Consider the following 68,397-nt stretch of genomic DNA (forward strand, 5'->3'; position numbering starts at 1 on the left):
CAGTCATTAACCTTGCCACGTGGCACCCGAAAAATGATCCAATGCCACGTGTTTATAGCGGATGAAATTCTGAGAATTTAAAAAAATATATATTTTAAAAAAAATTCTTAAAAATTAATTGTCATTTTGAATTTTGATTTTAAATTTGATTTCATAGCCGCTCATTTTAAAACACATTAAATCAAAATAAAAAAAATGTGAATTTCACTTTTGGATCCAAACTTTTCCATTAAATCTAGAAGATTACGACATTGGATTGCCTACATGAAGGGCCACGTGGTTTAATGACCCTTAGTAAAATTTTGAAATCTTATTGTGTTAGTCAAACTAGTTTAGTCTTCGCCTAAAATGATCTTTGTTTGTATCATAAAAAAAAATTTGTTTTTGTTCATTTAAAAAAAAAAAAACAAGAGTTCATTACTCCCCATTTCCACAATTCTCATTCTATCCTCAATTCAATATTTGATGAAATCTCAATTTGTTTTAGGTCGTCCAGAAGTGATCTTTGATTGGACCACATAAATTTTTTTTATTATTTTGGTTTATTTTTGTTTAAAAAAAAAAAAAAAACTTTCTGTGCCTATCTCAATGGTTGATTATTTGTGTGCTATCTTGATTGATCATTTTCATTATATTTTGCACTACCCTGATTGATTGTCTATCTAATATGTCATGATCATGATTGATATATATATATATATATATATATATATATATATATATTGATGTGCATGCCTTGATCCTAATGCTATGGATTTTATGTATTTTGATCAATATTTATATGATTTTCCTGTTGTGATGATCTGATCAGGCCCACGAGCCCACTCATTCTGAAAAATGCCTCGTGCACACCCCACCCTATTTGGCACACACCACTAACACGTTTCTTTTGTTGCATTGCATGCTTGCATGTCCCTTATAGCCAACGTGACACTAGTGCATGGTCCGGTCTCCTCGGAGATGCGACATCCTTCATGAAAACCACAACTCTAGTCACGTTTCTTAGGGCATATAAGACTGGGGCATCAGTACCGTTTGATCATGTGACTCTAAAAAGTATATCGATACACCCATGTTAGAGCGACCTGAGCCTTTGTCTTATTGTAAGCCACAAAGTCATATATCCCAATTGCCAACCTTAAACTCGTATTTATACGGTATATCAAAGATAATCTAAGTTTATCAATTGCATTTCTTGGTCAAAATCAATGCCTAAGTGAGATCCTGCCCCGATGTACTACTGTACAAGGGGGATAGACTACGTTTATTCTAAACGAAAGGTGACTTAAGAGTGCCCTTACTCAGCATCGTGTGCCACCTCTCAACTGAGGATTAAACTGATTGCTTTTGACTTTAGAGATTTGGGTTGGAGTCTTAGATTATCACCTATATGGTATATCAAACCAATGATTATTTTTCACCGTTGAATTTCATTTGTAAATTTGAGACTTGTGTGGAAGTTTGGTAGGCGTCCATTTTTAAATCCTTAGATCTAGTTCAAGAAATTATTTTTATTTATTTTTTATCTGAGTTTTTTTATGAAACTTAGAGGGTTGTCGTGTTAGATTTTTGATGTGATAATCCATTTGAACAAAACGGCCCTTAGTAAGGCTCAAAATCTTACTATGTTAGTAAGGATAGGTTTTCACAATTATTTATCACACCCCAAGTAATGATTAAGACACTTTTCAAACATTACAAAGGCTTATCCAATAAGCAGTGAGAAGTCTATAGGGAGTTCGATACCCAGCATTAGCAGTATTTCCTCAGGGTCACCTGTGAGGGCGCATCCTCACTTACCCGGTGCGTGTGATGTACGACCTTGCACGCGCCCAGGGGAGGGACCCATATGCCTTGGCTCTTTCAGTCCCCTTAGTCGGACGTAAGTTCGAACACCTCGTTATCCAAAAAAAAAAAAAAACATTACAAAGGCTTGGCTCAAATTATAATTTCAAAATTACAAAACATTTAACTATTGATTCAAACAATTTCAGTGGTTGTTTACAATGTCTCATATAAAATCCTAAGCCCCAAAAGTATAAATCTAGCACAAAAAAAAAAGGGAGAGCTTCTATTGCTATCCCAACTTTACTTATTCTACACCATTCACTTATTTTTTGAAAACATGGGCAACTTTTACAAAAATTTTGATTCCAATAAATTGTTCATTTTAATTCTCAAAACATGTTTTTGAGTGAGTTCACTAATGCCTATTCTAATTTAAAGTAATGATCATGTTAATAAAAAATAACAAACTCTCTAATAAATTTAGAGAACAAATATCCTTGATCTTAAAGTAGTGATCTTGTTGATTAAAAAGTAAGGATCTCGCTACTAAATTTAAAGATAAATATCCTTATTTTTTAATGACGAGATCATTGTTAATGAAAATTTTGGGTTTTATATCGTGTCTAATCTTAAAGGGGAGGGGAGAATAGGATAATTAAAAAAAAATCAATTTATCGAATTTTAACTTAGATTGATAAATTTGACTATGTGTTCTAAGTCATTCACCTAGCCTCGATTTTGCACTCATATTTCTAGTTTGCATTTAATGAAAGTATATTTGGAATTTAAACATTCATTTTGTCATATCATTTAATGACATATGGATATATGATTCACCTATTTGGCATTTATGGCATCTCATGACATTCAGGCATTCAAGTGTAAATTGCAGAATCATAAAATATGCACAAGACATAAGATTTATGATGGTTCAACAATGTGCCTACATCCATACTCACGACTAATCTCTAGTTGACAATGCAATTAAAGTTCACTTAGAATCTAAACATTCATGACATGAAATACTTAGTATAGTATTCATTATAATATATATTTATCTAAACGTAAACTAATAGAGATATTTCCACAAACACGAGACAAGCATTTTATAGTAGTTCAGCAATGTGCCTACATCCACTCCCAAGGTTTCTACTTAGGAACTTGGTATTCATTATCAAAAAGTTTTGTGGTTCACCTCGAACCTTTTACATAGAATTTTTATACCTAAGTTAAATTCTAAAACCTTAAGATCAAGATAATGCATCCACTTGAATTTTGTGAGTTTTATACCTTGGAAACTCTCGAATTTTGTGAGTTTTAACATTTACTCTTGTTAAGAATCCTCAATTCGAACAAGAGTTCTGTTTTTTAGGGCTGAACCACGTAATCACATACAATGTTTCTAAAAATAAAAATCAAATAATAAGGACTCACTCAACATAAGAGATTTGCTAATCAAGTTTTGAAGTCTTCGATTCCTTAAATCCATGAAAGCTTTTTGACGATCTGCTGCTCCAATCACATCTTCAAGTACTTCGGCTCCCATGTTTTACTCCTTCCTTCAACATCAGTTCCTTACTCTAATAGATGTACCAATGTGTGGAAGGGTTGAGGAAATGTGAAGAAAGGGGATAACACAAGTTCTCTAAGGATCAATTCAACCTATAAATGAACTTAAAAATGAGTTTTATAGCATTTGGGATGATTTTTGGAGTTCAACGGTCGAAAATATGATCATTTGGCACTTGTTGCTTGCAGCGCTGTGAGCCACCATGAGTTCCACAAGTGGCATTGTGAAAATTATTAAAATGCCACTAAGGGATATTTCAACCATAACTTTTAAACGGTAGCTCCGATTGACACAACATTTTAAAGATCTGATAGATCTTATTATGTATAACATCTCCAAACTGCCACCAAAGGGTGGATTATGGCATAAGTGGGTCAAATGATCAAAATATATTTTTTCCATTTCAAGTCAAAACGAGGTTTCGGAAAGTCCAGTTATGAAACGATTCGAAGATGTAATAGATCTTACCTATATAAGGTCCTCAAATAATCACCAAGAAAAGAGCATAGTCTTACGGTGGTCAAATTTCTAATGTCCTCTACATGACTAAATTTCTAAGGTCTGATGAAGAAACTAGTCGAGGAAATAGTTTTCCTAATCATTATGGTTCGACCTATCAATCATCTTAGTGTTGGAAAATAGTCTAGATGGTATAATTATCTTTTAGGCTTTGTATACACACATTGGAACTTTTTGTTGAGGTGCGTGCAGTTGAACAACTTTATGGAGTTTTCATGCGTCTTCAATAGTAAACCGATCCGACACTCAACATTAGTTTCGAGATTGACAAAATATGGAACAACAGATAATTATCAACGAGTTCGTCACTTTTTATCAGTTAGGTCAACACTTTAAATTAGAATACCTACTAGCAAATCCACACAAAAACATGTTTTGAGAACTAAATTGAATGGTGCAAGGCACTAGAAATTTCACCATATTCAGCGCACTAAATGGTAATTTGCCCTATTTTCCTTAATTTTAATTGGGATGTACTTAGTAAAAGTTGGGGGTGACATTAGCAACTCTCTTGATTTTTAATTCAACGTTGACCATTGACTCCTTAGATTCCTTCTATTCAGATGTTAACTAAGTAGAACTTTTCGATCTCATCTCTTCATTTTGGTCCAATTTTTTAAAGATCAAAGCAAGTTGGGACTGCCATTTTGGTTGAATAAATAACCCATCTTTGCTCCTCCCTCCTAAACTGTGTTCTCAAGAACTAGGAGCTGCCATGGCCACCTTTATTGTTGTTTGGTTCATTTTCTTATGTTTTGTTATTGCTGGCTGTCGTGTTGAATCTTCTCACCAAATTTACAGAAATCTTCAATCACGTAACACCAATTCTTCAAATCAACCTTATAGAACTGGTTATCACTTCCAACCTTCCAAAAATTGGATTAACGGTAAGTATCCCTCCCTTCATCTTCTTCATTTCTCTTAACAAATTTATATATTCTTTTTTGTTTTTTTAATTTATTTTTCTGTTGTTGAACATGTCGTCATCATGGGATTTTGGATTGGATAAATGGGTTTTGTTGGATTCACAGATCCAAATGGTAAGTTTCTTTCTTTCTTTCTCTATTTACATTCTATATAGTATTGATGCTAGAGCTCTGGCTCAAAATATATGATTTATATAAATATTTATCTGAAAAGGACCCGAAAAATATCATTAAAAAAAATTTAGTGGTTGAGTTTATTTAAAAATACGTAACAAACGCACACACACAACACAAAAAAAAAAGTATAAATAAAAATAGGGAGTGGTTCGGCAGCCCTAAAGTTTGCCAAGTTTGGTGCCAAACATTTTTTGTAAATCACTTTTGATGGGGTTAGAAGTTTTGGAATAGGCTGATTTTTTGTGAGGATGATCTCTACGGTGAAGAGATCATCCTATCAAAAAATCAGCTTATTTTGAAACTTCTAACCCTAGTTTACAAGTTGAAGAATCGTGGACCGTCCAATTTTTGTAAATCACTTTTGATGGGGTTAGAAGTTTTGGAATATGCTGATTTTTGGTGAGGATGATCTCCTCATCATAGAGATCATCCTCACAAAAAATCAGCTCATTCCAAAGCTTCTTACCCATATTTTGAAAAATGTTTGGCACCAAACTTGGCAAACATTTTTCAAAGGGGCTGCTGAACCGTCCCCTTAAAAATATAGGGACAATGACACCAAAGGCTTGTTTTTTGAAGATATGTACCAAAAACCCTTACATAAAAAAATATGGACTCTTTGGACATACTTTTTATATTATTGATCTAAACAAAATCTTTGATGGTTTTTGTTTAAAAAATACCACAATTACCCTTTTAACAATAACTTTAAAAAGCTAAGGAAACGTGTTTGTTAGAAGGGTGACCCAACGCAGTCTTCTCTTATAGATTAATAAAAAATAATTTAAATGACCAAAAAACCTTTGTTTTATCTTTTCATAATTGTCATCGTACTCTCTTCGATGACGTTAATGATGATGATGACCATCAAATTAATTTGGGTAATTATAGAAGCACTCCATGAACTAATAAGGGCAACACACACTATAGCTGATTTTTTTTTTTGTCTTATACAGGTTAAAAGTTCCTGAATGAGTTGATTTTTGGTGAGAATGATGTTTATGATGTGGAGATCATCCTCGCCAAAAATCAGCCCATTCCGAAACTTCTAACCTCATCAAAATAAGTTCAAGAACCATAAATCGTCTATTTTTTTTTTGTAAACCAGTTTTAATGGGGTTAGAAGTTTCGGAATGGGCTAGTTTTTGGTGAGGATGATCTCCTCATCATAGAGATCATCCTCACCAAAAATCAGATCATTCCAAAACTTTTGACAGATATAAGACAAAACAATTTAGCTATGGTGTGGGTTGCCCTTATTGATTTGTGGGGTGCTTTTATAATTACCCAATGATTGATAGAAGAAAAATCTAGGTTTTTAGCAAGAGATTGAAGATGAGGGTATTTAAGTCTTTTCCCCTAAGTCTATTTAGAAGATTTAGGTCAAGGGATGCATGTCACCAGTTTCAAAACATAAGAGGGAATCTCTAATAGTTAACTAAACATGGGGGGGGTAAGTCTAAATCACCCAACAAAAAATGATGGCTTTTTTTTTTTGAAGTGTGCTGATTTTCCATCTCCGCCTGAGTTACTGTAAAAAATAAAAAATAAAAAAGTGGCCCTTTTTGTGATTGCATTAAAGCTGTGGAATTTTTATGGTAGATAAGATGATTTGATTGTATTTTTAAAAGAATAATGATGAATGCACACGTTCTTGGTACATGGCTGATGTGGCAAGGGCACAGAATCGTACATCTTTTTCATATGTATCCCGATGAAAATGATCTATGGTTTTGTGCCCTTGCCACGTCAGCCATGTGCAACGTCTGCCATGTGCATTCAGCACGGTTCTTTTAAATTCATGCTTCTATAAATTGGGATTGTTGCCAATATTATTGCAGGACCAATGATTTACAAGGGAATTTACCATCTATTCTACCAATACAATCCTTTGGGTCCATTGTGGGGTAACATTGTATGGGCACACGCTACATCAACTGATCTCGTTAATTGGATTCACCATGATAACGCCATTTACCCGACGATCCAATCTGATATCAATGGGTGTTGGTCTGGTTCTACCACGATCCTTCCCGGGGAAAAACCTGTAATTCTTTACACCGGCATTGACTCTTCAAACAAGCAAGTACAAAATTTAGCCATACCCAAGAACATCTCCGATCCGTTCCTTCGAGAGTGGATCAAATCACCTCAAAATCCGATAATCGTTCCCCCTAGTGGCATCGATGGGAGCTCATTTAGGGATCCAACCACTGCTTGGAAAGGACCCGACGGACGATGGAGAGTGATCATTGGGAGCAAGAGAGGAACTCGAGGAATGGCAATTCTCTATAGAAGTAAAGATTTTGTTAATTGGATTAAGTCTCAGCATCCACTCTATTCGGTGAATGGGAGCGGAATGTGGGAATGCCCCGATTTCTTCCCAGTTTCAATTAATAGTACTAATGGTGTTGATACTTCGACGATTAATCCAAGTATTAAACATGTACTAAAGGTTAGCTTGGGTGATGCCGGCACGCTTGACATATACACCATTGGGAGTTATGTCCATGACAAGGATAAGTATATCCCCGATTTGGGATCCATTAATAATGGTTCAGGACTGAGATTTGATTATGGAAAGTTTTACGCTTCAAAGACATTCTTCGATGGGGTGAAGAACCGGAGGATATTATGGGGTTGGATTAAAGAATCTGACACTGATTCCGATGCTGCTGTGAAGGGATGGTCTGGAATACAGGTAAATCAAAGTTAAACAAATTCATGTTCATGCCACAATGCTTCTAATTTTATCCATTTTAAAATTTCAGAAAATTATTGCTCTAATCTGTTTCTCATGATCCTATGTGATCTAACATAGTTCACAAACTTGGTGAGATATAACCTTAAAAACACTTTGGGACATTTCGTCCCATCCAGATTCCGACAAAATCTAGAAGTCAAAAACAAGTTCTTTTTTGACTTCTAAACTTTTATGGAGTGCTCACCAAAAATTCTTTCAACCCCGAAAAGTGATTTTTATGGACAAGAAGCTAAAAACTGTAAGCATAACCCAAATGAATTCATTAAGGTTTCACAAATTTTGTTTCGCAGTCAATCCCTCGTAATATTTGGCTAGACAAAACCGGGCAGCAATTGGTACAGTGGCCAGTTGAAGAAATAAAAAAACTGCGTTCCAATGTGATCCTTCTGCAAAATAAAGAGCTTAATGGGGGATCAATACTTAATGTTTCGGGTGTAACAGCTTCTCAAGTGAGTTTCTTCTCTCTTTTACATAGCACAATTATATATAAGGACACTATTTTATAAATTCCATTTGTGTGCTAAGCCAAATATATATTTATCCCATTAGAAAAGAAAGTCTTATAATACTCAATTTTAAAACTCAAAAAATAGATTCAATGGAATTTTGAGATGACTTGGTATACAAACTAGAAAATGGTTGATTTGTGGAGTTTCTTATCTCTTGTACTTGAATATTTTTCGAGCAAACTCAGAAATCATCTTAGATTAAATCTAATTTTTGGTATTCCTTTTGATCAATGTATATATTATTAACTTGCAAGAAACTTGACATGACCGAATTAATGGACATTATAGCTAAGTCTAGTTTTATGTATATGTGTGGTACCATGGTTTAAAATTTTGTACCACCTCAAGATGTCTCAACCAAGTCATTTTGTCTAGAAATGTTTCGGTCGAGGCAGTCTTGATTTTTCTCCTAATTGTGACAATGTCTCGAGACAAGATTTTTATGCTTATCGTGTGCCACGTGTTTGATTGTAGATAATCATTTCCATCTTTAGTACTTAAGCCCGTATTTTTATTTTCTTTCCCAATCTTAATAGGCAGATGTAGAAATCTCATTTGAGCTTTCAGAGTTGGAGAAGGCAGAGGTCATGGACCCAACTTGGGTAAATCCACAATTGCTTTGTAGCCAAAAAGGAGCATCAGTGAAAGGAAGTATCGGACCATTTGGTTTGTTGGTTTTTGCTTCTAAGAACTTGGAAGAATACACAGCTATATTCTTCAGAGTTTTCAAAGGTCCTAACAAATATGTGGTGCTCATGTGCAGTGATCAAAGCAGGTCAATTTCATCTTCTTTTGGGTTTTTTTTCTTTTTTTTTAAATAAAAAATCTCAAATCATAATTTTAATCCAAATCTAACCTAACTTAATGTAAATTACTAAATCAGGTCTTCATTGAGAGAAGAACTTGATAAAACCAGCTATGGAGCTTTTCTGAATGTGGATCCTTTCCATGAGAAGCTGTCACTGAGAAGTTTGGTATGTTGTTTCATGTTTTCTAGGGGTGTCAACGAGTTGGTATGCATTAAGGTCCATGAGCCTAACTCAATCTCAAAACTATGGTTATAAAGTGAGGGTTGCCTCATCCTTATTTACCACATGGATTAGGCTCCCACAGGTTACGTGGGACTATCGTTCTAACACTCTCCCTCACGTGACACCACGTATGCCATTTTTTATACAAAGACTTTTCTTTTACCATAAATCGATCGAGTATTTTGTCAAAATTACTGGCCCACCCACATTTTTTAAATATTTATCAACATGATTGTATACCCATTTTTGGTATTTATTTATTTATTTATTATTTTCAAAATCGAAATCCATTAATATTAAACTGAATCTACCATACACCTTTTTTTTATTATTATTATTAAAATCCATAGAAATGAACTGATTTTTTCCAAAGGATAATTATTTAACTGAATTTACCTTTACACCCTTATTTTCAACATGAAATAACCCTAAATATAGCTCTTATTTTTTTTTCATAAATTTTTTGGAAAAAACATGGTCTTTAATTTGAGGCTTACAAGAGGGCTTAAAAATGTAAAATTCCAAATGTGACCTTACAATGAGTACTCGTTTTGGATTAAAAACCAAAATGGGTATACAATCATCTTTGTAAATATTAAAAATAAAATGGCTGGTTCAGTAATTGTGGCAAAATACATAGCTGTTTTAGTAATTTCCTTTTTTTATAAACAAGTTATTCACTTTTCACACTGATGTTAATACTGGTTTTGATATATTTGTTTTTTTTTTATTTATTTAATCTTCTGCAGATAGATCACTCTGTTGTGGAAAGTTTTGGAGGGGAGGGTAAGGCTTGCATCACTGCTAGGGTTTATCCAAAGTTGGCTATTGATGATGGGGCCCATCTCTATGCATTTAATAATGGAAGTTTGAGTGTTACAATTTCAACATTGAGTGCTTGGAGCATGAAAAGGGCTCAAATCAACTGAAAGCAAGAACCCACTAGGGATTAGTTAAGAGGGTAAGGGCGACTGAATTTGCTCCCCAAATCATATCTTCGAGTTTCGATATGTCTTTTCACATAAAATAGCTATATTTAACTGTTATACACTTGCAGAGTGATTGGTATTAAAAAGAAAAATTGAAAACAAGAAAAGTTGAGAAACGTGGATGGAATAAATAAAACATAACAATAAAAAGACATGATAGATGTTTACATCTATATATGGATTTATTCTAATAAAAAATATATAATTATTATATCATATGTTATTGCCTTTTCTTTTTCTAATGCTTTATGTATTTTGTTTTTTTCTTCTTCTTTTCTATATTTAGTGTTAGATACAATAATATTTGGACAAACATACTTTTGAATCCAAGCATTGACTTTTACTCCATCATCTAGAATCCATTCCCACATAAAGTCCAACTAGCCTTACGAAATTAGTGAGGAAAATAAAGCCTTACTAAGCCTCTTACACCGTCAAAAGGACCTCGAGATTCATAATAAATATTAAAGTATTGTTTTACACATCTCGAAGTCTTTTTAACAGTGGATGAGGCTATAAGGCCTTCTTCCTCACTGTCTTAGTAAGAAAAGGGTTTCTCTTCCCACGTGTTGTACACGTGATTCACGAAATTTTCAATAAGGGTTTGTATGATTGTAGGGAATTTGTTTTCAAAGGTAATATGAATTCTTTGAGAATATGGCCATCAGAAAATGTTAAATGTAAAGAGGATGACTGTGTCTTGGGCACGGGCAAACTCTAGTATATATATACATGAGTTAGACGTAAAATAGCAAAAGAAAAAAAGAATTCAATGTATGCTTTTATAACAAAAATTAAAGTGATCATTAAGTAACAAATTAATTTACTTCTTGTGTCTAATTGATTTTCAATTAGGATGGAGATTAGATCGCTATTTTGATGGAAAATAGCATCAAACGATTTCAAAAGGTGCATGAATTTAATATTTTCAAGGCTCAAAAATCAACATAGAACTTGACTCCAGATTGTTAGGACTGGGTTTGGACTTGCCCAACTTATGCCCAATAAGGTTAAAGACTGCTCTCAGGACTGGCTTGATACAATTTGAGGCTTAAGACGAAACCTCAACGTGACGCCTTTTTATATTTATTATCTTACTATAAATATTAATAATAGTCCATTTAAAAATTAAAAACACATTTAAACTTTATTTTTCTTGCTTTTTGTAGTTGTTCATTTTCTTTTTTTTGTTCATCTAATAAATCTTTATTAAAAATAATTATTTTATTTATTTTATTTGGAGTAATAAATTTATCTATGGCTCCTTTTTGAGATTGAATTAATTTTTATACATTTTTCATAACTAGATTCATATCTTATAGTGATCATGTTTCTAATTTAAAAAAAAAAGGATTTTGCAAAAAAACACAATCACTTTAATGGACTACTAAAAAAAGTAAAAATAAACTAAAATATAAAATTTAAAGAGCAATAGAACCTGGGACTATGAAAATAAATGAATGGGTGAATCTCTATAAACTTTGAATGACAATAGATCCATCAATAATGAATGTTAACCACCGTTCATCATTAAAATAAAATCACAAATCCACGATTTGCCCAGGATTTGAGAAAGAGAAAGATAGATTATAAGAGTAAAAATTGAGAGAGTTAGAGAGATGGAATCTTGTAGAGAGATGTGAGGTGAAAATGTAAAAGGAAGTTTGTAAATGTTATTTTTTATTCTTTAAAATAAATTTTATAAAGATTTTTTTAAAGTTTTTATTTATTTATTTATTTATTTTAAAATTTCTAATGTACAAAAGTTTAAAATAATTGGAGATAGGATTGTTTAATTCTTTTTAAAAATTAAATATTTTTTTGGGGAAGTGTCCAACATCGGTGGATTTCATTTATTTTTATTTTTTATTTAAATTTTAATTAAAAAAGAAAAACTAGAAATGTGCAAGAGCGAAGATATTTAGGTTGTTAATTATTTTTTTAAAATTAATTAAGAAATCCTAGGAAACTAGGAGAGTTGGGGGGTTGTTTTTATTTTTTATTTTTTATTTGGAAACACCTATTTCCAACGTACAAGGCGTTGACAAATTCAACAATTTTTTTTTTTTTTTTGAAAACATCCCTCTAATATTGCAACGTGTACCATATTTTAAAGGGTTAAATTTTTTGTTACTATTATTTTTATTTTTTTTTTTTTTAAAAATTTGGGGTGGGGGGTGTGGTTATTTTTAACTCGGAAACATCTATTTCCAACCTATAAGATTTAATGAATGTAACAATTTTGTTTATTTTTTGGAAATCTATCCCAAATATTCTAACATATACAAGATAGTTACGTTCAAACAAAATAAAATTCTTCTATTATTAAAAAATTACGGGTCTTCTATCTTTGCAAGGCCTTAGGCGGCCGTCTAAATGGCCTAATGCCTGAGCCAACGCTGACTGCTCTAGGGTACAACCTACCTCTTTATGACAAGATTAGACCATCCATTGGTAACCCTAACTAACTAGGAGATGGGGAAATCATTTTGTTGGTGGTGGGGAGTGAAAAATCATGTCATATTCCCTCCCATGCTAAACAAAGAACTTGTGTGGAAAAAAGAATTCCATGGAAAATGTAAAGGAACCACATTTCTCATGAAAAATCATTTCCCCAATATTCTTCATGCACCAACATACAAATTAACCTATAAGGAATATTTGGTTTGTGGATTATTTTTTTTTTTCCTTTAATGAAAGAATGTTGAAATAGTGTACTCCATTCGATCTAGGATAGAAATTAATCATTCAATGTTGCTCCCCTCTTCAATTTCAGAGTAATAATGGGAATTAAAAAATATAATTTGTTTAAATCTTACCGATGGCAAGAAGAGCAGGATTAGGTCCTCTTACAATAGAAATTTCTAGTTGGAAACTTTCTTTGTTATGTCCATCTTCTATACCAAGGTTCGCATGTATTAGAGTTATTAGGTTCACTGGAATGCATTAGGATTTAGGGTTCGCAAAGGATCCAAGAAAGGTTTGAGAGACACAATAGTGGAAATGTTAAAATTTTAAATTCAGTTACTATGGGAAAAAAAAACTTCAAAGAGGCATTTGAAGAAACCCTCTCCTCTAGAGATATGTGACATTTTCACATTTCAAAATTCATTTATAATATTTGAGATACCCTACCTTCTCAAATTTGTCACATGCCTCAAGACCTCGGTCTTTTCTTGTAGACTGATAAAAAATGACTTAGAAACCACATGTTTTTTTATGAAAAATCATTTCCCAATTGTCATGGAGCATGCTATGAATTTTAAAAAGATATGGTATCTTAAATATTAATATTTGAATTTTGAAAACTAGATATGTCACGCATGACCAGAGGAGAAGGTTTTTTCAAATGCCATTTAGAATTTTTTTCATTGTAACTAACTGAATTTAAAACTTAAAAATTTTCACTCTCAAACCTCTCTCACTTACTTTGTGAATCCTAATCCCTACATTTTCCTCTGAACCCTAGCAGGAAAAATGGACACAACTAATAAAATTTCCAAGATGACATTATATGATGATGGAATGAGGGGTAGAGTGCGTCAACCCTCACTCTTTTGATCAAATCGCCTTGCACATTTCTTACAGAAGGTTGAAGTTTAACCTATCGGTGGTGAAAAGGGGTATGTCATCACGTCTTAATGTTGTATAAAAAAAAAAAGGAGTGTGAGGAAGGCACAAGAGGGAAGAGGGGGATGCATTGGTTAAAATAAACATAATCTAACGCATCATGGAAGTTTGATTTCCTTGTTCTTATTTTCTTTCTTAAAGCTTCAATAGAAATTGAGGAGTAAGAAATGGATGGGTAGAGAGAACACTAGACAGTTGGAGTGAAAGGCAGTTTGGGTGTGGAGAGGTTTTGGCATAAATTTGAGACTGAAAAATTATTTACCAAACTCAAGGGGAGACTCCCATTATATAGAGTTTTGGAACAATTTTTTAGAGCAAAATGGTCAAATCCTAGAGACATTGGAGATTGACATGGGATTTACTTGAAATATCTTTCGATTTTCAACTTTGTTGAGGATAAAGAAAGAAAGAAAAAATAAATAAATAGACTTTTAAAACCAATCCATTTAGTCAAATCCCATATAGGAATGCCATGTAACATGATCTTGGTGGGGTTTAGAAAAAAGATGTAGCAGGTCAAAATAGTTTTGAGAGAACAAATGGGGGAAAAATATGTGAAAATGTGAAGTAGTAGGTGAAAAGTTATTTTTGGGAGAAGTTATTTTTTGGGAGGATAAGTGGTGGAGAGACATGGAAAGGTGAAAAGTGATTTTAAGAGAATGAATAAGAGAGAGACATGTGGAAAAATGGACTTTAGTTATTTTATAAATATCTTAAAAAATTTAGGCAAAAGTATATTTTCAAAATGGATCCTCTTAAAAAATGACATATGGAAAAAAAAAAGATCTAGTACATGTACTTTGATTCTTTGATTTATTTATTTTTTTCCTTCTGAGGGTAAAATAATCCATTCTCATGCATTTTTTATAAACTTACAAGATCCAAGCACTTGCCTCGTTAGCTCTATTTTTAAGAAAGGTATCGTAGGAATTTATACTCTAAGAATGCACCTTCTAATTGGCTTTATGCATTGGCTCACCTATGAGGAGTTTTCTAGAAGATTGAGACTTATGAAAAGTTGCCAATTGGCATGGCTTTGGGAAGGACTAATGGTAGGATGTCAAGTGTCCTTTTTCTAAAAAACCTAATGACTCATGGGCCAAATTGATAATTTGTCGGCTTTGTGAGAGAGTTAAGTGCTTCAAGGGATAAATTGTTTTAATTCAGACTTTTGTGCCCGATTTTTTTAATGTAAACCCTGGCCAAGCAATTCCATCTTTTGCACATGTTTACCTTGATTTTTTAGAACCCTCTATTTGGACTAGGCTCACGTAATTTAGGGTGTCTACACCTACGAGCTCTAAAAGATGGACACAAAGAAGAAAATTTCTGACCCGACGTCCTCAATGCAAGATGACCTAATCATGCTCTTTCTACTCTCAGTAAGATCTAAACAAATTCTCTATTTTAATTCTCATAATTACTATGAAATTAAAGAGTGGAGAATGATCTGACATTGAATAATTAATTTATATCCCAAATTGCATGGAACAATTTATTTCATCATTCTTTCAATAAAGGAAAAATAATCCACAAACCAAATTTTCCGTAAAGGCTTATATATTCATGCATTGAGAATGGTGAGAAAATGATTTTTCATGAAAAATGTGATTTTTTTTTAAAGTTTTTCGCACGTTCTGTGTAATTGTTTTTCCACCCAAAAGATTTTCCAGCTTAAGAGGAATATGATTTTTCACCCTCACCATCTATAAGAGGAGATTAAATAAAACACCATCATATCACAATCAATTTTGAGAAAAAATCAAAAGATTTTTAAGTCATATTTTATGAATCTACAAGAGAAGATTAAGGTCATGGGGCATGTGATGAATTTGAAAATATAGCGTATCTCTAATATTAGGTCACTTATCACTCAAGGAGTGGGTTTCTTCGAATACCACTTCAAACCTTTTTCCCAATTACTAACTAAATTTGAAAATTAGAAATTTGCACTCTCATGTCTCTCAAAATTGTCTCGCCTCCGTTGCGAACCCTAAAATATTCTCCTTTGAATTTGTTAACCCTAATACCTATGAAACCTACTATGGAAGATGGACATAACAAAGAAAATTCCCAAATTGATGTCCACCGCAAGAGGACTTAATCCTTTTTTTCATGCTCTCCATAAGATCTAAACAAATTTTTATGTTTTAATTCTTATAATTTTCGTGAAATTGAATATGGTAGAACAAGCAGACATAGAAAAATTAATTTATATCCTACATCGGAAAAAGGTTTCCACAAACCAAATGTTCTTGGTAGGTTTGTATGTTCATGCATGAAGAATGGTGGGAAAATGATTTTTCATGAAAGATGTGTTTTTTTCTTATTTTCTGTGAAATTTTTTTCTACCCAAGAAAATTTTCACCCCCACCATCTATAAGAGGAGATCATATGAAACATCATCATCACGGCTAACTTTGGAAAAAAAAAAATGGAAGTTTTTAAATCTTTTTTCATTATTCTTCAAGTGAAGACCGAGGTCTCGAGGGCATGAGACGAATTTTAAAAGATATAGTATTTCAATTAGGGTGGTATCTAATTTGGACCGATCCAATTGTTATCGGATCAGGTTTGGATCTTGATATTGAGATCTGGTAATAACTCGATCAGATAAGTCTGGTCCAATGATAATTAGGTCGGTTTCGATTATGATCCAATTCTTATTGGATTCCTTCCAAATTAACCCGATCTGATCCAGAACCGACCCATTGGCAGCCCAAAAAATATTAAAAAAACACGTGGCGTTTCATAGTTGGATCATTGAAATAGGGGTTTTGACATTTGATGCGTAGTTGACCGCCAAGTTGTTTAGATCAATATTTTGGCGGGTAAATCTTTCTCTTTCTCTCTCCTCTCTCTCTCTTTCTCTCTCGCTCTGTTGCAAATGAGCAGAGTAACAGAAATAACTGCTCTTTTCGCAAAACTTGCTTCTCGTCTCCAAACTGGACTTCCTCCTACAAGCGATGAAGAAAAAGATCTTGTTCCTTCCATCTCCTCGTTGAATCTATCTCTCAACTTAAATGAAATGTCTAGGGTTAGGGTTTTGGACTCAGCCCTCTCCTTGATGTGCTTCAAAGCACCTCAGGTCAGTTACATTGTCTTCAATTCGTTAACAATTTCGTTTATTCTCTCAGAATTATTGGAATTTTTTTGTTGTTGTTGTTATTTCTTCTGTTCCAGGTCTTCGATTCGATGATTGGGTATCTAGTGGAGACGATTGTTTCGATTCTGTCTTCGTCGATTTCTTGCAAGGTCTTAAGATTTCAGAAGATGGAGTTTTTTCAGATTGGGAGCTCGATTTCTAGCTACGATTGTGTAGAATTGATTAGAGCGTGTTTGGATGTTTTTGAGAGATTGGAAGGACATGGTAAGGATCAATGGGTACTTTCTTCTGGTCAATCATTTCTGATTTAGTTATCTTAACCCTTATCGATTTACTTATATCTTATTTGGATTCTTTGGAAATTTTAACGGTCCCAATTGTTTAAGTTGTCTAGTTTCTAATTAAATGTCACATTTGTTTTGTTGCTTAATTGTTTAGCTACTAAGGTTAGAGAGTCAAAAGTCTATAAATAAATAAAAAAAAGCCCTTAAGTTTGAGGATTAATAATTTCTCTATTTATTTTGGCATTGATCGCCTTTAGAGATCTTGAGGTTCCGAACTCCCTCTAAGGAGATTCTTCGTAACGATTAAGCTCGTTACAGAAAATGTGTTTAATTTATGTGAGTTAGATCATTAGTTTGTCAATGGTGCCATTTAAATTCGTGAAACATAAGTTTCTACTTGAATAATCATTTCATCATCATACTCAAAGTCTTATCCCTAGGATTTTGGGTTGGCTCTATTCCTCCATTCCACTTTGTCAAGAGTTGTGTCTTCTGTTATTGAAAGAGTGTTAATATATGCTATCACTATCTCCATCCACATTCTTTTAGTGATCCCTTTGCTCTTTTAGACTATCTGAAATCATCTGAGTCTACTTTTACTTAATATACTGCCTATTGGAGCTACTCCTACATTTTCCCAAATATTTTCATTTCTAATTTTATCTTTTCTAGTCTTTCCACTCATCAATCTCAACATCCTTAGATTTGTTACGCCCAATTTATTTGCACAATGCTTCATGACCATCCAACATTCAACTCCATAAAGTATAATTGGTTTTATTGGTGTCCTATAAAATTCTCATTTTAATTTGATTGGTATGTGTAATTGCCTTTCACATAGCATTTCAAAAGCCACTTTAATCATCTAGCTCTTATTCCATGGGCAACGTCGTCCTCAAAATCTCTATTCTTATATGTAATAAAGTTGAAGTGATGGAAGTGATTGCTTCAGGTTATTTCTAGACCATCAATTTTGGGTTTCAATACTACACTCCACACATTTAGTCTTGCTTCTTATCCTAAAGCCCTTGGACTAAAACACCTCTCTCCATAGTTCTAGTTTTATGGTGATTCCCTCTCTAATCTCATAAACTAATACTACATCATCCACAAATAACATACACCAAGTTACATGCTCTTGAATTTGAGTTGTTACTTCATCTATAACTATAGCAAACAAATACAAACTCAAAATCGATCCCTCATGGGATCATGTAGAGAAACTATAATTGGCAAATCATTGGTTTCCTTTCCATTTGACCCCACACTAATCACAGCCCTTGCATGACCTTAATTATATCAGTCCTTTGGCACGAAATCAAAGCAATCTTGGAGTGTGTTCGATTAGCTAAGCCTTTGGACCCGCAACCGCTCATAGTGGAAGCTGATTCATTACTAGCTATTCAAATCCTTAATAAGGAATTTCATTGCCCATGGAGAGTCAAGCCCTTAGCTAACCAAATTTGGGCCCTATGCTCTACGTATGGTAACATTTACTTCAAATTTACTTTTAGAGAAGCAAATAGGCTTGCGGACAAACTTGCTTTATTGTTAACTACTCAAGACACTAGAATCATTTTCGCTTCTGATCTTCCGTCTGAGATGAATTTCATTGTAAGGGAGGATGCCTCTGGGACCCCCTATGTGAGAGTGTAACTTTTTTCCCTTATCTATATATTCTAGTCAGGGGGTCTGCCTAGACCCCCGATTACTCTATAAAAAAAAAATGTATATATTCAGGATTCCTTTCTTTCCCAATATCCAAGAAATGAGCTATCTTAGTACTTTGTCATATGTTTTCTTTAAGTTAATAAAAATCATATGAAGAATCTGTTGACAATCATTTACCTCAACAGACCGATCTAATGGGGAAGGCGCAACTATAAATATAAGAGGGACACGGGTCAAACTGGGGCACAATACGTGAGTATGTGACACCCGAGAGCGAAGGCAGATAACACAACACTCAACACTCCCCTTCACCCATAAGAGTGGAAAATTCCTTCGAGGAGACTCGAACCCGTGACCTATAGAATCTTTATCCTTTCTCTATATTTCTTTAGTATTAGTCAAAGTAGAAAGATTACCTTGATGGCTAACCTACCCAATGTAAAACCACATTGGTTATTAGATATATTTGGATTGTGTGTGTGTGTGTGTGCGCGCGCGTTCACCTTTTTTTAATCATTCCTTTGTATAATTTCATATTGTAACCCATAAGTTTAATATCTTTATCGTTGGTCCAGATCAGAATGTCTTTGGTATTCTTGTGTATAGGTGTACTACAATGTTTTTCCTCTACTAATCCAACATTTTTTAGTCTTTAAAATATTATTAAAATTCAGTTAGCCCGGAAAATCCAAAACGTCCCATGCATTTTCAAAGTTATATCAAAATACCATCCAGTCCTAAGACCGTACCTATTTTCATTTTTTTATTTATTTAACCTTTATTCTATAGAAATATATGTGCTCTCGAATTTCCCCAGTATCTCTTGCTAGTCCCAAGTCTCTTTGGTGGTCCTCATCTAATAATTTCTAATAATAAATCCCTCCATTTCCCCTAATCTCTTCATCTTTTTGGTAGCAATGTGAGTTGTTTTTCTGCTCCTCTAAAAAGACTCTTGGAACACAAGTTAAATGGTATTAAAAAGGGCTTGGAAATCATTAAAAGCCTGGGTTATCTCAAAGTCAGAGTTTGCTCGGACTCTAAAGGTGGAATTCAATGCATTAGGGGAGAAGGATCAATTCCTTGGAGGGTGACCCTAACTGTTAAGCAAATAAAAGACTTGGCTACTCAATTCACATCCCAATACAGAGAAACTAATAGAGCAGCCGACTTCCTAGCTTTCTTCTTGGAGGTTCAAGGAGAAAGGAATTTCATGCCTTTTAACTTCCCTAATAGTTTTTAGAAAATTCTAAGTGAGGATGCCAAAGGGCGATTCTAATGTAAGGCCTAAGGCACTTTTCTTCTTTTTGATTCTTTTTTTTTTTCTCTCTGGTTTGGGGATCTGCCTTATTCCCCAATTACCTTACAAAAGAAAAACAAAATTTGAGCTGTTTTCCCCAATTCTCTTTGGTGGTCCCCATTTGTGAAATATCTTTAGTTTCATATATTAGTCAGCTTTATTGTCATCCAATTTGATGTTTGTCAATTATTAGATTTTTATCGTCCTTGTTGTAATTAATAAGCTCAATGTGACGTGTCTTTTTATTATTAATTTTTTCCCTGAATTTTGTGGTACATTGTAATTTTCATTCACGATTGTTCTTTAGTCACTTAACTATATCTGATGATGTTAACTGGAGTGCTACAGTTAATATCTTATCAAACTAATTATATAGATATGTGCTGTATGTGCTAAAAGTTTGATGATACAATTAATCCTTGCTAGGTTTTGATACTGTTGAACCCCCACATGACTACAAAGCAGATTTGAAGAAACACTGACCTCTTCCTTTCTTTTGATATTGTCAACCTTTTATGTTGTTGTACTTTTCATTGCACTTGTATCTATTTTCCGTTGTTCTAATTTTTTTTCCACACTCTAAATGTATTTTCTTTAGAAACGTTGCGGGTTATTTTGAAAGAGTTTAGAGGGTTCTTCTACAGTACCATAAATATTTACACTAGCTTGTATTTTCTATAGTAGGAGTATCTAAGATTTAACATAGAGAATTCTTAGGAAAATCCTAGAGTTGTAGACTATCTTGTTAGTGTTGGCCACCTCTTGATATAAAAGCATCCAGTTTGTTGAATAATTAAAGAATTGCTTCAAATATTTTCTTGAATTAGATTTGATACCAACCGCATTGTTACTGTTTTACCAAGTTTTAAGGGTCTTTGAACACAATCTCCTACTGTTGCAGGGATGCTTTCACATTTTCTGTTGCGTGCGGTTCTAAGAGTAGCAGTATCAGCATCTTGTTATCAGAGCTTATTCCCATCAACACCTATGCTTAGTTTCCAATCAAGTTACCAAAAAAACACTATTGTCTCAAAGCTGCACTATCTTTTGGTAGATGAGATCTCAGTCAACAACAGTGAAATACCATTAAGGTATGCTGCATAAACTTAATAGAACTTTATTCTGAATTTGTATCATGCAGTGGTAGAGCATTCCAATTCACAACACAAGTGTGATATTATAGCTTCTGTAATGCCTTTGGTTTCATGGATTTATCTTCTTTTCTTTTTAATTTCTATTGCTTGTATGTTTAGGTCAAAACGAACTTATTTTATTATGATTGTGGCTAATGTTCGGCATATTCACCAAGTCAGAGTTCAGGAATAAGTCTACAAGAAGAAAAATCTGGAAATTCGGTAACATCAGGAAAAAATCGGGAAAAAAAACAACCTAGGGTTAGGACTGTAATTGTTCCTACTAGTTGGTGCTCTCATATTATATCATTAAATCCTATATTAAACTATAATAGTCCATCACCAAACCCCATATTAATTTCATCCATCATGCACAACAAGTAACCACAGGTCCACAATATAGTTAAGGTTTATATTGTTCAAAATATAAAAAAGACCACAATCATAAGTCCGAGTTAGGATTCATCAACTAGTCATTAACATCAAAATCAATGTCATACTCATTGCTTCGTTATTATTTAACTTTTTATTCGTAATTTAATTGTGAAGTTCTTAAAAGTCATGACAATTAAATCGTGATTAAATCAGTGAAGAAAAAAAGTCACTATTTAACAATGACTGTGATGTTCGGTATTCATTCATTTGCCTTATTTATTGATCTCTGTATGCAAACAGGGATGTGTTAATGAGTGAAAAGTAGGAAATGGCTGTGACAAGTCCTGCTTAAGAATCGTTTAGAAAGTATTGTAGTGCATCCTACAAAACATTTTGTTTGTTTTTGCATGCCTTTTGGTATTTTTGGTGTGTCAATAGATTAGATGGCTAATAATAACAATATAAATCGTTCTAACATTTTGTGCAAATTCATAAGATTATATTTGACAAGAATGGATTCTGTAAATCGATGATCTTATATTTTTCTCAATTTGATTACATTTCAAACCTCCAACTAAAACTGTACATATAAAGTGAGCAGCTGACATCAACTGCTGAGACAGTTTCTTTGGTGCACTTATCATGCATTCATAGCTTTCCAAACCAGATCTTTGTGCTTGATGTCTCTTTCAAGCATCCAATTACTTTACTTGTCATTATAGTATTAATTGAGTCTCTTGATATCCAATGGCTTTTTTTTAGATTAGTATATGTTCTCTCTTCCTTTTCCATTGTCTTGGCAAGATTAATTGTGTGTTTTCCGTCTTCAGATACTTTATTTTTCAATGTCTGTTACTATCACATTAGCCACATATCTAGTTCCGGGACTGTATTGGCAAGGGGAACTTTAGAGAGATTTTTTTCGTCCTTCTTTCCTTTCTCATTCTATTGTGAAAAGCCTGGGAAACTGAAAAGAGAAGAATGGAAAAGAAAGCATCAAATCTAGAAACTTAAAACATTTTGTTCAACAAATTATAACTTTTGAAATCCCATAAAATCTCTGATATGTACATGAGAAAATAAAGGAATTGAACTTCTTACAAGATATTGAATTCTAGTGAGAAATTAATGATTTTATCATTTCTCAAAGGTCCAAAAAAATATTTGTAATATTGGCCGTGGAGGTGATGAGATCTAGTTAATGGAGGAATATCAAGTTACATTGCATGCAGCATGTGAGCTAGCATGGACCATAACAAATATCTTCTCTATATTGGAATATCTTGGAACTTTTCCATGATTTTCCTATAAAGATCTCTTTGGAGTGTTTGTGGTTTAATTTATTTTTCCTTTTTTTTATATTTTTATTTCACCCCCTAAAGTCCAAACTATGATGAAGTTCTTCAGGAAATTTGATGTAAGTTTAGCGTTTAAAATGTTTGACATTTCTACTTCTTAACACCACCCCCCCCCCCCCCCCCCCCAAACACATGCACACATCATATTTGCATTTTCTCTTTTCAATTTCCTAATATTTTCCTGATAAGAAGGCATTGAAAAAAAAGACAAAAAAGATAGCACAATGCCTTCTAAGAATTTCCTTGATGAAAAAATACTCCAAGTGTGAACTTCAGGCTGTGCAATCGATCAAGAAGAAGAAGAAGAAGAGCGGTCACCCATGAATGTCTTCAAATCTTCCACACTACCTCAATCGATGTTTTTTTGTTGTTATTGTTGTAGTATATTTCTTAGAACCATCAACTTGCAAATTCCCTCTTGTAAGTGGTGCGAATAGATTGCCACGTGCACAACAAAGAAAGTTTCTCTCCAAGCATCATATGCAGTCATGTGGTAGCCAAAAAGTTACCACATACCCCTTCAACAGTATGTTGATTGTGTGGTAACCTGTTGATTCGGTTAACCAATACCAAAAGGGGTTCAAATAAGGACTTAGGTTTGGAAGCCACAAGGAGAAACTCAACCAAACATCCTCAATTTAAAGCATGCCCAAGGGTTATCTGGCAAGTAGGTGGTGGCAGTATGACTAATCCTCTAAAAAGCATTGGACCTCAAGCCACTCAGTGAATTTACTGGGCAAGTGGTTATTTTGTCATCTTACAAAAAATTTCTTTTTAATTTGATTGGGAAGCATATTTCACATAGCACTTCAAATTGATGTATTCAAACTCTCAGCATGGAGGTGTTTGGCCCACCTCATTGTTGCATCACATCCATCACAGCCAATCTTTCATCATCTCTTCCCCTTCTCTGATTTCCTCATTCTTTGAGAATCCTGTAAAACATATGTATTTATATATGTATAGAATACGGTTATTTAGAAAGTTATGTCCTAACTGAGAGGGGAGCTTATTTTCTCAAATTATTTACTTTTGAAGATTCAATATAGAGTGTATATCTTTCGAAAACTCTCTCCAAACCTTCTCAATAATCACAAGTTGTGAAATTTCTTTCTCATACTTAGGTGAAATGGGTTTCAAGCTTACCACTACATGATATTTTGACTCTGGTAGTGCCTATAAACAATTAGATGCGGTATGAGGCTCGGGGAAGAAAACATCAGTACTTTTGGGTTCAGACCCACCAGTGAACTGTTCTAGTTTTATAGAAGAATTAGTTTCACTCTCTCAAAATTTTAACAGTTGTATATGGTTTATACCTGTTAGACGTGTCATCTGTCCAATTTTTACATAACAAATTTGAGGAATTGGATCTTTGGCATGTTCTCGTTGCAGGCTATTTCTATGGTATCTTGATCCACTGATTCTAAAGCATGATATTTCAACCATTTTACGGGAGTCTTTGCAGAGGCCCTTCCTTTGTCTAAAGAGAGAATTTCATGAGAGACAGTCTTGGCGTTCTATAATCATATGCTTGATACATTCTCCCACCATGTTTGTTGAGACAAGGACTTTATTGCAAAAATGGTTTCTAGTGACGTAAGTTTCTATCCAATAATTTTAACGATCTTCAACTATTTTTACTTCCATACCGGTACTTGCGTGTTGGCATGATCAAAAGAGTATATGGGTTTTAATTTAATTACTGCTTACGTGCATGATTGACTGTAGTCTGTATTTCATCTGTATGGAATTAATCATAGTTTTTCATTTAATGTGCAAATTGATTGCTTTTCATCTGGGCTTATGTTTTCAATATTGGCATCTGTGATCTATCTATGCCACTGAATGTTACCGAACTCTAATTTTTTGGCCCTTAAAATTTTACTAGACCTATGTGATGCAATCAAACTCTATGCATGTTTCCACACACATGTAAATTACCAAATTACTCCTCCAAGCAACTAAGGAAGGCTTACACTAGCTGGGTACCCAAAAATAAAAATTAGGGACGACACTTGGGAAAAGAAGGCAACAGTAATTTCACTAATTACTATGTATAGGGATCTACATCGCCTCAATACTTGAAATGGTTGACATTACTGATGTCGGTAACTTACATTTTTCATGTAAATGATATATCCATGTAATGTTGGGGCAGTAACCATGCTATATCCAGGTAACAGAGATACAAGTTCTAGCATTAAATTTGAAAGTTATTTAGTAATTTTAATTAGCTTTTCGAATTTCTTAGTTATTGGTTGCATTGTAGTAAATTTATTATGTGGAAAATCTTGTGCATGTAAATTTAGGAAAGTGATCTTAAAGTTTTAGACCTAAGGAGAGTCGTATTTCCTGTTTTAGAGTCAGAATAGACTAGGGCATCTATAAAAGGACATGTACTGTTTCAATTTTATAGACAGCTGAATGACATGTTTTGGAGTTAGTTTTACTTTCCAACTTTTTCTTAGACCTTAAGAGTCTGGATAGAAAGTAGCTTTGGAAAAAAGTAACCTTTAGAAAGTAGAAAGTAGTTTCCTTTTGCTTTTTAAAAAGTATGGATTTTGACTTTTTAAAAGTAATTTTCTAAAATGAATCCAAACAGACTTTTTAGCCTTTTAACTTTCAAACAGGCTAGAAAGCCCTATTCCACATTTTTCTTGACCCTAGAACCAGCCCTTAAATTAGTGAAATAAGCCCTTATGATCATCTTCAAAATGTTAATTTGTTCCCCCTTTTATTAAAGCCCCATGTTATACCCGATGTTAATTTGAAGGTAACACCTCGGTTCAAAACCCCGCCTTCACCTTCTTGCCTATCACAACAAGACCCCAAACATAAAGACTGCTGGCCATACTATTGATCACCACCTATTTAATACTATTGATCACCACCTATTTAAGGCTTGTTTTTTCTATCATTTAGCTTATCTATACAACACACAAATTTTATACTTAATGTTAACCAAACAACTACTCCAAAAGACCGATCTGTTGGAGAGGGGGAGAACTATGAATATAAGAGGGTCACGGGCTTAACTCGGGAATGACACACCCGAGAGTAGATGAAAATATACATTCAACACTCCCCCTCACCTATTAGGGTGGAAAGAATCTAACCCATGACCTTATGAACCTAGTGCTCTGATTCCATGTTAACCAACCAACTACTCCAAAAGACCTATCTGTTGGAGGGGGAGATCTATGAATGTAAGAGGCTCATGGGGCTTAACTAGGGTATGACACACCCAAGAGTGGAGGAAAATATACACTCAACACCCAACTTAGTTTAGGATCACCCAATTTCCATTGAAACCCTTGTCCTAGTCTCCTTAAATTAAGGGGCTGTGGGAAATATTTAAACATTGTAGGCATGGGCTGTTGTTTTTTCTAGATGACTGAGTCGCACCAAGAAGGTACCTTGTATAGAAGAGTTGTAGTATTCCTTCTATGTTTTATAATGGGTCGAATACTAAGACATCTTGGCTAAGCTAAACCCCAAGAAGGTATCTAGACTTTTTTTTTTTCTTTTTTTTATTAGTTAAAAGTTTCATTAAAGACAGAGCAAAAAAGACAAAACGAGGCTGAGATAACCCTCATATAAGCAAGCAAAAAAGAGAACAAAACAAAAACGAGAAAAGCAAAACACCAAGCAGAAGCTACATATCACACAGACTCCCACCTGAACACAAAATCCTGAAAAGTAACTCCCTCGAAATCCCTACTAAGCTTAGACCAAAGGTATAGAAGGCCCAAAATCTCCAAGAACACAGTTAAGGATAAGCTCTCCTTACTCTGGAAAACCTTGTTGTTCCTCTCCTTCCAAAGACCCCAAGCCAAGGCGAAAGGAAGGGTCGCTCAAAGGTGTCTTCTTCTAAGGGCAAAGGTATTGAAGGTCCACCCGTTCAAGAGGGAAGAGAAAGAATATGGAAGAACCCAGCCCACATGGAATCGAGACAAGGACATCCAAATATTTTGAGAAAACGAACAATGGATTAAGATATGATTCACCGATTCCCCATTGCTGAAGCACAAGAGACAAAAATTTGGTGTAATCCACCACTGAGAGATTAAATTATCCAAAGTGAGGATTCTTTCTAATGAAGCCAATCACACGAAAAAGGAAACCTTAGACGGGATGAGGTTAGACCAAATAATGCATGTCGAGATAAGAACTCCAAGGGGCGGAAGTAAACAATGGTAGAAAGATCGAACCGAAAATCTCTTGTCCTTAGTCTTGAACCATTCCCTCCTAGACTTTTAAACATGCTTTTTTTTGTGTAATGATTTTCTAACTCAATTTGACATAGTAACTCAAAAACTCACTGACGTGGCACAATAATTGTAGATTTTTTCCCCCGGGAAACACAAGCATAGTTTTTGAGCTATTCTGTCAGATTGAATTAGACAATGAGGACTCTTTCCTTTTTTAGTTCTGTTCAGAGAGAATATGGTGTGGATAACAAATATTTGTCACAAATGGATGTCCACTAATATATGTTGTTCTATAGAAATTAAACATTTCATGTGTAAGATGGTTCGAAATCCTATTAAGGAACATGTAATGCATATAATTTAGGATAAGATAATTAATTTAGTCATTTTGAACATCAACGCTTGGATCAATTTGGCTCTCGTACATTTAGACTCATGCATAGTGACCAAATCGGAGAATGGGTTTAAAATGACGAGGGAAAAATGGGAAGAAAAAAGGGAGGGGGGATGAGGATGAGAAAAAATTGACAACCATAATATCAAGACGTTATCATTAAATCCCAAACTAAACTGAATTCACGAATCACTGAATCATATATTACGTATTAAATCCCACATTAAACAACATCCATGAACCAAATCACAAATGACCATAAGGCCACAAAAATTAACCACAGGCCCAGAAAAATGTGCTTTATTTATTTTTTTGAAGAAAATGTGTTTAAAGCAATCTGTTTGAAGATTAAAAAAAATTATTTAAAACATAAAACTTTTTGTGTGAAAAATTCACAATTTTACTTGTTTTATTCGCTGGAGGTACAAAACGTGTTTTTAAACGTGACTTTTTCAAAGCTGCAGTGCAATTGTGGCATGAAATTTCTTCATAGCATGTCAAGATTAAAAATGATGTTTGCCAGATCATTACAAATATCTGATCAATTACTTAAGTTACTCATCTGGGTGGCTATTTTGAATAGGGGCTTGGCTTCTATACTAGAGCTTCAAATCGAATTAGTCTCATCAGTACTAGATGTACTTTCACAGCCAATGAGGTGGGGTATATCAATGGAAGTGGGCTCAAAGCTGCCATTTCCTCATGCTTATTTTCCCTACAAACATGACGTGTTGGTGACCTTAGTGGGACCCCTCTCGATCAAAAGTTTTCTAGGTTTGGTTCATCGTATAACCAAACCGGTCTCTCGCGCTGAAAAGCCTTCATACCTCAAGCAAACATCAACAAATGCAAGAACGATAGATCACAAATCTACATGGTAATTTCCTATCCTATGTATCAAAACTACTGCTGAAGTTGTACTATTCTGATTCAACCAATTTTCAGGGCAATGTTGATGGCCTTCCCTGCTTGGTTCTTTTTCGCGGCTGCGTTACTCTTCTCAGGAAAGAATTGTCAAGATGTTTTCTTGTCAAAATGCACATCAGATACAATTGAAAATGAGCGAAAACATGATGTAAAGCAGTATTGCACTTCAGCTGCACAATATATTGCATGTATACTAAGTCCCATGAGTGAAGCCTATTATGATCTTTTGGTTGAATGTTTAATGGAAATATCAGTGTCTTGGACTCTGAAGCAATGTAGCTCAGACACACTAAATAATGTGGTTGGTTGCAAGAAGAAAGTCGGGAAACCCAAGCTCCGTTACAAGGAAGATAATATGGTCAGCAAAGATTACAATGGTCAAGCAATGAAAATCTGGCTCAAAGAATTCCATGACCGGACAGTGAGATTCTTTAATAAAACACCAAACTTGAGGCAAAATTTATTATTGAGAAGGGTTCCATTGGGCATCTTGATTGGGTGCTCCAATATAGATGAAGAGGGATTCGATCTACTGCTTCACTATGCTACAACGGGTGAAATCCTTCACTCAACAGAAACTCAAAATGCCAAATTGAAGTACTTGATTGCATTCTCTGAAGAAAATGATGAAAGAGTGCAAGCCACGGAAGGAGCCCATCTTGCGTTCAATTTATTTGATGCTATTGAAGATATGTCAGCTTTTATATTTGAGACTGAAGAGAGTGGACTCAATTTTGTTTGTCAGTTGAAAATGAAGGTTGTTGGGTTCTTGGTTAAGTGTATAGGAAAGCTACTCAAACTCAACACTAAGGAAGATGAAAATGACAAGGGAATGTTGATGGATCTGCATAAGAAATTGACACAGTGGAGGCGTCAAGTGCAACAAATTTTCAAGGATTATAAGGCTTTAGATGATGTTATTAGTACCTTGAATTTTAAAATATCTTCAACATGAGAAGATTTAGTGAAAAAAAGGGAGCTTGTTGTCATCTTTCAATGTAGAGTTGGTTTTTCAATTTTGTATGGTTTCAGGTGGTGGTGTTATAACTCAAAATGGTGTCAAGGAAGAGGATCCCACCAAATTAACTCTCAAAAGGTATTTTCCTCATTGCAAATCTCTATTAAGGTTCATATAAATTACTTTGAAGAAATGAATGAAAAATATTGTTGTGGTTTTTTTTTTTTTTCCCACTCGTAGTTTCTTATGGCATTTTTTTTTTTTTTTTGATAAATCAAGATTTTATACATAGAAAAGGGAAGATGGTCGACAGACCTACTTAGACACATAAGGAAACTGAAAAAAAGACCAAGGGACTAATTACAAACTGAATTCAATCTAATAAGGAAATCTTAAGTAAAAAAACAAAAACCTAAAATCAGGATAAACCTTACCCCAAAGAAAAACATAATCCTCTTTTTTTGCCTTAAATCATTTGTTTTTTCCAGTTTTGCATTAGAAATAATACTGAGTTCCAGAAACAGAATGAAACATGAAAGAAAGAGAAAATGCACCTAGATTTCTATGGCATTATTTGGATGTTAAGAGCAGAGATACATATAATCCTGCTATATAAATTTGGTGCATGCAGTACTGATTAAGTTGCTCCTAGTGTAGATCACATTATCCAAACCCATATGTTAAATCAGAGTGATTCATCTATGTATTAGTGAAGAATAAATGTAACACAACTTAGTTAAATCTCTCACTACCCTTCTGTGGTGCTCTCTCTCCTGAATGAGGTGTGTACTTTGTTCGCCTAAAATAAACATGTTTGTGAACTAATTTCAGTAATTCCAGAAATTCATGGATAGTTCAGCTAGAAGTGTGGAATGTGCCTTCAATGCAAAAGTGATCTACTGGAAAAAACAAAAGGCTATTTATAGCTAGAAATTTTAAGACAAGAAGTAGGATCAGGGAATTAGCATTGTAACCATCAAAAGTGTTCAAGCTTGGATTTAGATCCAACTTGGTTCTTGAGAAAGCATTTATTAATGTAATCCAACCAAAAATATACAAGAAAAAAAGTCATTAGTAATGTTAACCAACCAACCACTCCAAAAGACCGATCTTTTGGAGAGGGGGAGAACTATGAATATAAGAGGGTCACAGAGCTTAATTGGGGTATTTCAGACCCCAAGAGTACAGGAAAATATACACTCAATACTCCCCCTTACCCATAAGGGTCGAACGAATCAAACCCATGACCTGTAAGAACCTAGCGCTCTGATAGCATGTTAACCAACCAACTACTCCAAAAGACCAATCTGTTGGAGAGGGGAGAAATTTGAATTGAGAGGGTCATGGGGCTTTATTGAGGTATGAAACACTTGATGGTGGAGGAAAATATGCACTCAACAAAGTAATGGGTGACAGCCCTTTAAAGGATTTGCAATAAAGCACCTTCCAATAAGCTTTAATTTATTACTTTAAACTTATTCTTACAAGGACAAAGCAATGAAACAATTGCTTCAACTAGTAATAAAATTTAGTTACATGAGAAAATCGAGCCCTTGCAAGCCAACAACTTTCCCCTGACACTTACTAACAACTGAAACCTTTTGCACATGGACGCAAAATCTGCAGTCTCAATGTGATCTTCTCAAAGCCCCTTTCGACCTTAGTACTCGAACAAGGCCCTGTTTGATAAACAGCAACTAATCTATATACATGAACCTTTCTTCAATTCATCTTCACAGTATCTATATCAGCTTTCGGCCAAATGATGTGTTGCAAATGCAAGTTTATTCAACTTCACCCTTGTGCCAATCCCCTTTAATGTGTATAAAGTATACTACGAAGAAATCTGACAAGCTGTGTTGACGTTTTATGCCAAAGAAAATTTAACTAGAGACTTTTATTTGATTTAATTGGAATTTTGACAAGAATCAGCTGCAGATGGCCTCAACTGAGAGCTTCTTCATGACACTTGGACAAGGATCTCCTCCAAAAACCTCAGGAGCCACACTTACTGCGCACGCTTGCCTTCCAACACAATTCTGCAATAGACCCTCCTGTGTTAAATTTCCGAAAAGAAATTAGAAGAAAAAGATACTAATACACACAACACACAAATGGGCTAGAATTGCTCCATCCATCAGTGTCCTCTAATGTTGGAGAACTTGTGAGCAGGAGCCATGAATTGTGTTTGTCTCTGAATCATTTACACAAAGAGAAACGATAAATTGGCTTTAGACCCACCCGAGTAATCTTAGTTTCTGACTCAGTTGGCCTAAAATTGCATCGAATCTCTTTAGTTATTAGTGAACTTCACCATGTGAAAAAACAAGGAATGTAAAATAGAAAAGTCGAATATACCCTCTCGAAAGCATCGTACGACTTGTGGGCATGACAGCTTCCCTCCCTAAAGCTTCCACAAACTCCTTGTGGAGTTCCAAAGCTTGCAAACTTTATCGATGAGATTTTCTGCCCCGGGGCACACCATAGATGGGCTTTGGGCCTTAAGGGTCTGTCGACTCTGCCCGAGGCTTGCATTTGGTAATTCATAAGTGTTGGCTGCCATTCGAAAATATTAGCACAAACACTTTGTACTGTTCTTCTAACCAAAGTAATCCCACTTGGTTCACCACCCCATTCTTCAAAAACAACCAATAGGTTCCCAGTTGGGTTCAGCCATGAACGAGGAACGTGGTACCTGAGAAAAATTATCATTGTCAGTTTATGAATATTCTAAGTCATTTAAACAATCAATGTTTTACTGAAAATCAAGCCTTCTCTCACCATCTTTGCGAGGCCTCTCCGCAATTACTTTGGCATTTTTTCTCGGTATATGTTCCGGCATAATTACAGCTGCCACAGGAACCAGATGCTTTGTATGCAGGCCAATAGCGTCCAATGCTCTCCCCATTTATCCATACCTGACCTTTACCCATGCTACCCATATCTAAAGCCAAGGGATCATTGCCAGCTGGTGCATTAAAGATGGTCTGGAAGCATCACAGTGTTAATCAAATGCGAGATGGTATAGGACTATGGCTGGCAATGGGTTGGATGAAGCATATATCTGTATCCTTATCCAACTCTATGTCCGATTATCCGTATCTAATTTTTACCCACTTTTGCTACAGATATCCATTTCCGACTATTTATCCAATTTTTAAGGATATCTGTATCCGACTTGTTCCCAAATATGTAGTGGATATCCAAGTCGGATGTATATCTCTCATTCTGAAGATGATGGAAGAAACTTAATTTTGGGTTATACATATATCTTATCATGAATTTACCATATTAAACTCGGATGAATGCATATTCTGATTGGATACCCATACCCAAATAACTCGGGTTGGATGAATCGAGTAACAGGATATCATCCGATCTATTGCCAGCCCTATATACGACGTCTTCAGAAGAGTAACACAGATGCCTTAGCTGAAATTCAGGATTCTCACCTTATACCATGTCAGGGGCTGCTTTTGAGCGAGTAAAGACCCTTCAACCCACTCAACAGAATTACTTCCACTGAGTGTATGAAGACTCAAAGATTCTCCCTTCAACCCAATCTGCAAGGGAAGATGTGAAGGCATGATCCTCTTCATTTTGGTTACAATAGAAAGAAAATCAAACTAGAGAGCACTAAGAACACAAACCTTGTATGACCATTTCTGCCATGTTAAATCTCTTTTCCCCTCATTGAGACCTGTCAGCGTGACTGGACCAAGAACCCCAGCATTCCATGTCTCGAAATGTGGACCGACATTCTAAATCCAAACACAAACAACGTAGCATAATTAGCATTTATTATTTAAAAGACCAATATACCCTTGTGTTTTTCACTAAAAGAAAAAAAATGGACAGGTATTATTTTAAAGTGAATGTGGTGGAGAATGCTAGTGTCCCCATGAGAGAGAGAGAGAGAACAAACCGGGAGGCCAACAGCGATGCTTAATAGAGAAATCATGTTCATTCCAGCTCGCAGTCTTACATTGCCATTGAATGTTAGTTTCGGGTGATCTATATTCCCGTACGCAGTTCCTGCCATAAAATATCAAAAAAAAATTATTATGGAAGGAAATATAAGCTTTTGGACTAGGTGTTCTGAGAACATTGTCATTTATGTATTCTGTAAAAACCTACAAAAAAATTGCCTACCTGATAGTTGGCCATTGATGAAAACATGCAAAGCATGGCCTGCCGATAACACCGTGAGCTCAGGGTATTGACCATTCTTCAAGAATTGTTCGTCTGGGTCTATCTTAACACTGGAGATGGAGAGAAAGTCAACAAAAGATAAGAAAGAAGAAGAAGAATTGTAACAGAGACAAATAAGTAAAGACTGATGGAATTTAACTACTCACGCTGTTGAGTACCACAAATAGTCTGAAACGTCTCTAGTGGTATTTATTTGCTCCATCAACCCAACCGTTGTGATTGAATTGTCATCATAGGAGGCAGTCTCGTCATTGTATGACTGCCAAGAGAATCCATTGCGCACCGGTGTCATTTTCATCTGTGAGCTTTGTGAGCCAACCTGTTCATAGATTTTGGATCTTATGTCACAAAATTCATTCTTTGCGAATTTCAACAAGTGGAATTCTCAATCATTATTGGTTATTTATTGAGAAAATACTCAAAAAAAAAAAAACTTAACTAAACTAAAAAACAGAAAACCTGTATCAAAAGTTGTAAAACTTAAATGTTTTCTTCTTTTAAACAATAAACATCAAAATCCAATAAAAAGATAAAAATGTTGCAAATTAATTCGAAATTGTTAGAGAAAAAAATGTGAAACTGATTTGGATAAGCTTTGTTTGCTTTCAAATGTTAAGTTAAAAAGAAGAAAATTAGTACTAAAATAACTAGACTAAAAAAAAGAAAACCTGTATCAAAAGTAGTAAAGCTTAAATCTTATCTTCTTTTAAACCATAAACAACAAAATTCAATGATAAAAAAAAATAGTGTAAATTAATTCAAAATTGTTAGAGAAAAAAAATTGTGAAAATAATTTGGGTAAGCTTTGTTCACTTTCAAATGTGAAGTTAAAAATAAAGAAAAAGATCAACGTAGAAAGACATTAATGCTCACCCTTGCAGTGTTGTAAACGGTGTTCTTGCAATCAGGAAGGATGCTGATAGACCAAGGAGGTAGGTTATAGTGCATGTTTCGAAAGGCTACTGTTGCAAAAGATTTTGAGTCATAGTTTGCGAGGAACGCAGCACAACCTCCAGCCTTATACGTGAAGACATGAGCCTAGACAGCAAATAAACCAAAAGGATTAGCTTCAAAACTAGCTTAAGGAAACTATGGATAGCTTTTAGCAAAGCAGAAGTAAACCAACCTCTTGATTATTCCCAAGGGACATCACAGTCGGTTCTGAATAAACTAAAGCTGGCTCACATAGCTTGATGGCTCTATGAAGATCTCTCAAATGACCCCATTTAGGTTCCCTTAGTAGCCCTAGAAATAGAAAAGAACATAGTTAGACAATGTGAAGCATATTATTCTATAGATTAACCATGGCTTGCTTATTAACAACCTTATTTTGGTTTAAGGTGTTATTGTCATAATGGTTTAAAGTTTCAAGTTTCAGATTGTTTCAGAATATCTTGATCAAGACAATCTTTGTTTTTCTCCTGATGGAAAACATTTCCTCCAGACAAAAACTTTAACCTTCACTGTCATAGCCCCCCACATGATGTACATATAACAGCTGAGAGACCCACCATTCGACGAGTCAACCTAGTAATCTCTGAAATTAAATTTACGGTAACCATCTGGTCTATTAGCATATTTTAGACAAAGTATGACACGAATGATACTATGTGGTATTCCTACGAGGAAACACTTACGATACTACAACTCATGCCATATTGAGTATGTCCCATTTATTTATTGGTTTATTCTGCATCAACAAATGCTAGTCACAATATGGGTTTCAACGAAACCGAAGTCAACAATAGTACCATTGTGAAATTGTTAAAATTTTGAGCATGAGAACATAGCTATCTTATAAAAAGACCCACGTGTCATATATGTACTACTATATTGCAAGATGTATCTAAATGTCAAAAATATTTTTATATGGTTAAAATGGATGAATATATAAAAGATAATGAATAATTTCAAGAATAAACGATGATTGCTTACCATATTCATCGATTGGAGCATCATAGTCATAACTTGTGGCTATAAAAGGACCACCCGCTGTCCGACCGAAATTTGTCCCTCCGTGGTACTAAAGTAGATAAATGGAAAGATAACAAAATCAGTTTTAATTGATACCAATCATTATGAATCAAATGGATTGAATAAACTTCAATATAACAGACATAATATTACCATGTAGTAGTTGATGAACGATCCACCTTTTTGTATAAATTTGGCAACTGAAAATGCTATATCCTCAGCGGGCCGGTGAGGAACCGGACCCCCAAACCCTGTGAACCTGCCAAAGCAATAAAGGAAGAACAATAATTAACCGCAGAAAGCTTTAAGTTACTCTTAAGATCTTGTTTTCTTAAAAAACAAAAAAAGTAAGTATTACCAGCCAGTCCAGTTTTCAGTCCACATCTTGGGCTTATAAGCCTTGTTAGGAGAGAACCAATCGCAGTAGAAACCGTTGCAAGTATTTATCTGTTGCAAGATCAATGAATACAAGTTAGTGAAAGAAGGCAAGATTATTCAATGATACTCAAAAGCAGATAAAAATCCAACATGAATATGTAAGAATCAGCCTCCTAGATAGTTTTGGTTAGAAGTTTTTGTTAATGCTTTATCTCAAGCTTTGGGAAGAAAAAGGAGCCATAGACATCATTTAAAAATTTTTGTTAATTTTTTTTTCCTTCAAATAAAAAAAAAAAAAACAAATGGATGAGACCAAGAGGGAGAAACAGAGCCAAGTGGAAATGAGAACAAAAAAAAAGTTGTTCTTGGTTCCATCAATGATCACCAAAGGAGGCAACACCACAGCTTAAAATATCGGAATATATCGGTTGATACATATTGGTATCGGCCAAGATCGATAATGTAACGGAATATACGGGTTTGTATCGAATGTCAGTTTTTTCATTAGCGCAATAACTAGCACACTTCATGAGAAGAAAACAAAAAGAGAGTGAAAGTTAAGTGGTGAAAAAGTGCACGTGAAACTTACAATTGGGTCGGGAGCATCATCCTGCTTACACATGACCCACGGGACTCCAGTGTCGAGACCCACGGCCATATCTGCTGCCCATTTAGTATAAGCACGACCAGGAGCACCGATTTCCCACTCCACAGGTCCATATTCATTCTCTATCTGCGACACATATTCAAGAAGATGGACCCATGAACAACTCGATTTTATTAGCCGGTCATTGAATTCAATAGAGAAATAAACAATTAGATTTAATGAAATAATTAATAATTGTAGCCCATTTGTAGAAGCAATGGAAAGAATAGAATAGACTTATTGGCCAATCAAATGGTTTACCTGCGAAAGAATTATAGGACCTCCTTGAGTTTCAAACAATCCTTCTGCCTTCATTATGTCAACAATCTTTTTTGTAAATCCTCTCATTGCAACCTTCATTAGAATAATTCAAACATCAAAATTCAATCAACAAAACAAACAATAAAAAATTGAAATTTCCAGAGCTGGGGGAAGGAATCCAAATTGCAGACCTTGAAAGGTTCATTGTCTGTTCTGAAACTGATACCACGAACATATTTCAGCCAAACAGGAAACCCTCTGTATTGAAAACAGAACAAATTACTTTAAAATCAAAAAATCAAAAAATCAAAAAAAAAAAAATTTACTTGCATTTATATAAGAGGAAAGGAAACAAAGATACATTTTGTCTATATTTGGTTAGTTATTGGTTATTTTTATTACCCAAAGTTCCATTCAGCACAAACATAGGGACCAATCCTGAGATGAACATAAAGGCCAGCTTGCTTCACTAGCTTAACAAACCGAACCAGATCATATCTCCCCTCAAAATAATACTACAAAAATCACAATTTATTAAAAACTAATTAATTCTCTCTACTTAAAAATGGGGAAATTTAAAAAAAAAAAAAAGAAGATAAATTTGGGAGCATTTTCATTACTTTGCCTGGAGAAGGCTCGTGCCCATTCCAGAACACATAGGTTTCGATTACATCCAAACCTCCATCTTTTGCCTTTTGAATCAGATCCGGCCACATCTGCAACCAACCCAGAAAGGAAGAAAGAAAATACTAAGAAAATTCCCATAAATCAATAAAGATAATCTCAAAAAAAATAATAATAATAAATGCAGAAAATAGAAAAACCAGAGATACCCATTTGCGAAAATATTCACAAACTGAAGAAAACAAGAAAATCAGAGATACTCATCTCTCGAAGATTTCAAAAACCGAAGAAAAATGGCGTAAAAAACAAGAAGACCAGATGAACCCATTTTTGAGAAAATTCAAACAACTGAACACAAGTTAAAAACAAGAGAACCTGAGATACCCATTTGAGAAAAACTTCAATAACTGGAGAAAATTGCAAAATACCAAGAAAACAGATATACCCATTTTCGAGAAAATTCAAACAACTGAACACAAGTTTTAAAAAAAGAGAAGAATAGATACCCATTTGAGAAAAAGTTCAAAAACAGGAGAAAAATTGCAGAAAAACAAGAAAATCATTGATACCCATTTGCTGAAACTAGGAAAATTTCAGGGGGGAAAAAAAAAAAGAGACACCCATTGAGAAAAACTTCAAAAACACGAGTAAATTTGCAGAAAAACAAGAAAACCATTATACTCATTTGCTGAAAATTGGAAAATTTTCAGAAAAAAATGAAAGACTGGTATACCCATTGAGAAAAACTTCAAAAACAGGAGAAAATTGCAGAAAAAACAAGAAACCCATTGAGCACATTTGGATTAATACCTCAGGAGTGCTTCGTGGGTAGTGGATGGAACCCGAAATAAGGATTCTTCGGTATCCATTAACGACTATAGCCTTATGGTCGTAAGACACAGAGGCTTTAACAGAACAAAAACAAGAAAATATGATCATCAGCAGAAACGTGTGGGTTCTCCACACGTTCCACATTACAAGTCTGGAGGAACTCATAACCTCTCCCAATGCCTTCTCAAACACAATGGGCCTCTTTGATTGTTTTTTTTTTTTCTTTGTTTCTTTTTTTGACTTTATTCTTCTTTCTTTCACGGGAGTGAGAAGAGTCTAAAAAATATATTGAAAGAAGGAGCAGAACAGCTGGTCAGTTTTTCTTCTTCTTTTAAGAAGAAAATTGATTGAGAGAGAGAGAGAGAGAGTAATGGTTTTGTTGTTGCCAGTAGAGAGAGAGAGAGAGAGACGCAGAGAGAAAGTATATTAATGGTTTTTTTTTTTTGTAGGTTTGGTTTGGAAAAATGGGAAGCTTTGCACCGGCTTTTAAACAAGAAGAATGGTGAGCTTTGAAAGTGAGAGCATGGGTCCCACTTTCTTTGCCTTACCATCTCTGACGTGTTACTTCTTCTATCCAGTCTTTTTTTTTTTTACATTTTTTATATTAACAACTAAACAACTGTTAATTTGTTATTAAAGAAATATCATTTAATTAAAATATTTTATAAATCCTCAGTAAAAACAAATTATTAGAAGAAGTTTAGATTTTAGATATCCAATCCCCATAATCAATCTCTCTCTCCCTTGTTCACTCAGTAACACAGTCACAAAACTTAACAAATTTTCCACAAAAAAAAAAAAAATACAAAAAGAGGGTCTAGCCAACTAATTGGCCATTAATGGTTGAACTCAGTTAAATAATTGTTGAACCTGAACTTTACTTACTATGCTTAGTAATACTAAATAATAATTCCGATGTGTTACTGATTATTTTGAGTTCCCTTATTTATTTTAGGCCTCAATGTACACTAGATGACTAATCTAAATATATTCATATTGCAAGTGTCAACTAGTTTAAATCACGTCAATACTGAATCATTGAACTCTTTAAAAATGGACTTCTTAATTAAAAATATATATAATAATAATAATCCTCATATTCAACTTTATGCGCACACAAAAAAAAAAAATCCTTAGTTTTTCTCTCAAAAATCTTTGTTTTCAAGTTTTTGAAATTTCTTGAATAAATCTTATTTTTAACTAATTGAATTCATCATCTTCAACTTATTATAAAAATTATTTAATTTTTCTATTCAAAAATCTTATCTTATTCTTGACACTTGTGCATTGATTCCAGGAGATAGAACATTTAAGGTTGAAGATAAAGAAAGAAAAATTATTCTTAAAAGTTAAAGATGACTGAATTTGAAGAGAAAAATCAACGGGTTTGTAGCTCTGAAATCATCAAAGAGAAGGGCATTTAGATCATTCTCCATTAGTCTTTTACAATAGAACGAGGACAAGGGGCTATTTCATCAATTTGAGAGTCCATGAGGGTATTTCTAAGATTCACTAAAACATGGTGGGTATTGGGTTAAGTCTAAATCAACCTTTAAATTTTATCTTTTTAGTCAAACTTTGTTTGTCACGGACTTCACTAATTTAACATGGTGGCCAAAGAAAGATCAAACCGTCTTAAATCAAACACCATTTGGCCCATATGTTTCAAGTCTTGATGCTTCAATAACTATGATAATGAAAGATTCGAACTGCACATTAAGAGGTTGAAGAATCATTTTAGAGCGAAACTACATAATCATAGACCATTAATTAATATGAATCATGGAAGTAGTGAGATGCGTTTAAGAATTGCTTTAATATCAAGGACTAGAGACAAAGAATAAATATATTACATTTAAATTGTTCAAAAAATATTCTAATATTTTAAAGTTTAAAATGATATTTATTTGTTGCTTTCCCATAAAAGAATCTTAAATATAGAAAATAACTCAATGAAATTTCTAATTTGACTCGGCCGAGTTTTTATAGGTAAAGAGGAGTATAAAAAGAAGAAAAATGCTGAAATGACACAAAGTATTTACTATGATTCTTATAAGTTTGACGTGGGATGTACACATAATCATAGATGTGTTTCCTCGCAATACGAGTAAAAATCATCTACGATTATGTATGCATGTCCACATTAGAATTGTGAGAATCACAGTAAATCCTATGTCACCCCAGCACGACTCTAAAAAGAAATTTAAAAAATCAAAATGCAATTTTTTAAAAAAATTTGTAAGATAAACAAAATGATGATAAGGAGATTGAATTGTCAATATCTTAAAATTAATGAAATAAGTTGATGTCATCCATATCATTAACCTATATAGCTTAGGTAGAGAGTCTAATTAACGGACTTAGTTTAGAAAAAATTTAATTTTTTATAATATCAAGTCTTTGATTCTTTCACCTTTTCATTCAATAAAATACAACAAACCTTCAAACTTCAATTAAATTATAGATAAATAAGCAATTCTATTGTGCATATCAGTACAAATGGTGGGGATAACTAGCATTGTAAAAAAAGCGCGTCGGTCGGCCGCCCCAGTTGGCCTAAATTTTTAGGACTCAACCCTGATTGCAGGTTTGGGCTCTAATTTTCAAGCCCCGACTGTTTAAGCCAAATCGAGCCTGACCTGGTAAAGGAAGCTAAGCCCAGTCCATCATAGAGAATTCCTTCAAAAAAATTCAATTCGATCAAAGTGATCCTAACCTTTCGATCAATGGGTTCATCTTAGAAACCCTTTTTTGGTCCGAATCAACTTGATCGGATAATATTAACCATTCGATCTATTGAATTCTTTTGCATTAATAGACTCATTGAAGAAGCTTTCACTTTCATAAATAAATAAAGAAGAATTGGTGGTTTACTTGGCTGAGGGAGAAAGGGAAGAAAAGAAAAAGAGAAAAGCTTTTGATGTTTGTAGTTCCGTTAAGAGTCGTATAATAAGAAAAAAAGCAAACAATCACTTCTCCCAACTTGCATGCATGATTAAGATCACCTACCTTACTCACTCTCTAAGCTTTCTTTAGTTAAATTATAGCAATTTTCAACATCTCAAGTCCTCAACCACACAACATATTAGATTAATTTCTATTATTGATAATTTTAATTTTCAAAAAATGAATATTTTATTGATGATAAGAGTTCTAGATATCTCACTTCAACTACTACCCTAAGAATTGGGGTGTCAATGGGTTGAATTTGGTTTGGCTAATAGTAAACATTAGGGCTATTAATGGATTGGATCAAACCCGAAATCTGATCCATTTCAATCTAATAACTATGGGTTTGGAACAAGGATTTTGGTTCTAATAAGGGCCAAATACGATATTTTTTTTTAAATATATAAATGATGTATAATTTATATTTGATATATTTTTTAAAATATGTAATGTATATTATATTTTATCTATACACTATTATATTGAATCAGGTTAGATTAGAACAGATCCAAAAATATTGATTTTTGGCACCATAATTAAAAAAAAATGATCAATCCGATTGGGTCGGATCTAATGATTCCTTATTGGATAGGTACTAAACTAATACAAATCCGATCCATTGACAGCACATTATCCCAATTAAAATTGAATCTAGAAAAATGGTCCAAACCCGAATACTATGGGTCCAATCAATATGGATTTGGGGTATTTGGTAGGATAATGCATAGTGAATTGGGTCAGAAAAATGGACCTAGAATGTAATGGGTAATTAGGTATTTGGATATCCGTTGCTACACCTGCCCAAGACATGAATTAATAAATTTAAAAAAATGGATATGTACCAAATATACTGTATCAGTGTGTACAAAGACTTGGAGAGTCAAACATTTGTACAAATTGATAAGATTTAATAGATTAAATTATTAAGAAACAAACGAATTCATACGTCAGTTAGATATAATAATTTTATACATTTCTCCTTGTTAATTGGCAATTATTTGTCTCCCCACCATTATGGAACTGTTGTTTTCCCACCAGATGACCATTTTCCCATTTTACAAATACTTGGTCATTTGTATGGATTTTTTTTTTTTTTAAATGTATTGGACTCATAAAAGAGTTACAAAACTCACGAAGAGTGGGTCAAGAGTTCGAAACCCCACGAAGCTATGAATTCCTCAGGGCCACCCTCCTAGGGTTTAATTGTAGGACTTTCCAAGGGGGTGTGACCGTGGGATTAATCTCACCCGAAGGGTGGGAATTGGGAATACTCATGATAAAGGAATTTTTTATTTTATTTTCATTCTAGAATCATGCTGAAGTAACATTGAAATTGACATTGTTTCAGACATTGGTGTGCAAAGAACAATAGATGCTTTTGTAAAATCCTGAATTTTCTATTCGTATATCGAGAAAAAATAAATAGTGAAATTTTGAGAAAAATCCTGAAAGTAGACTTAGGGATAAAACTTTAAGATATTTCTGATCATTTTTAATGAAATATAACTTCACCATTAGATTCAAAATGATCAAAAAACATACTTTAGCCTGTAAGCACACTCAAATGCCAGTCCAAATATAAAAGTTGTAAAATCCTCGATTACCGAGTTTGACCAAATTAAAATAGTGACTTTTTGCTAGAGAAATAATTATTAAGATTCGATCATACCATTGGGTTCGTAACAAAAAATTATTGAATATGGACTATTTATTGATCATTTTTTGAGCACAGAAAGTCGAATTATCGTCAAAAACGAAAATGACATCAATTTTTTGGTGCACCTTAGATAAAAAATGTAAATTTTTGTTAGAGACAAAATTTATAGAAATTGACCATACCATTAGATCCGGAACGAAAAATTAGATAAAATAAAATATTCATTCATCACTTTTGGAGTCTTGATGGTCAAGTTATCGCCGATCGAAACAATAGTTAAAATACCGATTTTATCCCAAAATTTTTATAAATAAATTTTTTAATTTTTTTTTTATCATCGTCTTCCCCAACCCATCCAAAAAAAAAAATCAGCCAATGATTTTTTTTTTTTAATTTATTTTTTTTTCTCAACATTCTAACTCAGATTCGTCGCAAATCGCTCGCTGTCGACGGTTGACGCAAAAAGGAGAAACGTTCGCAGCCTCGTTCCCTACAAAATCCACCCAATCTTTTTTCATTTCACTTTCTTTTTCACTCTGTATCATCAAAAATCAGTCGTATTTATATATGGGAGTTTCGAAACTTTGACATCGGATTTCATCCGTTCCGGGATCAAATTGTCTTCTACCGCAGAAGGGAGAAAAGACAGTGGCGTCAAGTTCTTCGAAACCACCGGGTCAAACTCAAAAATCAGCCTTCTCAAAGTTCGATCTATCTCACTTTTCGTACCGTTCATGTCGATTTTCGTGCACGCACTTCAATCCTATAGCCTAGAGATTGTAAAGAACTTTCAATTTCTATTAGTAATCGTAGATTGTGAAAATTGCATTTAAGATTTTATTCAAATTTTGTGGTGAGTTTTCAAAAATATAGAATTCAATTGGTTATTTCAAATTCACACCAGAACTTGCATATTTGATATGTTTAATTATATTTTATAACAAATTATTCTTGTACACCGCTCGGATCCCATTTTGATTTAATTTTTGTACTTTTTCAATGTTATTGATAAAAATGAATTTCACAGTTGGAAAAATGATTTAATATTCAATGAACTCAAATTGAGTTGATGAATATCAAAAAGTAGATATTTTGTTTGAGAAATTAAAAAATGTAAAAATAAAAAAAAAGAAAAAAATGGTATGAAATAGTAAAATGTCAGAATCACACCCGAAGGGTGATGTCTGCATTTTACATTGTTGTGTTGTGTGTAGGTTGGTGAACGGATATTCATGAATAATGTTGCTGGTTGTATGTTTATTTAATTTCTGTTAGCGCGAGACGCTGTTTACTTTTCCGTTCTGTTATTTATTTTAGGCGGGGTGGTCACAGTTGCATGGTAGGAAATTGGATATCCATTCTCAACCTTGTATTGTTAATTTCTCTTTTGTTTTCAAATGAAAATAATATATATATGTAACTATTTTGTAAGTTGTTAAAGAGTATGTGAATGCCTGAAAGGATAGTGTGTCATATCATCCGGAGTGGTGTACTATCCTGAGATGTACGGTAGGGACCACCAAGCTCATACGTGGTATGAGACGCGTATAAGAGTGGAGTCACAATTGGAATCCGGGTTATTCCTCTCTATCTTTACTAGTGAACTTGTAATGTAAATGTAGTCGTATACGAATGGTTTGTATATTTGGGAATCACATGCACGCCTGATAAGTATAGACGAAAATGATTAGTCAGTGATCACTAAAAATCTATAGTAGTAAAACGTTCTAACACATCGAAAAAAGACCCATTGCTTACGGTCATGTCAAACGACCAACTTGAGCTGGATAAATGGTCCCGCAAGTGTGGTAAACAACAATCAGCCACAAAATCAAGAACCAATACTTTATCATGAAACATTATGTCCTGACTGGGAGCGATCCAGTCGTGAATCTCAACTCTCTAATTCCACTACTCCACCATTCTATATTATGTATTTGTTGTCTTATTTTGATGTATAAAATGAAATGTATGTTTAATGTTTCTATTTGATCAATTAGATTTGTATAAAAAAATAATGTCATAGTGAGTACTGTTAATCGATGTAATATGAGTTTTACAACGTTTAGTTACTCATCCCTGGCTATATGTACCAATTGATCGTAGTTTCTTCTATAAAATTTTGCATATTTAAAAATGATTCAGTATGTTTATTCGTTCATGTTAGGAGAGGTTATTAACAGAAATTGTTGGCTTCCCTATTGGGTAACCATTGTTACTCACCATTTCTTTCTCCATTTTTTTAGTTTCAGATTCAGAGCTTGGCGACGCATGTATAGAGTACAAGTGAGAATCATCTGATGGGTCAGATAGACAACCAAAGTTCGTCACTTGGTGAGTATTAGGGCTATAGCCCTAATGGTGTCAGATTCGTTTAGGAGTGTATTATGGGTTTTTTTATCGAGCGTTAGAACTTTTGTTAGAGTGTGGAAATAATTGTATAATTCTGTATTTTGTTATCCTTCCGCATTCTGATCTATCGTACGTTATTAAATGTATGTAGACTTCCGCTATTATGATATTTTGTATGTATATATGCAGGATTGTATGCCGTTTATCAGGTGCAGGTTGAACGTCTTAGAATGCTAAAATAAACAGAGGGGATCATGTCGAAATTTCAAAGCACCACCTTGTACCTCGAGATCTGACATGGGACTTTGTATTAGCATTTGACGGGCGCTACAGCTTTCTCACTCATATCTCAATGAAAAGCATCTATAGTTCTATGGACACATCCACATCAACAATGTCTGAAATGATGTCAATTTCAATGTTACTTCAGTATTTTCCTTTATGCTATTAAAATATGAGTTAATTCTTTTTCAAAATTAAAAAAAAAAATTAGGAGTAATTATCAAAAAATAAATTAATTAAATGATATTTATTAAAAAAAAAGTAACAATTTTTGTAAAATTATCGAAAAAACCTATTTCAACGGTTTAAGTATCGAAATTTTACTTATTTATTATTTTTTTTCAAATTTTCGACACATAAAGTGCTGAATTTTTTTTTTTTTATTCAAATGTTCTTGAACTCCTCTGTAAAGCTCACGTTTTGTAACATTGTTACATTTTTCGAAGTTCATGTGATCTCAACTCCTTTAGATCTCTCCTTCTTTCAACTCAATGTCGATTCTAGCACCGTAAGCAATACTACCAATCTTCCCCTAATCCCATCTCCGTAAAAAAAAATTTAGTGAGATCTAAGATCTGCTTTTTGAATTTTTTTTATAAATTTGTGATTCTAGGTTTGTTGCAGATAAATAAATTTAATCAATCAAGAAAGAGTCATAGATCAATAATAGTTGTAGTTGAGGGGAATAAGATCCCCTTGTATGGTAGTAGAGCGTCTTTGAGCACTCCAACGGGTACTACAACCATTCCAATGCCTCTGAAGCTGAACTTCATGGTTTGATCATGAGCTTACGTTTTGGGTAGATTGGTTAAACCAAAGTTCTATAAAAGGATCGAATGTTCAGTCATTTTTTATCCAAAGAAGCTCAATGTCCCCTATTTCTTTGGAGAACTCTTGCACTTATGATTAATTGAGTAATTGATGAGATTCATAGGGGAGCAAACAAGTAGCAGAGAAACGTAAAAGAAATTAAAATGTTTTAAAAGAACTAAAATGTAAAAATAAAAAATAAAAAAATTCGGCACTTTAAGTGCCGAAATTTGAATAAAAACATATATAAAAAATTCGACACTTTAAGTACTGAAAATTTGATTAAAAAAAATTCGGCACTTAAACTATCGAAATAAGTTATTTTCAATAATTTTACAAAAAATATTCTTTTTTTTTATAAATACTATTTAATTTAGAATTTTTTTATATATATAATAATTACTCTTTTTTTATATATAAATAATACATTTTTAAGAGAAAAGAAATATTTTAAATAATATTTTTTTAGGAGAGTTGAAACATTTTAAACTCATTCCACTTAAGATCCATCTATAATGAATGAAGAAAAATAGGAAATGAAACCGTGATTTTTGGTTCGAGTTCAATTTTGGTTAAATGAGTATCCATTGGCAACCCTAATAGTAGGGTTATTAATGGATTGGGTTTGGATCTAATTGGATGGATCTGAGACCAATTCAATGAGGATTCGACTCTTAAGAGTTTCTTTTTTCAAATAAAATCTCAATATCAGAATCCAATGGATTCTGATATGGTAATAATTGGATTGGGTTCAAATCAAATTCAATATATATAGTTATTTTTAAATTTAATAATTTATCAGATCGGAACTTTACTAGATCCGGATAAAGTGGATTCAGAAACAATTCCATCGGTCATCAATTTGGATGCTTGTTAAACCACAATCTTTTATCCAGATCCAAAGTTGTTGGATCAAAATCAATTGGATTTGGGTCTGATCCGATCCATTGATAGCCCTGTCCCAAGTACAGGGGCATAAAAATCTCCATTTATTTCATTTAAAAACAAAAAAGAACAAAAAGCAATAACTTTATTCCGTCACTGGTGGAGAAACTTTTTGCCATCTAATAACAGTAAAAAGCGTGGTTTTGGTTTGGTTGTCGCGGCTAAGATTTAGTGACAAAAACTTATTTCTATGATTTGTTGGATACTAAGTGTCCAACGACGTTAGATATAGAAATTTCCTTTTTTTCGATTGTGTGACGGTTTGTTGGGTTCTGTTAACGTAACGCGTTTGGTTTGCTTTAGGCGTGAAGTCTTCATACATAGATACTAAGAGTAACTGTTTTTAGTTTAGAAATTTGAAACTTTTGATTGCTTGGTGACACTTCACGTCTTCACGTGTACATAGTTTGATAAGCAATTTAAAATAAATTTGGCGGGAAATGCACAACACCCTTCTGTGTTTTTTTTGTCAGAAAAATTCTTGAAATCCAAAATACCCCCACTAAAAGTAAAATAACTTTTTATTATGTAGCCCCAAATATGAGTGATATTTTATAGATAACTCCTTAAGTTTGGAAAAATTCTTCTACACCCAATTTATGAATTTTCTTTACATATCCTCCTTATCCAACTTGATGACAATTGGATTGAGTTCGAATCGGATCAAATGCGATTTGATATGTAGAAGTTAGGTATATATTACGCATCTAAACAAAATATATGCTTTAAATTATTTATTTTCTCAAATGTTATGTGATCAAGTTTTTATCTGATCAGGAGATGGTTGATCTGGAGTCAACTTGATAGATTATAAAATTAGGATCTTGATCAATTTGGATTCTTTTTAAATTTCAAATGTTTAATCCAAACCCAAAGTTAACGATTCAAATTGGATCGGATTTCGTTTTTAATTGACAATTTGAAGGCAATAAATTTGTATCACAAATTCGCAGTTATTCGAAAATCTGATTATCTAGCCAACTAGTCACATTTTTTTATTAAAAAAAATTATTTTCTTTTCTTCTTTTTTATTTATTAAAAAGGAGAAAATATTGATAATATAAAAAAGGCATCCAATATTGTTGATGCGTAGAAGAATATTTTTAAGACACCTACTTACTTGTAAGGACTTTGCTTTCCAATTTTTTTTTTTCTTTCCAAATTATATAATCTAAGACTTTAAGTATTGTTATTGATTTTTTTCCCCCCCTTTTTGTAATAAATAAATAAGGGTAGATTTTGGCAGCCAACTTAGGGAACCAACATTGGGAGCCAAAATTTATTATATATAAGTTAAATCTTTTGGATTGGACTGACTTTTTGTGAGGATGAACTCTTTGGTGAGTAGATGTTTATCACAAAATATCAATCCAATCTGAAACTTCTAATCCCATCAAAAGTGATTTGCAAATTAACGATAAAAATTCAACGGTCCACAAATCTAAATCATTTTTGGTGGGGTTAGAAATTTCATATTGGGTTGATTTATTTATATATAGTGAAGATGATACTCTTACCGTAGAAATCATCCTTACAAAAAATCAGCCTAATCCGAAACTTCCAACTCATATAGGACAAACATATTGACTCCCCAACATTGGTTGTTGAACAGGACCCAATAAATAATATTCTTTAATTAAATGAGAAATATTTATGCATGTCCATCTGAATTGATTGGTAATACATAATCAAATGAATTGGCCACGAGTCAATTAAAAATAGATGTTTGATATATTATAAAATTTCGCTTGAGTCATTGATCCAATCAAATGAATAATTGGAACTATGTCATTGAACTTTTTAATAATGATATCTATAATAATAATTTAAAAAAATATTATTTGACTTCCTTACGAGTGAAAGAATTTTTTTTTTCACGGTTTGAAATTAGACCAAAAATTTAAGGAAGTGATTGGATAATTTATTTATATGAATCCTTTTTTATTTGATACCACATGTCAAAATAACATTGTCATAAATTAATAAAATTATATTTTATTCATAAGAAGAAAAATCCTCTTTGAATATCACAAGGAAAGATGCAAATCGAAGAATATTTCTAGGTCGTAATCTTTTTATCTTTGCTAATGATTTTCTGAGTCGAAATTTTCACTCTATCAATACTCGGCTGATGTGGCAAAGGCACAAAACCATCGATCATTTTCCTTGTCTATCTCGAGAAAAAAGATCTAAGGTTCTGTACCCTTGCCACATCAGTCGCATATAGTTAGAGTGAAAATTTACCGATCAAAAGAGCACGATTCTTTAATCTTTTGTTCTGCTTACCTTTTTTTTTGTATATATAAAAAAAAAGTCCCTTTGAAATTATAATATATTTTCCTTGCGATATTTAACATTATGCACAAAACAATCGTAGGATGTCTTGAAAATCCAAAGCTGAAGTTATCAAATCAAGTAATTCTAATCCATCTATCACAATTCTACAAAATAAAAAAATAAAATAAAATAAAAAATCATAGTATTTCTTTCTATTTTTTCTCTCTCCATATTTTAAAATAATAATACTAAACTTATTAAAAATAAATAAATAATTAGTACCATTTCTTAAAATTTTAGATGATTATTAAATAAGAAAACCAAAAAAGAAAAACGAATTCTTGTCTTAAAAGGATTCTTCTAAGGCACAACAACAATAGGGGAGGCTTTTTAAATCCAATGATCATTGAGACAATGTAGTAAGTGGGAAGAAAATACCGGCCATACAGGTTCCCATTTTTATTGTTATTAAAAGAACAGTTGACCGGTTGATTAGGTTATCAGGTTAATTTGTAGATAGCGTGAGTACGTGACACAAGATTATTGGCCCGCGACCTACCAATTAGTTTAGAAACTATAATTGTAATAATTATTATTAAATTAATCTCACGTTGGCCTTGTCTTTGGTTAGAGCCACTTATGTCCATTACAAAGGGATCCCACCACACCTTACAATCCACCTTATCAACTCATCATTCACAAATCTTTCCCAAAAAAAAAAAAGAAGATTTTCATTTTGAGTCGTGATTTTTTACTGGATTTTATTTTTCACTTGATTGACGTGGCAAAGGCACAGAACCATAGATCGAAGATACACAAAGAAAAAGATCAAAGATTCTGTGCCTTTACCACATCAAGTGAGTAAAGACTGAGTGAAAAAAACAGAGTCCGAAAATCATTTGTATTTCATTTTGGGTGCAATGCATCAAGTAAATTATCACTAAGCACTAAATATTTTTTACTTCTTCAATAATTTTCATAATAAAAAATAATAATAAGGAAAAAAGAAATAATATATAAATATATATTATAAATTTAAAAAATGCCTAAGAAAAATCATTATAACAATAACTAATTCTAAAAGAAATTTTGCAAAATGAGTGCCCCTTGTGACTAAGTCAAAATGCATTTTATTATTTTGGTAATAATGCCCATAATATTTCACGTTCTCGAAAATTTAAGTAAATAATATATTTATGACGAGTGTTCAAAGGCCCTAAAGAGAGCCAAACATTTTTGAAAACATGGGGTAGAAGTTTTGGAATGAGCTGATTTTTTGTAAGGATGATCCTCACCAAAAATTAGTTCATTCCAAAACTTCTAACCCTATTTTACAAGTTGAAGAATTGTGGACCGTCCGATTTTTATAAATCAATTTTGATAGGATTAGAAGTGTTAGAATGGGCTGATTTTGGTGAGGATGACCTCCTCATCATAGAGATCATCCTCACAAAAATCGGCCCATTCTGAAACTTCTAACCCATACATTGAAAAAATGTTTGACACAATGTTTGACTCTCTTTAGGGCCTTCCAACGCCACCCTATATTTATTTGGGTTAGGCCCCATTTGGTAACCACATTATTTTAGAATTGATATTAATTTTATAATCAATTCTATAAAAAATCATTATAGTGCCAGAACCAAATCTTAAACAAATATATGTTCTTAAATGAGCGAAGATAAGAGAAGAGGTCATGTACTAATATATCCTTTCACCATTAACGTTGACTATAACACAATAGTGATCGGATGGATTTCGATGAGATCATGTACTAATTATGAAGATCAATGTAATACAAATTAGATCAAATGTGGATCTGGTTCGATAATTTTTTGAATCGAGTCCTTATCGTGTTGAGCTAAATTGGATTTGTATTGGGATCAAAATTGAATCAAATTTCACAACTTATTGGATCAAATTATTATTGAATCTCAATATTTGGATTTGAATCCATTCCAATAATAATCCAATGTAAAACCATTTGGGTAAGAGTTGATCATATCTAGGAATCCAAGGCTCTTCTCAAATTGGATCCTTTTCGGTATCAACTTTTTTATTTGAATTCAAACCGATATCTGATTAGAGTAGATCGGATCCAATCTCATTTGATCATGGTTGGCAATCCTAACTTATAGATATCAACATTTCGATCAAAATCACTATTTGATAACATTTACCCTATAATTTTGGGTTGAGTGATTGTCCATACGATCATCAATCCCTTCAACTAATGATGAAATCATCTTAATTTTCAATTATATATGATGATAATGACATACTAACAATACAATTATATATACAATGTGCTTACGATGCGTCGAAGTTCATCTTAATGTAATAAGATTGCAAAAAAATAAATAATAATCTTAAATTAATTAGTAGAATAAAGAGAATGTGCTTTAAGGGACAATTTATATACTTTGCCTAACACTAGTTAAAAGAAATGATCCTCTCTCATTATCAAACTTACTTTGCTTAATTAAAAATTATGGTATCAAATCCAATATCTTTATTGTTGTGGACCACACACCCTTTGGTTCACTTTTAGTTCCGTTTCAAAGCTGTTTGGCTGAATTTTGAAAAATGACCTAATCAAATGCTCTCCTAATCATCAATCTCTAGTATAAAAAACCCTTGTTTTTCTTCTCAAAAAATCTGTCATGTTAAACCCTCGATGTTCATTTATTGCGGTCATTTTATGTTAGTCTAAAAGAGAAGACAAAGGTCAAGGACTAAAAGAGAAGACAAAGGTCAAGGAGGTGTGTCATCAATTTGAAAACATAAGAGACCACATATCATGATAAGGATAGGGTTTCTCCAAAATTTTGAAATGGGTAGACCACTTCATAGCACATCAACCGTGTCTGGATTGGGCAACATTATTTGATTAGGTTTCAATTCAGATAAATTTAAAAAGTTAGGGAGGAAAGAATCCAAAAATAATTATTTTTTTCGAAGATAATCGATTTGTTATTAATTTTGGAAAGATTAATGTTGTTTTCAATTAATTGGTGACTGTTTACGAATTGTCAATTAATCCCTCATTTGATTTTGTGAACATAAGTTGGGCTCGAAGGTGTCTCACTCTCTTACGTGGATGGTAAGACCCATCAAGCTCAACAATGTTGAAATACCCACGTCTTTGACCATGACAGTAAGGGCTCCAATCCCATAATACGTAATACCTTCTTATCCAAATCATTCAAAGAAATTAAACTTAAAATACCCACTCCTTCATTTTTTTTTTTTTTCTTTTAAAGTTCAATCAATTAAGATACAAAGATCAGACTGACACATCATATAAGTTAGTAAGATCCATGTTGTTCTCATGAACAATACAATCTTCAATGCTTTTCATGCAAACTATATGTCTAATCTTTATCCTCTCTACATGTTCTCTATAGATGATAAAGGATAGAAGTGGTGGTCTACAAAAAAAAAAAAAAAATAGAGAGAGAGAGAGAGAGAAAGAGGAAATATCTTGTAGTATGGATGAGTTTGCCACATAAACCAAATGGTTCAAGTTGATGAGTAGCATATCCAAACCTCTTGGTTTGGTGTGTCCCACATAATCCAATACAAGAGTAGTGTCTTCTTCTCCATTTATGTTGAGAATTTGTGGGTGACATATATATGTATATTTGATATTAAAATGGTTATCCATCCTATCCATGATGTGGATAGCCTTTTCATTGTTATCAAAAGATGAGAGACTAGAAATGCATGGTTAAGCAATTGATAAGGTATCACAATGTCCACATATTATCTATAATATTCTTACATTTTCTACCTCCACATTTTCTAACCATTAATATCATCAAATTAATGCATATATTTGGAGCGCTACTTGGCAATTTTTCACACTCTCATACCCATAAATGTTTGGTCCAGCTCTAGACGAAACGATAACGTATATAAATATGACTTATACGTGATTCCTAGTCGTTGGATTTTAATAGTTTCATAATGTGGGCTTTGTCAACAGGCCCACTACTAAGCCCAATTTGGCAAAAATGCTCAAATCCTCCTACTCATCATCATCATCTTTATTATATATCCATATTTTCTTTTTACCATGCTTGCTAGGGGTGCAACTGGTCCGGTTCAAACCGAAAACCGAACCAAACCAATAGCTTTGTGGTGGTTCGGTTCAGTTTGGAACAAGTTGCAATTCGATTCCGGGTAATGAAACTGGAGAACCGATCAATTTGGTTTGGTACTCGGATCAAGTTTGTGTAGAACCGAACCCCTATGCAATAAATAAACATATATTGTATATAATAATTAGGGTCCCTATCCGTGGCCAACAGTTTGGCAAACACTTTTTCAAAACATGGGTTAGAGGTCTTGGAATGGGCTGATTTTTGGTGAGGATGATCTCTACGGTGAGGAGATCATCCTCACCAAAAATCAGCTCATTCCAAAACTTCTAGCCCCATTTTACAAGTTGAAAAATCGTGAACCGTCTATTTTTTGTAAACCATTTTTGATGAGGTTAGAAGTTTTGGAATGGGCTGATTTTTGGTGATGATGATCTCCTCACCATATAGATCATCCTCACCAAAAATCAGCCCATTCCAAGACCTCTAACCCATGTTTTGAAAAATGTGTTTGCCAAAATGTTTGCCAAACTGTTGGCCATTGAACGCTACTCTAATAATTGTTATGAACTATATTAAGAGTTAGTATATAAATTAGTGATCTTTTATGGATAAACTAATGATTTTTTATAGATAAATTTGTGATTTATTATATGAAATTTTATGTTTATTTTTTCATTAAAAAATATTACTTACAATTTATAAAATATTTACAATCTGTGGAATTGAATCGAACCAAACTAACTTTAATTCAGTTTGGGTTGGCTTGGTTCCAATGGAATTTGGTTCGGTTCTAATTCTTATTTAGTGGAACCGATCTATGTCAGTTCATTTCCAATTTGACCTCAAACCAAACCGAACCGAACCAAGTTGCATCCCTAATGCTCACTTGTTGTCCGTCATTTTCCTAAGCAGTCTTTCCTTCGTTGAATATACCTCCATGCATGTGTAGTCATTCTTTTGGGAATTGCATCCACTCCGAGGATACGTTGTTCCTCATTTATATTACCACATACATCATTTCAATTATGAGAGGTTGAATGTTGTTTCATCTGCGAAGTCAATTCTTAGTCCTCGAAGGGCTTTACGACTATTGAGAGGACGCCCCTCGACGACTCTGGACTAGGTTTTCAAAGTCATGCCGTACATCATACCACAATTCTTTTTAGTCAAATTGAGTCCTAGAATTAGGATTTATCTCGAGCTAACACATGTTCCCATTGGGTGGGTGTCATTTTCTTAACCCTAAATATACAATGAGAATCCTAAGTATTTTATGAATTATATATACTTAGATATAATAAAGTCCCCATCTTGGATTGTGAAATTCACTCACTTTCGATCCTCATCCAACATTTGCACTCGACGTCACCGCATTCAAGTCCCAACTTCCAAGCTCATCGGTATGACAATAAATTATATTTCCATCATAATGTTAATTATATATTAGGGATATTATCCAAAAGTGATTATGAGGTACACATGTTTGCTTAACTTAGTAGGAAATCTATAATTATTCATAAATGATTTTGCCTAACCTCAGTGTCCAACTTCATTTCCTTTCTTTATTTTAGAATATCATAAAGGTTTCATTTCACATGTCAAAGCTGTTATGTTTCTCATCATTGTTAGTTATCTCCAGCTCAAATTATTTTGACCTTAGAAACCACTTCACTTTCATTAGTTCAACTACCAGTACCTTTAAATTAATGTATTAGGCTTACTAGTTAAATAATTTTGTTCCCAATCCCACCAATCCACCTTAGGTAATGTGTCAAATTTGTTCCAAGTGTGAGGTGATCAGGTCATACTTGTTAACCCATTACAAGTTTCCAAAATCTATTTTATTTTATTTTTAAAATAATTCAAGGGTCATAGGCAAACCATATCAACCAAAAATAAAAGAAAATAAATTACCTCCTAAAGTATAGATGTCACATCGATAAGTTAGTAAAATCTAATCATTCAAATTTAAGAGTTAAGTGATTGTTCATTTTCAAAGTCTTTGATGAGGATAAAAAAGAAGTCTTTTTTCAAAAAAAAAAATTCTAAATTTGATCAAAGTCATAAACCAGAGGTCTCTGATTATTTATTTATTTTTTAATAATGTTTTTGACGCCCCCCTTGACACTCACCCCCATACGTTTCCTAAACTGGCATATGTTAGCAACATAGATTATTTCCTCTAGATGCACAATTACTCATATTTATGATTATAGCCCATGCCACATCAGGGTGTCTGTCAGAGGGGGTATCACGTTTTTTTTTTCCTTTTTTTTCAATATAAGAATCAATTTGATCAGTACTATATTGGAGTCGTGTTGGAGTGACCTTCAGATTGACTTCAATTCACACTTTGCCAGTGTGGAGGTGTACCTAAAATCATAGATGCTTTTCATCGAGATAAATTGAGGTCACTCCATAGCATTATTAATTGAGCCAACCTCCTAACTGTTTATATTTTATGTTTAAAGTATAATATAAAATAAATTTACAAAATTATAATTCTATTTAACTTCAAACTTCATAAAATTGGATCCCACTCGATCCAAACCTGATCCGATATTTGTGGGGTTGGCTCAAAACTTATCTGGCTATTATCATAAGATTTATTTCCAGATCAACCTGACCCGATACCAATTGGATCCATTGACAGCCCTAATTTAATAGGATGACAATGACAGCTCAAATAATTTGGTTGGTCCAAGTTTCCGCCCCGTGACATGATAACAGGACGACCTGTCATAGTGTTCATGCAATTTGCAAACCCTACTTCTACATTGGATCATCGTTATGAGGCTTTAATAGTGTTAAAAGGTAATAAAGAGAGTACAATTGGTCCCACACTCCATTAGACCAATCTCCTTATCTCTTTTTTCCTGATATAAAATGATGTGATATGATGGATAGGTAGCCATCGCTAGTCAACATTAGGGAGCCAATGCATTTCTACTATATATGACTTAAAAGATTCGGATTGAGTGATTTACAAATTATCGATAAAAAATTGATAATTCACAAATCTAAATCACTTTTAATGGGATAAGAAGTTTCAGATTTGGCTTAGATTAGGTTCGACAGCCAATGTTGGGGAACCAATGCATTTGTCTTGTATGACTTAAAATTTTTAGATTAGGCCGATTTTTTCTCACAAAAAATTGGCCTAATCTAAAACTTTTAAGTCATATTGGACAATTGCATTGGTTCCCCCAACATTGGCTGCTGAACCTAACCCATGATGGATTTCTATCAATACTTTTAAGATTCAATGAGTCAATTTAACTCAATTGAATTTTAAGTTTATTAAATGTCAATGCTTGTTTTAAAAAAAAATCATGTTGATGCGACAACTTGATCAAATCAACTCTATTACATGACTTTTCAATAAGGCTACAACTTGGGTGGACCTGGGTTCTACTCAATTGACGGGCGAGTCTGCACTGCATTATGTAAAATATGAGTTGAGTTTGGGTTAGAATAACTCAATCCAATCTTAATTTGGGTTGAGGGTTCGAATAATTTAACTCAATCCAAACCTGAGATTACATATATAATTATACAATAAACATAAATATTTTTATATTAATTATTATTATTTATTCTTAAAGTATTTTTAATTATTTTTTGCTAAATATTATTGAAAGGAAAAAAAAAAAAAAAAAATTTAACGTCACATTTTCTTCCTATTTGTTGATTATGAGTTATATTATATATATATATATATATATATATTAGTATAGTCGTACACTGGTGACGTTGTATTTCTTGTTTAAGATATAAAATTTCTTTGCTAATCAAAATATTATATATTCATTCAATGTATTGTAAATGTTCTCAGACAAGATTTTGACCACGATTAGACTTTAGAATTATTCTTGACGATTTATTCATTTTTTCAATTGTACTTGTCGATCTTCTTATTATTAACTTTGCCTAACTTATGTTAATTAATTGATAAAGTCATCATAAGTGTCTCAAGGTTCATTCCATCTAATGAATGTTGTCATATGCAGAACAATTTACTTGCCCTTGAAAAACCAACCACCATTGCCTCTAATTTCTTCAAATGACACCCAAGTTTCAAACCTTGTTTGAGTTTGTTAGAGAGATTTAATGTACTTTTGCCACCCCAATCCCCACTTTCCACCTCATCTATCTTTATTTCAAGTACAAGTTGCCCAACTCCCTCCCACCTTATCTTCTCTATTTATTGGGTTGGGCCCATGCCCATATTTCTTGTGACATTTGGGTTATGCCAGCTCAACCTCCAACCTCCAACCCCCAACCTCAAGTCTCAAAGCCCAATTGATCATTTGTTTTAAAACTCGTCGAATGGACTCAAAGCTTGGTCGAGCCGATTTGATTAGATTTCTAAATGACTAAGCCTCAAAACCATGGTTTTAAAGCTCGGTTTCATGTCTCGTCTTGTTCAGGTCCGATATCGAGTTATCTCGAAGAAGTTTTCTGATACGTTTGAGATGTCTCGTTCAAAAATCAGAAAATTGAATGTGAGGTATTAAACCTCGGTCAAAAAAGTGACTTGTGAGTTGGTCTCATTCAACTCAGATATCGAGTTAACTTGGATGATACGTCTCGATCTCGGATGAGTTTTAAAACCATGCTCAAAACTCTAAGGAACCAACTCGTCAAATCAATTCAGAAAATTATCAAGTCACTCATCAATTCAGCCGAGTCAACTTGAAAATGAACCAAGCGGGATCAAAATAATATATATATATATATATATATATATATATATATATATATATATATATATATATAATATTTTTGTGAAGATTAAAACATAACTATTTTATTTATTTTAAAATGATTAAAATCACTTTTAATTTTGTTTTATATATTTGTCTTTGACTTGTCATATTCAAGTTTTTGAGTTTTGAAAGAAGAAAAATGAAACATAAAAGATTTACATGCATGGCTCTACTCAAACTCAATGCTGGACCAAATCCATAGAGATTATTAAACCAGCTTATTATACTTAGAAACAACAACAAAAAATTAAAATTAAAATAAATTTATTTTTTTTTGAAAACGTAGAGGAATTAACTAATCCCTTTGTTTTCTACAATAAGAACACATTTTCTTAGTCTTTGTTAGCATTAATGTTTAACAAACCGAGGATTAGATTGAAAATTTGCCAAATAGATCAAACAACAGGCAGACCATCGTTCAATTTGGTTGAACTGAGTTACATTTTGTTTAAAATATTTTTAAAAAAAATGTAAATTACTTTTCTCTTAAATTATCATCCTTTATATATGAAAAAAGGGAAATTCTCACAAAAATTGATTGTTCGCCGATCAAACCAATTTAGTAAAAAATTCTGTTTGGAATATGGTTCGGTCTTGTTTTTAAAACATTGCTTGTTCGTAGGATTATCAAACACACGACCTTCTTGGCATTTTAACAATTAGAAATTTCAATGGAACCGATGAAGATCAATTTGGAACCAAACAATAAGAGTTAGATTGTATTTAGAACTGATCCAAAAACTTATTTGAATCAGGTTCAAATTGGACCTAACGAACGAGATACAAATCCGATTCAATTATCATTGGATCATACCTGAATTTGGTCAAACCCATAAAGCTACAATGTTTTTGTCTTATATAAGCAAAAAAGTTTGGAATGGGCCGATGTTTTGTGAGGATGTTCTCTATGATGAGGGGATCATCCTTGCAAAAAATCAGCCCATTCTAAAACTTCTAATCCCATCAAAAGTGATTTACAAAAAATGGACAGTCAAGAATTCTTCAATTTGTAAACATGAGGTTAGAAGTTTTCAGAATGGCCTGATTTTTGGCAAGGACGATCTCCTCAACATAGAGATCATCTTCACAAAAATCAGCCCATTCCGAACCTTTTTGCCCATATAAGATAAAGCACATTGTAATTTTATGAGTAGTTTTATCTACTCATATATCTAAAATGTATTTTGTCTTATATGGGCTAAAATTTTTGGATTGAACAGATTTTTTGTGAGGATGATCTCCTCATTATAAAGATTATCCTTATCAAAAATCAGTTCAATGTGAAATTTTTAGCTCACATAGGACAAAACACATTATATATGTATGAGTAGATATATGTGTATACGGATCCTGACCCACATATATATATATATAATTTATATATTTTCTCCTATATTATTAGGTAGGATTATTAATCCCTATCAGAACAAAACAAAGTTGATTCAGAACACAATTGATAAACTATTGGATCAAGTCATTATTGAAACCTAAATCCTTGTTCCAAACCATAAGCTATCAATTCAGAGGGTGTCATTGGGTCGGTTCCCAAAATAATAAAAATCAAAATCGTTAAATTTTATCAGTTTTGATCCCTATTGATCCTTGTTCTCAAATTAATAAAATCAAAATCAGAATACTAAAAAAAATTGAGTCGTGATGAACGCACATGGTCTTGGTACACAGTTGGGTACGTGGTTGATGTGTCAAGGGCACAGAACCATAAATCCTTTTCATCGGGATACACAAGAAAAAGAAGTGCGGTTCTGTGCCCTTGCCACGTACCAACCTACTAAGACCGTGTGCATTCATCATTATTCTAAAAAATTGCCTCCTTACATTAATGTTTATCAAATTTGATTTTCAATTTGTTCAATTCCAAATAAAACCAATTTAATTTGGCTCCAATAAAAAGAGATAAAAAATTAGGGTTTTTTATTATAATTAAATGGATCACCCATAACTATATATCAATCAAAATGGATCAGATTTTGGGTCTGATCCAATCCATGAACATCCCTAAAACCGTTACTAATCTTTTAGATTGTGAATACTAAAGATGAGATGAGGATGATACATCAGCTAAATTAGGTGGGCCCAGATATTTTCCAATTACAACATCAGAACAAGACAGCTCCCTTTGCTTTCATGTCAAGTTGCCAGACGTTGTACGTTAGGGTTGGGTCATCATCAATGCTACGATGGTGTTGTAGATAATTAAAGATAATTTGAACTTTAGAACCTTTATCATCCTAGTCATCATGTTCATACTTAAAAGACGACTCATCCTCTTATCTTTGTTACGTGATGGGTTTTTGCCACGTATACAACATGGCTCTTGCCTCTTTGGAACAACAATATCCAAACAATTTGCTTTTGGTCGGGCCCACAATCAATAAGAACAATATTCTCCATTTAATAGGCCCTGCTGATGATTTGATTTTTTTTTTTTTTTTTTTTCTCTTTTGTTTTTTGGATTTTTGATCATCTTTTAATAATTGGTCTAATCTAATAGGATTCCTAGGAATATTGACGTAAAAAAGCATTGTTCTAATCTTCAATAAATAAACCAATGGAATCAAGTAGATTTGGATGATAAATATTGGAGTCGTGATATTATGACTACCTCATGTGGCATAATCAATCGACTATTTGACGTGATAAGTTTGAAAACTGTAGATATGCACTCCTCGGGATACGTGGCTGCATTTTCCCATAAAAATGTATCTTTAGGGAATCGTATATCTCGAGGAGGAGCAAATCTACAATTCTCAAATTTATCACGTCAGGTAGTTGATTGAATATGTCACGTGGGGTGGTCAGATTATCATGATTCTAAATATTATATAATTTTAGACCTCGTTGAAGAATAGTGACCGTTTGAATTTTGTAAACCACTTTTGATGGGATTAGAAGTTTAAGAATTGACTGATTTTTGTGAGAATGATCTTTATGATGTGAAGATCATAGAGATCACCAAAAGTCAGTCCATTCTGAAGCTCCTAATCCATACATTAAAAAAATATTTGACTCTATTTAGGACCTCGGAACGCCATATATATATATGTGTGTGTGTGTGTGGAAAATTGCTTAGCATCCAAATTTAAAATTAAAATCCAACTATGAAAATATGTCTGTTTTGTTCAATTTTTTTTTTTTTTTTAATTTTTTCCAAAATTCTTAGAATTTTATACTAAATAATCATGTGGCATCGAATCGTGCTTTTGAATACCACATACATATAAGCCATATATATAAGTGTTAAAGTAATTTCATCTAAATGGGATGGCATAATCAATAGCAATAAACAGGTGAAACTCATAAAAATTTCAAATAATACTGATTGACCTAAATTCAAGGAATAAGACATTTCAACCTTTGCTTAATAGTTAGAAATATTGAAAAAACAATATATATTTGCATATATGGAGTTGGTTTTCTTTTCTTTTATTCTCTTCTCGTCTCCATGGATTAGACATATATATATCAACTTCAAGAAGTTGAAAACCTTACGTCTTTGACTTTAGAATTGAGGGACATGTACAATATCTCCTTATCCTAATCAACTAATTAAATAATTAAAATACAGAGATCTTCAATCCCACACTCCACTCCTATACTTTTTTCTATTTTTCCTTTTTTATATTAATATTTTACTACAAAAGTTCAATTAAAGACCAAAGATCAGGATGCCACGTCATAAAAGACCCATGTTGTTCTCATGGAGAAGACAATGGTCTTTCAATTGCTTTCATGCCTTTCTTCATGTTCCACATGATAAAAGAGAAGGGGTGGTGGTCACGCAAGACGAGAAGAAAAACAAGATAGAGAGAGAGAGACTTCATCTCTTGTAACGGATGAGTTTGCCACATAGATTATATGGTTCATGTTGATGGCAGCCATATCCATGGTTTGCTGGGTCCCACATAATCCTTCGGTATAGTGTGTCTAAATATTTATAACCCTTTAAGGAGAATGTGTGGGTCATATTTTATATCAACTTTTTTGTCCATCGATGGTGTAAATGTTGTATGTAGGCTTGTCAGTAGATAGTCGAAATTTGTATTTGAAAAATTAGATACTATTCGAAAATTTTGAATTTGGATTCAAATTCGGATATCATTTTCATATTCAAAATATTTTCGGATATAGATTCGAATATTAACATATCGAATCTGATAATATTCGATCCAAATAACATGTGTTATTTTATTTATTTATTATATAAATAATATAATATAATATATAATTAAAACGAAAGAGCTTTCTTCTCCAACATGTCTCGTTTCTACACTTTCCATCTAGGGTTTGGGATGAGGAGAAAGTTGTTATCTCCGTCATCTTCTCCGGTGTGTCGACCAATCAATTCATGTCCAGGTAAGTTTCTCTTTCTCCCCGTTATACTAGAATCTATATGGCATATTTGTGGAAACCCTCTATTTTGGTCAATCTCTCTCTCGACCACCATTGCCACTATGGCTCGTCTGCAAGAACCTCCCCATTTTTGCAGCCTTTGTCTCAATTGCTTAAACGATGAATCATGACATTGATGACAAGTTTTTTTTTTTTTAATAGTGCATTTTGAAGATGAATCGATGAAAATAGTTGGATTTGAGAAAGAAAGAAATCAAGATTTTTTTCTTTACAAATTTGAATTGAATATTATTCGATAGGCTAATCGGATTCGAATTCTAATAAAGTTTTTCAATATCCATCAGATTCAAATTCGTATATCAAATAAATTTTTCGTACTTGGATGCAGTTGTATTTGAACCGATAAGTATCTGTTGGTGGTCCTAATTATATGGCCCAATCCAACACTATGTGAAAATTGGAAAATTCGACAGGCTAAGATCCACGACTTTTAAGACTGAATTTCAATGGTCTAAGGCCGTTGAAATTTTTGATGTTCCCAAAATTCATTGGTTTCGATTCGTCGAATTTGTTACACCCCCCATTAATTTGAAGGTTTCAACCTATCAAAGATAAAATTTTGATGCCTTGGTCCGTCGAATTTTATGAAATCCGATGGTCTTAGGTCATCAAATATGGATTTTTTTCCCATTGTGCAAGGTGAACATTCAGCAAAACCATACTCATGTAATTCTAATTATTGGATTGGAGTAGATTTTATTTTGGGCTTTTCAATGGGCCGAATGTCAAGCTCATGATTTAAAAAAAAAAATGATAAAATCCAACTACTAATCAATATTAATTTTGGTTTTTTTTTACTTCACCTCCTACTTAATTAATCGGATTATAAATTAAGAACACCTAATCTCAAAAACAACTACCAATCACTATTAATTTTAGTTTTTATATTTATTTTTTTCCTTTTACCTCCTACTCAACTAGTAGAATGATAAAAAACATAAAATATTTTAGTTGGAAAATGCCAAAAGTGACATCCTACGACATTGTGTTCGACGCTTGCATATTACTCTTTTTAGTTTGTTAACAACTCTCTCTTTCACTAGGCTCAACAAGAGGTTCTTGTAGTGTCTCATGTTGCTCTTGCTTCACACTATACTTGTTTTTTTCAGTCATTTTCAAAGTAATTTTTTCTTATTTTTCAAATATATCCACCTACTCGTGCATTCATAATCTTTCTATAGAAATTTTACTTGCTTCAAGTATGCATGATTCCTCACATTGTCACTTGCGTCATCCCAACAACAACAAAGCCCCATTCCAAGGATTTGGGTCAGCTAGACGATTCATATTCCATCATTCTACTATGTCAAAAGCCAAGTCTCCTGTTGTGAGTGAATTCTTATATGCTTTCACTCTTTTCATCCATGTTCTTTCAGATCTTCCTCACATTTTTTTAAGAACTTCAATTTGAATTTTGTTGGCGTGAGTTGTCATTAGAGGAATTATAGGAGAAGCCTTGATTTTAGGAGTTTTGTTTTTTAAATCCCTTGGTACAAGGGTCAACCATGATTCTAGCCATAGAATCAGTATAGTCAAAAATAAATATTCTCTTGTATATAACTACCTCTAATTCCTTGTAAAAGAGTAGAAAAAGTAATATAAAAACTTCTTTCTATGAATTTTTACATGGTTTCAGAGCAAGCTCTGATTCTGTGTCAATTTTCTCTCCCCCTTAATTTTATTTTCTAACCCTACCACAATTCATCTCTTGCCACTGCAACCATGGCAGAACCTGACCAAACCAATGACTTGTGTACCACAACCATCATCACCGAATTAACCACTAGAATGACCAAAGCTTTGAATAACACTTCAGCTCCTACCCAGACCAACGGCAGTGTTGCTACTTCAATTGGCATAAAATTGGACGGTTTCAATTGTGCTCTTTGGTCCCAAGTTGTTGAGATGCACATCTCCGGCAAAAACAAGTTGGGATTCATTAATGGCGATATTACCCAACCTTCATAGATCGACCCATCCTTTCGAAAAGGGCGTACGGACAATGCCATTGTCAAAGGATGGCTGATTAATTCCATGGACCCATCACTGATCGGCAACTTCATCCGATTTTCGACTGCAAAACATGTATGAGATTCTATTGCTACTGCATATTTTGACAGAAGTGATACATCTCAGGTGTATGATCTTCGGTGGCGTGTGTAGACACCCCATTTTTGCATCCGCCTGATTAATCAACTCGTCAACCCGATCGCAACGATTCCCAATGATGGATGTGTATTCCATTACTTTATTTTGTTACCAGATGTGTTTCAGAAATCCGGATAAGGTATCTCAAACTGACAAAACCTTAGAAACCACGCTACGCTAGGAAAATACGACTCGAGAAACATAGAAATCATCATCTTGGAGACCCAAAAAGAAGTTTCACGATAAAAATCACTAAAAATTGACCAAGTTACGAAAATACCCCTAACCTCAAACACAACCCTAGAGCTTACGTTACGCTTAGGAAAACTCTCTCAAACACATAAAACAACAAATCGAAACCAAATAAATCATTTCACCAATTTTAACAGAATTTGACAAAATTACGAAAATACCCCTCATAAAGTTCATGATCATTTCACACAAAAAATTTCATAAATGACACAAAACAATATTTCCATTGAATTCTTTTCGAAAAATCGATTCTAAAACATCCTAAAACATTAAAAACTGACTTAAAACGTGAAAAATCTTCTCCAGGGGTAAAACGGTAATTTCACAATTTTCATAATTAAAAATTTTGAAATTAATAAATAAAACATTGAATAATTAAAGTGAAACATTGATAAAATTAATTTAAAATTTTGAATTAAAAAAATCGATCAATCGGACTTTCAAGTAAAATTGTTGAGGGTTCGTGAGATATTTCTTTAAGGACCCCTCCATTTGGGGGTCTAAAGAATTAAAGATATAATAGAGATGGATTATCCAAAAAATCAAATTCAACCAAGCAAGACTAAAGTCAAAATCCTAAAGTCAATCTAGTGAGACTAAAGTCAAAATTAAAGTCAATTAAGCAAGACTGAAGTCAAAGATATTAAAAGTCAATCAATTAAGACTAAAGTCAAAATATTAAAAGTCAATCAAATAAGACCAAAAGTCAAAATCATAATAGAATTCTAATTAAATAATAACTCTATATAATAGAGTTCTAACTAAAAAATAATTCTACCTAAAATAATTTTAATTAAAACACAATTCTACCTAAAACATGTCTAACTAAAACACAACTCTAACTAAAAGAATTACAATCAAACACTAATTCTATCTAAATCAACCCTTAAAAAAAATCTATAAATAGAGGTCCTTACACCCTATTTTCGTATCAAATCATAAACCCTAAGAGAAGTAGGTCTAGAAGCCCCCCTAACCTCCCATAAACCCTAGTTTTGGAGCTCCAACTCCTTACCTAACATCCCTCCTTCGATTTTAGCCTAAAGAACGCCTAAAAACCTTCCAAAAACATCCCAAAATCCGCAACAAACTTGAAGAGTTTAGATCCAAAAATAAGGAGATACCTTGCCTTGGAGATCCGAAATCAAATCCGGAGACAGAACGAAGCAAGGGAGTACGGTACACGGAGCTATTTTTGTCAGATCTGAGGGAACAAAATCCTTGCTATCGGAAAGGTATAAAACTTTTTTTTATTTTTTTATCTAGATTTTTAGCAATGTGATTTATTTGGGACGTTAGTAGAGACCGGCTTTGACCGGGCGGGGTTGGTGCTTAACACCTTCCAACCCCGTAACGTGATCCCCGGACTCTTTTTCTCTTTCGTAGATTAGTTTGCCTTTTTTAGAGTCAGTTTGGTTCCTAGACCTTAACAACTAGGTGGCGACTCCCAAACCTCAAGGGTCAAAAGCGGATCCGCGCACCCCGCGGATCTAGGGCATTTTCAGCGTGTGACTCGTCTAAAACAAGCGGGTAGATCTCTTGAGAAATATTTTATTAATCTCCAAGGGTTATGGCGCGAGATTGATTTTTGTCGCCCAAACCCAATGGAATGTGTTGTTGATATTTAGCACTATAATGACATGCTTCAGGAAGATTGAGTATATGCCTTCTTAAATGGCCTAGATGATAGACTTGATAACATTCATAGCGACATATTACAGATGCAACCATTTCCTACAATTGAACAAGCTTATACTCATGTTCGCTGGGAACCTGTTCGGTAAGCTGTTATGATCACTAGTGTCGGTGGCTCCACCAATACTCAAGGAGTAGTTTTGGCTTCAAAAGGCTTCAAGACTGGACAATCTTCTACCCGGCCTCTCACTCTAAGCAATAGGAAGCTCGGAACCTCTTCCAAGCCACGAGCCACTTCCTCCAATGGACCCAAGTGCTCTGTAGTAATCTGAAACATACTTGAAGGAATTGCTTCAAACTATATGAATATCCTGAATGGTGGAATGAACTTCAGGCCCACAAACGTCGAGATGTTGTTGATGGAGGAACGGGTCAAGTTGCAGTAGCTACAGTTGAATCCAGTCTTTTTCTCCCTCATCATGAAGAGCCCACCCATGGTAATTTACCAACCACGGATCTAGGTAAACTTGGTACTATATTGTAGGGGTGCACATTGGATTGGGTAAATCTAAGAATCGAACCAATCCGAAGCTTTTGGATTGGATTGGTTCGGATTGAACACACTCACGGTTCGGGTACGAATTAAGAAAAAAAATCCGGTTAATTTGGTTCGGTTCCTGATTAGAGATATTTAGAACCGAACCAATCCGAAAACCAAACCAATTATTTATATATATATATATAATTATTTTAAAAAAAATTCATTTTATTTCTCTCTTCTTCTTCCTATTAGAAGAACTCTGAAGTGAGAACAAAAACCTAATCGCCGTCTATCTCATTCGTCTCCCTAACTCACTTCACCTTGCCACCTCACCTCCTCATCGAAAAACGAAGAGGTAACTCACTCACTCTCTCTCACTTTCTCTCTCTCTCTCTCTCTCTCTCTCTCTCTCTCTCTCTCTATTTCTCTCTCTCAACACTGCAACAGAGTTTGCCATGAATCCTCTGTTTCAAAAGCTTCGATAAATCTCTCAGACGCCTTCAATTAACAGTAAAAAAATTTCCACGAAGAAATTTACTACTTTTTTCTTTTTTCTTTTTTCTTTTTCGTAATAAAACACAACTAAGTTTTCCACCATGGAAAGTCGAAAACTGAAATCTCTCATCACTTCCTTCACACCTGAAGGTGATTTCCTCGCCATTTTATCTCCAAATGAAACTGTTAAAGTATGTTCTAT

General features: G+C 33.4%; 3 protein-coding genes across 4 annotated transcripts; 2 read left to right on the forward strand and 1 right to left on the reverse strand.

Annotated features, from left to right (window-relative positions):
- Positions 1–6,821: 6,821 nt before the first annotated feature.
- Positions 6,822–10,424, forward strand: LOC147410550 (beta-fructofuranosidase, insoluble isoenzyme CWINV1-like). Its single transcript, XM_086436649.1, has 5 exons — positions 6,822–7,681; positions 8,035–8,193; positions 8,790–9,028; positions 9,137–9,227; positions 10,034–10,424. The coding sequence occupies exons 1-5, from the start codon at positions 6,827–6,829 to the stop codon at positions 10,211–10,213; spliced, it is 1,524 nt and encodes a 507-aa protein (XP_086292775.1). The 5' UTR covers positions 6,822–6,826; the 3' UTR covers positions 10,214–10,424.
- Positions 10,425–16,724: 6,300 nt separating this feature from the next.
- LOC147410551 (acyl-CoA synthetase family protein) lies at positions 16,725–29,830 on the forward strand. Its single transcript, XM_086436677.1, has 6 exons — positions 16,725–16,991; positions 17,087–17,273; positions 21,163–21,352; positions 24,523–24,726; positions 28,319–28,612; positions 28,681–29,830. Exons 1-6 carry the CDS (start codon positions 16,791–16,793, stop codon positions 29,615–29,617), a joined length of 2,013 nt encoding a protein of 670 aa, XP_086292803.1. The 5' UTR covers positions 16,725–16,790; the 3' UTR covers positions 29,618–29,830.
- Positions 29,831–31,064: 1,234 nt separating this feature from the next.
- Positions 31,065–38,999, reverse strand: LOC147410552 (beta-galactosidase-like). 2 transcript variants are annotated; one of them, XM_086436666.1, is made up of 19 exons: positions 38,526–38,999; positions 37,712–37,807; positions 37,494–37,606; positions 37,283–37,349; positions 37,092–37,184; positions 36,774–36,917; positions 36,165–36,253; positions 35,960–36,065; positions 35,768–35,855; positions 34,959–35,077; positions 34,706–34,870; positions 33,979–34,151; positions 33,773–33,882; positions 33,546–33,655; positions 33,271–33,381; positions 33,073–33,183; positions 32,402–32,607; positions 31,979–32,315; positions 31,065–31,659 (listed from the first exon to the last, which is right to left on the reverse strand). In XM_086436666.1, the coding sequence occupies exons 1-19, from the start codon at positions 38,709–38,711 to the stop codon at positions 31,549–31,551; spliced, it is 2,535 nt and encodes an 844-aa protein (XP_086292792.1). In that variant the 5' UTR covers positions 38,712–38,999; the 3' UTR covers positions 31,065–31,548. The 2 variants fall into 2 exon arrangements, with proteins under 2 accessions (XP_086292792.1, XP_086292784.1); XM_086436658.1 differs by having other exon boundaries at positions 31,065–31,674.
- Between the last annotated feature and the right edge of the window lie 29,398 nt (positions 39,000–68,397).

The sequence above is a fragment of the Akebia trifoliata genome, chromosome 1, assembly GCF_017979445.1.
Source record: "Akebia trifoliata isolate Shusen 1 chromosome 1, ASM1797944v1, whole genome shotgun sequence".
Taxonomy (NCBI): Eukaryota; Viridiplantae; Streptophyta; class Magnoliopsida; order Ranunculales; family Lardizabalaceae; genus Akebia; species Akebia trifoliata.

What these genes read in the sequence shown, in the direction of transcription:
- LOC147410552 (XM_086436658.1), bottom strand. Translation starts at nt 38,711, where the DNA reads ATGAGTTCCTCCAGACTTGTAATGTGGAACGTGTGGAGAACCCACACG. An exon ending in TGTGCTGAATGGAACTTTGG is followed by an intron (nt 37,350 to 37,493) that starts GTAATAAAAATA and finishes TTTTCAATACAG; the next exon opens with AGGGTTTCCTGTTTGGCTGA. An exon ending in CGTTCATCAACTACTACATG is followed by an intron (nt 35,856 to 35,959) that starts GTAATATTATGT and finishes TATCTACTTTAG; the next exon opens with TACCACGGAGGGACAAATTT.
- LOC147410551 (XM_086436677.1), top strand. Translation starts at nt 16,791, where the DNA reads ATGAGCAGAGTAACAGAAATAACTGCTCTTTTCGCAAAACTTGCTTCT. An exon ending in TGAGAGATTGGAAGGACATG is followed by an intron (nt 17,274 to 21,162) that starts GTAAGGATCAAT and finishes CTACTGTTGCAG; the next exon opens with GGATGCTTTCACATTTTCTG. An exon ending in ATAGATCACAAATCTACATG is followed by an intron (nt 28,613 to 28,680) that starts GTAATTTCCTAT and finishes ACCAATTTTCAG; the next exon opens with GGCAATGTTGATGGCCTTCC.
- LOC147410550 (XM_086436649.1), top strand. Translation starts at nt 6,827, where the DNA reads ATGATTTACAAGGGAATTTACCATCTATTCTACCAATACAATCCTTTG. An exon ending in CGGGTGTAACAGCTTCTCAA is followed by an intron (nt 8,194 to 8,789) that starts GTGAGTTTCTTC and finishes CAATCTTAATAG; the next exon opens with GCAGATGTAGAAATCTCATT. An exon ending in AGCTGTCACTGAGAAGTTTG is followed by an intron (nt 9,228 to 10,033) that starts GTATGTTGTTTC and finishes AATCTTCTGCAG; the next exon opens with ATAGATCACTCTGTTGTGGA.